General features: G+C 38.8%; 1 long non-coding RNA gene across 1 annotated transcript; it reads right to left on the bottom strand.

Annotated features, from left to right (window-relative positions):
- Window positions 1–18,837: 18,837 nt before the first annotated feature.
- On the bottom strand, window positions 18,838–54,923 carry LOC126959377 (uncharacterized). Its single transcript, XR_007727513.1, has 3 exons — window positions 54,846–54,923; window positions 54,697–54,738; window positions 18,838–19,184 (listed from the first exon to the last, which is right to left on the bottom strand). It is a non-coding gene; the product is annotated as an uncharacterized LOC126959377 (long non-coding RNA).
- Between the last annotated feature and the right edge of the window lie 17,166 nt (window positions 54,924–72,089).

Consider the following 72,089-nt stretch of genomic DNA (forward strand, 5'->3'; position numbering starts at 1 on the left):
ATTAACTTATTAAAGTAAATATATAGACATACAGAAATTTATTAAAACAAAGAAAAAAATTACCTGTAACAAAATAAAATGAGCTGACCATAGACACTTCTGCTGAAATGCTAAAGGTGATAGAGAAGCATTTACCTAGATCTGTGGAAAATTGACAGTGACTCATCTATTTTTGTCACTAATAAAGCTTTCCCCTAGTAGATAAAGGTTTCCTATGCACATTTTCAAATAGTCTCAAAACTGATCATCCTTGTACCATAATTGTTGAAAAAAAATTCACATTTGTGACTGACCAACTGAGAGATGAACCAAAGTTAAGAAATTAGGAATAGGGGCTGGGTGCGGTGGCTCACACCTGTAATCCCAGCACTTCGGGAGGCCAAGGCGGGCGGATCATGAGGTCAAGAGATTGAGACCGTCCTGCTGAAGATGGTGAAGCCTTGTCTCTACTAAAAATACAAAAATTAGCTGGGCGTGGTGGCACATGCCTGTAGTCCCAGCTGCTTGGGAGGCTGAGACAGGGGAATCGCTTGAACCCAGGAGGTGGAGATTTCAATGAGCTGAGATCGCGCCCCTGCACTCCAGCCTAGCGAAAGAGCAAGACTCTGTCTCAAGAAAAAAAAAAAATCAGGAATAGGGATTACATGGCATAAAACAGTCCCATCTTCACTTTTGCAAGTTGGATTCCTATCTTAGAAATACAAATTGGGAAACCAATTTAGAGCATTATGTGTTGAGAGCTATATTCTGACACCAGGATACAAAATTGGCCCTGCCTTGCTATCCTTAGCTGCCCCAACACAGCTCCCAGAACCAAGGAAGGAGTGTAACATGGTATCACTTGATAACTCAGCGTGACCACTACTTAAAACAATAACCAATGATGCTCAGTTTCAGCCTTGATTATAGATGGTACCTCTACGTGTTTAGGAAACAATGCTCAGCTAATCATGAACTATCGCCTTCTTTCCTTCCTTGGCTTTCTAGAAGATGTACACAACAATGAAGTGAGAACCACTTAGTTTCCTAGGAAATGGCCCAGTGAAATTTTTGCACATCAAAACTTGAATGACCCAAGCCACTGATTTCAGGTTTCCATTTTTGTTTTTGACGGAGAAAACTATTATGATAGTCTTAAGAGGGGCAGTATCTCTCATGAAGCTTCATGTCCTCAAGATTTTTAATTATAAAAAGTAGTATATGGGAGATTAATATTTTAATATAAATTTCTTTATACCTATACCCACATATAGAAAAAAATACAAAAATGTGTTTCCTTTTCCCTGGCACTATGTTTTTGTTATTCTTTCTCTACTCAGCTTGTAAACTCACTTCACTCTCTGCTCTCTCACCTCACATCAGCCCAGCTCCCTACAGGGAAATAATGAATTACACAGGGCTAATTCTTTCATATATTCAAGCACATACATTCTTATACAATTGTAATCCTTTGATCCTCTATGGGTGGATGTAGATGGTGTATGTGATTGTGTGTGTGTGTGTGTGTGTGTATGTTTGTGAGTGATTACTTGTTTTCCAAAAATAGGCTGTATGCTTCCTATATAAGTGTCTTCCTACTGAGTAGTTCTTCATGGAGTTCTCTCTAAATCAATTGATATGGCTCTAATTTATTCTTTTTAGTTATTGCATACTATTCCATGATATGAATGTATTATGCTTGATTTAGTTTTTCTTTCTTTGTACCCATGAAGAATGCTATATGCTATATATATATATGTTTGTTATATCACTCTTGACTATAGTATTTCAGGCTGAATAATACATACATACATAGATATATATTTTACACACACACACACACACACACACACACACACACACATTCTGCACATTGCCTAAAAGAGGAAGGCTTTTACTTCTTGAGATGGATTGCTGGGAATGGAACTACTGAGTGGAAGAATACACACACACACGTGTGTGTGTATAATATGCATGTGTAAGTATATATATTTGTGTGTATACAAATATATGTATGCACACATATATTTTTTAAATTTACAATATGCTATCAGATTGCTTTTCCAAAATGCAAAAAAAGTCTTCACATTTTTACAAGTGATGTATGAATGTACCCTTTTCTGCACATTTCTGCCTGCAATTGGTGACTTTTTTAAAAAAAATTGCCAACTTGATGGATGTAAAGTGATACTTCACTATTTTGGTGCTTTCATTTTCCTGCCACCAAGTGAGCTTGACCATCTTATTTGCTTGTGGCCCATCTAAATTGGCATTTCTGTAGACTGTCTCCTCACAACCTGTGCTTATTCTTCTACTGGGCTGTTCATCTCCATCCTGGCATACATTAGCTATTAACCCTTTTTCTCTGTTACTTTTATATTTTAAAAATCTTTGTTTTAGCAAAAAAGGCAGAAGATTAAAGGATCTGAAATTCATTCAACGATGAAAGTGCTTAAAACATTCTATCTTGGAGAGATTTACATTTTAATTGGTAGCAAGCTTGAAAAGAAAAGAATGAAGATCCTGGATACTTCTAATCATCAAGGAAAGGGTATAAATCAAACTGCTCTGATGGCTGATTTGCACTTCTTCTACAGGTATTGAATTTGCACACTATAGTGTTTGGTCATACAACAATGCAGAAAAGCTGAGTATGGTTCTGACTACTTTAAGTACTTCATATAAGTGGAATCATAACATATTTGTCTTTTTGTGACTAGGTTATTTTATTTAGCACAATGTCCTCAAGATTAGTTTGTGCTGTAGCATATGTTAGAATTTCCTTCCTTCTTCAGGCTAAATAACATTTCATTGTATGTTGCCATGGACTGAACAATTATGTCCACCGAACACTACTGTGTTGACACTCTTATCCCAATGTGATGGTTTGGAGGTAGGTTCATTGGGAAGTAACTAGATAATGAGGGTGGAGCCCTCATGAGTGGGATGGTGCCCTATAAAAGGCCAAAAAGATAGCTAACTCTCTTTCAACCAAGAGAGAACACAGCAAGAATTTGGCTGTCTACAATTCAGTAAAGGGCCCTCACCAGAATCTGATATGCTGGCAGCTTGATCTCTGACTTCCAGCCTCCAGAACTGTGAATGAATTTCTGTTGCTTATAAGCCACCAGTCTGTGATATTCTGTTATAGCAACTAAAACTAACTAAGAAATATCCATGTAACACATTTTGCTTATGCATTTCTCCATCAATAGACCCCTGGGTTGCTACCACATTTTAGCTATTGTAAATTATGCTGCTGTGAACATTGATTTGAACATATTTTTTCAGGACCTTTTTTTTCCAGTTCTTTGAAGTATATACCCAGATGTAGAATTGATGTAGAATTGATGGATGATATGGTAATTCTATTTTTTATATATTGAGGAACCACCAAACTGTTTTTCACAGTGGCTGTATCATTTTATATTCCCACCAAGAATCTATAGAATTCCAGTTTCTCCACATATTCACCAATCCTTGTTATTTTCTGTGTTTTTCTTTTTGATATTAGCCATCCTGTGTGTGTGAGATCGTATCTCATCATTTGCTTACTTGCCATTTGTATATCTTCTTTCGAAGGACCTTTTGTTACAAGGTTACCAGAGGTTTGTCCCCACAAAAGGACCTGATATTCAGGGTTTTCTTTCTTTGTTTTTGTTTGTTTGTTTGTTTGTTTTTTCATGAGATGGGTTCTTGCCCTGTCATCCAGGCTGGAGTGCAGTGGTGCAAGCAGCCTCAAACTCCTGGATTCAGGGGATCCTCCCATCTCAACCTCCTGAGTAGCTGGGATTACAAGCACACATTATCATGCCTAGCTAATTTTCTTTTACTTTTATTTTTTTGTAGAGACAAGATCTCCTTTTGTTTCCCAGGCTCGTCTCAAACTCAAAAAGTCAGTGACAACAAGAGGTCTGTGGGTAAATACTTTTCTTAATCAATCTCTATGTCATGTGGCCATTGGTGCCTAATTGGTTCAAATGTAGGCTCTATCACTACTTGTATAAACTTTGACAACTTAGATACGATACTCACCTTATAGGATGGACCTTGACTTGCTTTTCTGTAAGATTAGAAAAATACCTCCAGAAACTGTTAGTAGGATCAAGCATTAAACGTACATGAAATTATTTTGAAATGTCTTTAAAACATAGAAATGCTACTACTGTGACAACTTATCAGACAAGGCCGAATTTCATTCTGTGAGCTGTTCAGACCTGAAAAGTAATCATTCAACCCCTTGAGTTGAATGAATGAGAATAAGATAGCAATTTAAGTTCAGATCCTTAAATATGTTTACACATTATAGAAAGCTCTGCTTCAGTAAAGGTGTCAGAATTGGCTGTGCTAGGATGGTCCTACTCAAAGGGTACGATTCCTAAGATAAGGTTTTGAGCAATCAAATCTGCTCCCATTCCGCCATTCAAAATTTCCAAAAGCGCAGATGAGCTACTGGCCAGTGAATGCATGAATGATCAGCCTTTTATAGATGAGAAGCAAGGTCCTCGTGGGGGTGACAGGCAGTCAGAGCTTTGGCCAGAACCCCTAAATATGGCCCGTGTTGTTCTCTGTACTTCCTCCTTATGGTAGACATGTGCTTTTTGTACGCAGAAATACTGTTTCTGCCATTTACATTATATTTTTTAAGGCTGGGATATAAGTAATAGAATTAAATCCGTTGGTAGGCAAAGTGTGTTATGAATTGTGGCAGTTTTCTGAAGAATTTAAGCCAAGAGGATATTTTTGGTTTGACTAAGTAACATAATTCAGGCCAAAATGGCTTCCAAATTTGAATTTCCAAAAACAGTGATAGTTCACCACTTCACTTGGCTGACAAAGAGAAGGCGATCCCAACTTCTAAGATGAAATGAAACTTCTAGGAAAAATCAAAATCAGCCACTACATTTTATCTCTGGAGGGCATGGGAGGAAGAGGCAAGATAGGGATCATTACAACGTTGTAATCTGTTAGTCATCCAAAAAAAAAATAATAATAAAGCAAGAAAGAAAAGAAAGAAAACACTTTCTCTATGTTCTATAAATTCTATTCCAGCTGCATAAACTGCACTAGAACTGAACACAGCCTCCACTAAAATAAAATTTAAAAAACAACAACAACAAAAAACTCATAAATGAACTGGGGACCACTTTACCGGCAAAGTGGTCATGAACCAGTGTGTTGGAATTTCATCAATATGACATCATTCCCAATGTGACATGGGAGAGCCCACCCTCCATTTCCCTTCCAACTATCCCTCTCACACGCCCCCTTTCCTCTTAAAGAGATGATGAAGCTGCCTGCGCAGCACAGAAGGATAATAAAAACCTGTATCCCTTAAGCTGAATTCAGCCCAATGAACTGCACAAACAGCAATAACCAAAACAAAGCTAGCAGGAAACGTTTGCACACAGCATCTGTTATGATCGCATAACCACGAGACAGCTGTTTAATCCCAACTGTTAACATAAGATCATTTGTGTGTTTGAAGAGCGATCCCATTTGGATTTTCCCCTTTATTTATTTATTTTCTAGCTTTTCCAAGAGTGAGGCTTTCTCAGCTGTAGGATGCAATTTGTGTTTCTGGTTTTTTCCACTTTCACCCTCAGCTTCCGAATGAGAGGGGTGGTGTGGTTCCTTAACTATAAATACTCAGAGGGGAAAGAGGACGGCTGTGTGGTCTCCTAACTGAGCAGGGCACGGCCCTTTCTCAGCCTCGGGGGCCGGCTTTCTGCTCCCCAGAACATTCATAAACCATTCTGGTCAGATTATGGGAAAAGGCCCTCACATGAAACGCATCTGGTGGTCTCGGCCAAATTCTAGTGAAGCTGAGTTTTCTCAGCACCACCCAGGATTGGAAGCAATCCTTGTAAAGTTCAGTTCCAAAACGCGAAAACAAAGTCATTAGGCTCACAATTGCTGTGAAAAGGTCAATGAAGGATGTCAGCAGTTTGGGTGGCCTGTGTGACTGCCCACATTGGAAGCCTGAGCAGGACACCTAGATAGCTTATGATGGTGAGGACTATGATCAGACTTTCTTTTTTTCCATTTACATCGCAACTCACTGCCTGCAGGCTCCCCAAATGTTCAGTAGAGAATATGCATGCTTTACTGTTGAATTGCAGCCAACGTGTCACACAAGTGGCTGATGACAGTGACAAGCAGTACAGAGCTGCCCATGTGGTCCTTGGGCGAGAGGAATTGGCCATGAAAATTTGGACAAGCATTAACCTTGAAAGCTGCCTGAAATTAGCATTACATAAATCTTTCTTCACATTCTCCATCTTTTAATATTTCATCCCAGCGAATCCTCCATTTTGATCCCAACAGGATGATAACATGTATAATACTAAGTTTATCTTTCTAGGAAAAATGAAGCTCAAGGCCTTCTAAAGCTTGAAAGTGAATGTCTTAAACCTGATTCTTAGGGCAAGTTCATTTCTGGGTCATATCAACCTTGGGAATAAAAGGGACTTTTTACTCCTCACTCATTTTTCTTTAAAACTTTTAAAAATTATAAATTGTTTAAGAGAAACTTACATCTCTTTGAAATGAGAAATATCATGATAATAGTTTCTGAATAACCTCTGAATTTCTCTTAAATATAAGAACTTATTTTGTTCTCTCTGGTGGTTCCATCTCCTCAAAATTATTGCTCTTTGCTCCATCCCTTTTCCCACTAAGCATAATTATACACCATTTTTATATGATTCTGTTTTTTATTTTCTATGGATACTGTCATGGATATTAATGTCCTGAGATTTACTAAGAAAAACAAATCTATCAGTGGGGGCAATCATCAAAAAATTCAATGTTTAGGTCAGTCTATGGCGTGATTTCTTATCATACTGAGATAAAATGTTTTTTTACCTTTAGCCTGACATTCTTATCACATGCAGAACAGTTTGCATCCCATAGCAAGGAGAGCGAGTGACCGTGGTCCCTTTAGATTATGAACATCCACCTTAATGTTCAACTTCCCCTACACGGGACAAAATCACCAACATCTTTAATGAGAGAAAATCCTTTATCGACTGATTCATTTCCATGTTTTGTTTCTGCAGCTAGACGGGATATCCTGTAAGGTGGTGAAAAGGGGGGGAATTTAGTACTATCCGTTTGTAATTTGCCATCGTCATTACTGTTATTATTATTTCTACTCTCAAGTTAGTATTATGTTTATCTACTGATTTTCATATATAAAGTCTATTTTCGGTAAATTCTTTTTCCTTCTCTCCCTTCCCTTTCTATCTTACTTCAGAATTACTCTTGGCAGGATTTGGAGAAGAGTTTATCTTTGCTACCTAAAGAAGTCATATCTTTTAATATTTGCTACTTTTGTTAAAACTAAATAATCAAGTAGTTATTATGTACTCTGAGTTACTGAACGAAAACCGTAGTTAAATTTACGGGCTTTATTTAAGCATAGGGCCAGTTGGGAAAATAGTTTTGAATGATTTTAAAAGAAGAGGAACTACCTACTCAAGATGGAGAGAGAGAAATCCCAGAGTGTGAGTAAGCACAGAGAAGTTACAAGTGTCTCTTAGATACTCACTAATCAGCAAAAACCAGGAAATACATCTACTGTTTTGTGATCACCCCCAGTTACTGTCGTAACAGGAAGCATGAGTGAGAGGCAGATGATGTGAGAAGAACAGGAGTTTCAACCAAGCCTTCTTTCACATACCACACCCACAGTGATACTCATCTTGGCAAAAAGATCCCAATTAGTCTACCCCACTCATGCTTGAGACCAGCCACAGTTACTTATTTATTTATTTATTTATTTATTTATTTATTTATTTATTTATTTTTGAGACAGAGTCTTGGTCTTGTCACCCAGGCTGGAGTGGTATGGCACAATCTCACCTCACTGCAACCTCTGCCTCCTGGGTTCAAGTGATTCTCCTGCCGCAGCGTCCTGAGTAGCTGGAATTATAGGCGCCTGCCGCCACACCTGGCTAATTTTTGCATTTTTAGTAGAGACGGGGTTTCGCCATGTTGGCCAGGCTGGCCTTGAGCTCCCGATCTCGAGATCCACCCGCCTCGACCTCCCAATGTGCTGGGATTACAGGTATGAGCCACTGTGCCCAGACTATTATTTTTAAATATCTTACACTTTTTATTGAGATAAAATATACAGATATAGTTTACCATCTTTACCATTTTTCAGTGTAGGGTTCAGTATTTATGTTCGGTTGCTTTTCCCATCATCCTTCCATCCCTCTTACCCTTCCAAGCCCCTGGTTACCTCCATTCTACTCTGTCTTCATGAGATGCACTTTTTTAGTTCCCACATATGAATGAGATCATGTGATATTTGCCTCTCTGTGTTTGGCTTATTTCATTTAACATCATGGCCTCCGGTTCCATCCAGGTTGCTGCAAATTACAAGATTTCATTATTTGTCTAGATTATGCAGATCTGTTGCATTTTTGTCAAATACAAAATGCTACATGTCAAGGTAGCATATATCTTTGAAACGAAGCTTGAGGATTTTCCTATTATATACACTTTAGTGTTTCACAGACCCTAAGATAGGTCTTGGCAAACAACCACTCATCAACAAATTACGATCTTAAAAACAAGCATATTGGAAGTGAGGATAGATATAAAGAAAATTGTTTGACACCACCAGGGGGAGAAAAGCGCTGAGAAAATTAACCAACTCTGAATGAACCAAGGACTTTGTTTTGCAATGTAGATGGTCCCTGTGCTTCGATCCACTTACTTTTTGCATAATGTGACTCGTAGAATGGCAGTCTGCTCTCAAGTTGGTCATTTTGAATGTAAGAAACAAATACACGAGCAAACAATCAAACAAAAAACCCCTAAGTAAACAGACAATGGAAATGTGGGCTTAGGAATGTGGACAGTGTACCAGTAGGAAACCCTTAGTCCTGCTAGTCTGCAGAGCTAGGAAATGCCTCACTCTGCATTCCTTGGCAGTCCATCGTTTCCTGGCAAAAGTCTTTCTCTCCCTTCCTCACCAGATTACAGTTACTACGTCCAATCCACCTCCTGCCTGTCCCTGGGATCCCTGATTTTTCCATGTGGGTCCTATGTCCCATATTCTGTGTGGCTGTGACATTCAGGGTTTCAGCTTTGCTTTTTTCTAATCTGTATTTGCCTTCAAGATTGGACTAGAAGTCAAAGGGAGTTTTTGTTTACCTATTATCTACACTTCTGATGATTTCATAGTAAGTCAATTTTCCTTGTGACTCTTAATCATGAGTGCTACCTAAAAACTTATTCAACATCTTTTAATATAAGACACAGGAGGTAAAATTAGGAGCACCCCCAAAATTTGTTTTCCACACATCCTTGGGAAGGCTTGTATCTGACTTAAGTCTTGGAAAGAGAAAATATTTGCAATATCTTCTAAATTATTGGAAAAAAATTAGAAAATATTTACAACCTCTCTTGTCTACCTCCCCTTCAAGCCATCTCCTCACCCTACACTCACCAACATGCGTGCACCATGGGGGCAAATATAGTGCATATCCAAGACTGGCTCACCTCTATTTGCCGCCTATAAATTCAATTTGGAATAGCAGCATAATATGAACAGCATATTTAATTTCACTAATTAGAAAAATTCTGGCCGGGCGCGGTGGCTCACACCTGCAATCCCAGCACTTTGGGAGGCTGAGGCAGTGGATCACTTGAGGTCAGGAGTTTGAGACCAGCCTGGCCAACATGTTAAAACCCCATCTCTACTAAAAACACAAAAATTAGCTGGGCTTGGTGGCACGCACCTGTAATCTCAGCTACTCAGGAGGTTGAGGCAGGAGAATCACTTGAACCCAGGAGGCGGAGGTTGCAGTGAGCCAGGATCGTACCACTGCACTCCAGCCTGGGCAACACAGTGAAACTTCATTTCAGAAAAAAAAAAAAAAAAAAAAAAAAAAAAAGAGAAAGAAAAATTCCAAGGAACATTTTATACCTTGAAATATGTGTTTGAATTCATTAATGAGTGTGTTGGTTTTTTTGTTATTATTACTTTAAACTAAATTGATAGAATTGATTGGCAATTTGGGTATTGAAAACAGGAAGATAATTTTGACAACTGAGTCAAAGTATATTTAACTTTTTAAAAAATGGCTTTTCATTGAGCACAAAAACCACTTTGAGAAAAATAGTCTGACTAAGCATTTTATATAATCAGAAAAGAAAATGTATGCCAGCCAATTCCTGATACCTCATTCCCTCAAACAACTACAGTGGTAAATGGAGGCAATTATCCTAAACACCTTTCCTTAATTACAGGGACTATGTAGGTCAGAAAGTTCTGGGCCTAAATTTTTGCAATAACTATTTTAATTTGCACTTTATTTTGCATGTGATGATGCAGCCTTGGCTTCGTGGTCACTTACAATTTTGTACCCAAACTGTGTAGCTAAAGCCATTTGAAAGTAGAAATTTATCAAAAAGATATCTTAATATCACTACTAACTTGATTTTTTTTATCTTAACTCTTTTTTATGGCATTTTCCAAATTTTCTATAATGAGCGTGCATAACATTTATAATTGGAAACAAATGAGCATATCAAAAATTGTATTAAAATAAAATACCTTGAATTAATTTACAGAGTTTCTCAGTGGGTGGTCTGGGATAGGAGTTTGTTGCAGCCATCTTTGGAAAATACAGTCTGTCACAGAGCCCTTCTGTTAATATGTGGTACCTGACCACTTCCTCTCTTTGAAAAACCACAGGCTGAATGTTAGGAGACTTTTCTAGTTGGAAGATCTCGCACAAATGTGTAGGGTTGATTTCCATGAACAGGTTGTTCCCTTAAAGGTGAACTCTCTTCCCTGGTCTGTTCCATAGGACTTGCTGCCTCCATGTGGGCAGCCCTTGCTTCCTTGACTTTGGCCTACCTCTCATCTCTGTAATGAGCAAGAACAAAAGCAAGGCGAACTGTTACTGTAAACTACTGGGATTTAGGCAGATCCTGAACACCATTTGGCTTTGTGTTAGGTACTGCTTTATTTATATTATTTATTGTTCAACAAAAAATCTGAAATATAGAAGCCATGATGCCCATTTTACCAATGAGGAAATCTGAATCTTGGAAAGAATACCTTGTGCCCAAGGTCACAAATTCAAGAAGTAGAGACACACAATTTTCATCCAGGTCTGTCTGGTTGCCAAACCTGGAGTTCTTCTGCTTATCTCACCCAAAATTAACGATGCCATTGGAAATACTACAGAAAATTTTAAATGAGGACTAAAATCCTTTCTGCAGTCTGTCAAACCAAAAAGACAACTTCAGTTCAGTTCACCAAACTCTACCTGGCGCGCATCTATCTATCTATCTATCTATCTATCTATCTATCTATCTATATCTATCTATATATATATATATATATATCTTGAGTTATTACCACACCAGTGAAAAATATGAGTACTTCAAAACTCCTTTCTCTCAGAACTTACTTTGAGGCAGAGCCTTTTACTATACTTTGTTAGAGAAAAGAAGGGAGAAATGTAATGATTGAACTTATTTCTGGCCAGATATTTTACATATATCCTTTTATATTCTTCTTACACCCAGACAGTTTGATCACTTTTCACTTTAGAAGAGATCAGAGAGATAAGTAACTTACTCAAGGTCACACTGCCAAGAAGCCACAGATCTGAGATTCCAACTCAAGTTCTTTTATAATCCGGTTTGGAGCAATCTCTTCCAGCACAGAGTTTCTCAGCCTTGGCACGATTGACGTTTTGGGTCAGATCATTCTTTGTTGCATGAGGGCAGGGCTGGGGATGGGAGTGGAGGTACCATCTGTGCATTGTAGGGTATTTAAGAGCATCCAGTGTTTCCCAGGTGCCAGTGGCAACCCCGAACACCACCACCAAATTGTGATATGTAAAAATAACTTTATAAGTTTCCAGACACTGCAAAATGTCTTTCAGAGGGGAAAAAAACACCCCTAGTTCTAGTATTTGCATATATCCAAATTGTTCCATGAAGAGAAAAACAGTTAAGTGAGTTGATACTTGAAATAGATTATACTTCAGGGCAATTTCTATTATAATTGGTTTTAGAGTGAGTTGGAGATTTTGAACAATAAAATCAGAATTTTAAGAGGCCTGTAAACACAACAGCCTCTTCAATGAACAGTCATACCTGCATATCTTCTAAAGTAAGGGATAAAAATATCGTGGCTAGTAAATTTGTGATTAGTTAGTTTAAATCAGAGAGGATTTTGTGAAAACTCAGACTTCATTTTTCTGGTTATCTATCCAAACCCAATGGAAGAGGGCTTTTTATAATTAATCTAGTTAGATCCAAAAGCATTGAATATAGGCAGCATTTGAAGCAATTTTGAAATACATTTCTCACTTTGGGGTGGGGACATGGGTCACTGAACAGGCATTTATTTGGAAAGGCCACAGCAGCTGAGCCTATAAAAAGAGATCACAACTGCTGGGCCTTAGGAGATAGGCAGTGTTTAAGAAGACTCATAGCTCACACTAGGATAAGTGGCTGCTTCCTACTACAAATGAGATGGGTATTTGCAAAGAAAAAGAAATGATGACCTATAGCTGAGGTGAAAAAACAAAACAAAACAAAACAAAAAACAAAAAAAACCCAGGAGCAAATAAAACGTTCCCTTCAGAATTTTGCAAAAAAGCATCTGCCCTCCCTAGGTTACACCCAGTTGCCCAGCTGGTACCTGCTCTCTGCTCCGCCAACCTAAGTGAGCCAGAACAGCTGCCTTTATCTTGGCAGAGACTTTAGAGGGGCTGTTCTGCCTGTGCAGTCTTTAAGCATTTCATATCTCTGTGTGGCTGGCCATGTCTGCATCAGGCAGTGCTCTGACAATAAAGAGCCATTCAAGTTTCCCTCTGTGACCTGATCCCATCAACACTCTGATACTGGAAAAATGCCATAAATACTGTTCACTCATTTTGTAGCCTGGAATAAAAGGTCTTTACAGGAAGTTATTATCAACGGTCTGTAAAGAAAGGGGTCATAGCTTTGCTTCCTCCCTTAGTCGTGGGAGTCACCCCAGCCAAGTTGGGACAGGTGAAGAGGCTGCAGAGAGAAAGCCCTACCCGGCCTGGGGGACACCTTGGGTTCTCCCCTCCCCCGCCCCAAATGACACCACCAAGATGACTCCATCATCATCACAGCCTGCGGAAACTGTACCTGCGGGAGACCCAAGAAAGGGGACAAAGCGGAGAGAAGGTCAGATGCAGAGTGCAGAGATAGCACACAACATCCTTCAAAACCAGAGCTGCAAACCTCAAAGCCCCTCTCCCCGTGAAGAGTGGCTGCTTTCCCTCCCCCAGGAACTGTCCAGCCCCACCCGCTGGGCTCCCACCCCCGGCCCCAGGACTCTCATTCTGTAAACTTGGTTGCTGAAGAAAAGTTAACTTGGCACTCGTCTTAAGTATTGACTATCTGTCTTGAGGGTGAGGGCTGTAAATTCTCTCTCCTAAGATCCAAGTCGATTTGTTATCAAATCAGGCATTGAGAAGCTGATTCATTGCTATTCAGCGCTATGCTGATTTATATGCAGAATGTAAAACAGATGCCTTATGTGATACATATTTATGGTGAGTGCTGTTCTAGGAAGATTTATTACGGATTCCTTTGTCGGGGTTTGCATGAGCAGAGCCATGATGACTTGTATTTCCTCTCAGCTGCCAATGCCAAACTCATTAAAAAGAGGTGTGACTATTAATATACATTGTAATACTGACAGGCTCTAATTTATAACACCCTGGCTGGTTGGAGCATTCTCCTGACTTGAGAGGTGGTTGCTGCATTTCTTCCTCTGTTGCTAAATGGTACAAATAGAGATGTATATTCTCTCTCTCACCCCCTCTCCTCTCTATTTCTCTCTCCCCTTGCTCGTGCTCTCCCTTTCTCTCATCCCTTTGTCTTTTCCACTCATCTAAGTGAACTCACAATCTGCTGAAAAAGCCAAGTGCTACGGTGATCTTTTTTTTTTTTCCTTCCAGGTCAAATACGCCAGGGGTTTATAACAGTGTAGAGCTGTGCTTTAATGCCCGTAAACACATGTTAACAGTGTTATTCTCCATGCTGGCACGCTGTCTCTCTAGGCTGAATTAGCAAGGAAGAAGTTTGGAGCAGGCCACGTCGAGCGTCTTGGCAGTGGCCACGTCTGACATGAGGCTCCAGAGTTGAAGAACATATGTTGCCCGGTACAAGGAAACCTGAAATCCACTGCCCAGAGGGCAGCAATGGGGAGAGATGCATGACTAAGAACAGGAATCCACAGCAGATGGGGGCAGTTAATCAGGTGAAGGATGAAGGGAAATGGATTGTTACCTGGAAGAGCTGGCAAAGGAGCCCGGGCCTGATTAGAAACCCCTCTCTTGGGAAGAGGTTTGACCAGGGCTCTTGGATGGCATTAGAGGAATGACGTAAGACAAAAAGTGTGCAGGAAAATCGCTTTTTATTCCATCCTAAATTTGAAAAAATGTAGTTCCTAGACAGAAAAATAGCAGTGCACATAGCAAGAGTTTTTATTTGAGTGTTGGGAGCTCCCAAAAAGCGCCTTTGAGAGAGGATGTGGAAAGTCACCATCTATAAATTTAGTGTTTTTAGTGAATCCACGAAGGATGTTTTGGCTAAAACTGTTTTCTGTGATATCTTTAAAAAGCTGAACAGACAGAAACAAACAAGCGAGCCTCCATCCTTCCACGTGAGGCAAGCCAGCGGGGATGGACCTTGAGGCACTTCTCTGGGTACAGCGTTTAAAGAAGCACCAAAAATCTTAGTAATCAAGAGAAATAATATTTGAATGAGATATACTGAAAAATCAAAATGAGTGCAAACAATCCATGACAAACAAAATATCAAAGTTTGGGCCCCCCATAGTTGCTCACACCTGCAATCCTAGCACGGTGGAAGGCCAAGGTGGGAAGATCACCTGAGGTCAGGAGTTTGAGACCAGCCTGGCCATCATGGCGAAACCCCGTCTCTACTAAAAATGCAAAAATTACCCAGACATCGTGGCACACGCCTGTAATCCCAGCTACTCTGGAGGCTGAGGCATGAGAATCACTTGAACCCAGGAGGCGGAGGTTGCGGTGAGCTGAGATGGTGCCACTGCAGTCCAGCCTGGGTGATAGAGCAAGACTCTATCTCAAAAAAAAAAAAAAAAAAAAATTGTTCATAGGCTTCACTCACCTCACTCTAATCCCAGGCAAGGCGAGGAAAACATCCTCTTTTACATCTGTGTGCCCTTCCCTGTGTTGAGCACAGCACGTGTTAGTCAACAGCAAACCATTCAGTAGTGGATGAAGATGATGGTCATGGCAATGATTTGACGACCAATGAATGATTTCAATATGAAGCTGCCTTTACATCTTTTAAAATCAATATAGCTAAATGTCACCAAATCATTTTGAAATTGGAGTTACTATTTTTATTAGAAAATTAATGGGGGTTAAAAAATGTATTTTTTTTAGGTCAAAAGAGTTTTTCTAGGCAACCCTGACATCAGAAATTTCTCCATTTCATCCAATGTTTAACCATGTATTTCTAGAAAATACCCCTATGGAAATTTATGGAGGTATTATGTTGAGTAACTTAAAGTGAAATACATATATAATCCGTACATATGTTATATACACACACACACACACACACACACATATATATATATATATTTAAAGAGGCATCAAAGTCCTCTTACTGCAAATTATAGGCAGAGTTATAGGGAGTGCCATATCATGGCAACAGAAAAGCAATGTGTGCCTGGGTAAGGGAGCCTTACCGTTCCAATGTTGTAGCATTTTGAGTTCTTTCAAGATAATGAAATTCTGCAGCAAGGAGAAAGACTGAGATTCTGCCACACACCACAAAATGTTCTATGTTTTCCATTATAAAAAAAAAATACTGGCATCCAAGATTGCCTAGATATGAATAATTTTTGCCTGTGTGAACAAGGATGAATTTTTTTCCTCTAATTAAACTCCCATGAGACTCAAGCTGCTTTGGAGTTGATCTTACTCAGAGAATGCTTTTCTCCTCTCCTCCCGCTCCTCGGTCTCCTCTTCCTCCTCCCCTTCCAGTCTGTAGAGAGCTTCCCAGAACCCCACTCAAAATCTCAGAAATGTCAGCAGTCTCTCTCAAACCACATGGCGAGAGTACAGAGCTAGATAGCAAGACAGCAAGATAAGAAGTGAGCGCCTCTCTGTCCCTCTGTGGACCTGTGGTTCCCTGGAGCAGTTTTTAAAGAAAGGCATAGATTGGCATGGTTACAACCCAGTTGACATGCCTCACAATAAGAAAAGCTACATAGTGTATGAATTTTTGTTTTGGACTATTCTTCTTGAGTAAAGCATTTGCCTTTTATGCTGAAATAAATCAAACAATAGCAAGTATTCTGCTTTAAAAATACTGTTGATTATTTGTTATCACTACAGCCATAGCATTCTTTTTGAACTAATTCTGACTGTGTGTCATTTGAATGCCAGCCAACACACCCTTACAAGCCAGGTACTAATCCTACAAAACCAGTCTGAAAAGAGAAGGCTGGCCAAAGGCTACTCGGATGTAGCCTGGTGGCAACGAGGGCTCCGGAAAATGTGTAGCTGTGACTAGAAATCAAATATGAGTGAGGAGAAAACCTCTCTCTTTGTCCAAGGGAGTGATCACATGTTGACAGCTGGAATTTACATGGCTCCTTATTCAATAAACTAGCGCCTTCCCTGCATTCCAACATCAGCAACACAATAGTGGCACAGAAGCAAACTGACACGTTACACATGGTCCAGCTGTCCCGCCTGTCCACTCTCCACGGACGCCTCCTCCTCCTCCTTCTCCTCAGTCTGTCCCATCTTCCTCCAACATGGAGTTTCACTTCTGCAAGATCTAAACACACACTCATGGGATGATGCCTATATCATGGGTGCTTGATTTTGTGTGCCTTCCAATGCTTGCCTGCATGCAATATATGAATTCTACATTAAAGATGAAAAACAAACAAGCAAGAACCCAGGACAGGATAAAAACTCAAGCAAATGTCTTCTAGTTTGTTGTCAGCTGAAAAAAAAAGCTATACGTGATCAATGCTTCCCACATCAAAATCTTGTGGACATCACAAACCCTTTCTTTACCTTTGGTGTGTGTGGTTTTTTTTGAACTTGAATACAAAGGGAATGTGACCTGTGGAGTAGTAAGTGGTGTGATTAGTGCAAATTGTTTTTATTGCCTCCTGTACAAAAAAATGGTCATCTGAAAAGAGACGTGAAGTTCTGACAATATATCATGCTTTCTTTGAGTGTGTGTGTGTGTGTGTGTGTGTGTATAATTTTGGCAACACCATGACCCTTTTGGTTAATAGCTTCTATTAAGAAGTCCCAAAATTTTCCCAGAAGGAATGCTGTGTTAGGGACAATGTCTGTTTATAGTGGTAATGTATATTGTTTGGCAAAGCACAGCAGAGTACACAAAACATACATCAAATGACCCTGTGCCTCGTAAACCTGTCCATTCAGTCTAGAAATTTTCCTGTTTAAAATATACACTTTACTGATTATGACAAAACTCATCAGTGATTCCCACACTGCTCTGTATCCTTAACGTATGGAAAAGAGGGGGAGAAAAAAGGCATTATATATTATGAAGCAGCCATTAAACTTTAATTTCTACCACTAGGGGGCAGAATGCAGTCTTTTCTAAACTGACTGCTAGGCAATCAACCATCACATCATTGTAACATTGAAGACACTTCAAAAAGACTCAGATGTTTAACTATTGTGCTAGTGATCATACATTCATATTGGGCTGCAGGCCAAAAGAGAGAAGAAAAAAAATCCAGAGACTTGCAGCTGAAAAGCTATAAAGTGGTGAATTTTACCTTAGAGCAAAACCATCTTCAGTGACAAATTTCAAAGGCCATATGTATGTGATTTTCATGAAAAGCAGACGACCCTAAATTTCTTTGTTTAACTGGAAGCGATCTTCCTTAAAGAATGAGCGGGTTCTTTTTTCTCAGTTCCCCTTGTTTATTGTGCTGTTACAAAATTCACTTTCCTTTCTAGCACTACAATCAGGATTCTAGAAATGCTATTTAATGCCAACGGGTATTTCATTAACACCGCCACCTCCAGCATCTTCAAGGATATCACCTCAGGCACAACATTACTGATGGAGAATGTTTAGAGTATTCTGATAAAATAGGGTTCTTTCTTTTTCCTTTTTAAATTAAATCCTCCAACCCAACCTTTATTCTATGGTAACAGCCCAATATTCCCTATCAAATTTTTCCAAGATAGGACTTAAAATTTTTCCCCTGTAATTAAAGCCGTGAATGTCTAGAAGTGATGAGTCAGTAGGATTACAGACATTATTTCTCACAAAAAATCGAGTTTTGACTCATATTTCCTGTTTAGGGGATTTTCGACTTAATAGCCACATATTTCTATTTACTTTTTAGACTCTGTAACCAGATAGTTCTAATATAGACTATTGTAAAAGCTGAGAGATGCACCCAAACCTAATCAGTGACAGGTTTCCTAGGTTAATAAACTTAAAGAATAGTTTTGGGGTTATGGGCAGTGTCCACTTCTCAGCTAGACATTTTGAGATTTTGCAAATTCAAATTCTAATATATTTTTGTGTGTTTTTTTTTTTTTTTTTTAAAGGAGACAACTTTAGCTCAGTTCCTATTTTCATGAAATTGTGATCCCAGGAAAGCTAGAAAAGTACCCAGTGAAGTGCTGGATTTGACATTGTCCCTGCCCCCACCTGTGCTTTCTTTTAAAGCACAAGACAGTTTCCTAAATAGAGATAGTACCGAAAGGAGTCACATCTCCCTTTTTGCATCAGGAGTGTTACTTGATACATATCAATATTTCCTGTCAGCACCAACAAAGCAAAATCTTGGGCCTTATGGTATCCTTAGATGGCTAAATATTGTTTGCTTAAGTCAGCGCGTTCCAGACCCTTTATGTGGCCTGACAGTTGATTGGGAGAAGTCCCACGAACTTTCTTAAAGTGTGCAGTCATCCGTTTGGCGGCCGGCTCCGGGGGTTCCACATGAAATCCTCTTTAGATAAATTCATACTTGCACAGGGTGATTAGCCTTACAGCTTGGTTGACTCAGTTATCTTTAAAAGCTAGACTTCCATGATCAATGTGGGCCTGAGGTTGTCTTCTATTAACTACCTCTGCTGCGGTCTCCAAAGCTCAAAGCTGGTGAAGGAGGATGCAACCTGAAAATAAAAAAAAGAAAGAAAGAAAGGAAGAAAAAAGCAATTCTTTTTTTCCGCTCAAAGATGACAGGCTGAAGTTGACAACCTAATCCTTCAGGCTTGTCTTACTTACTGAAAGGCTCAAGTAATGTCAAAGGAACCATCTGATAACAGTCTACATGCCAAACCTAACAGCTTTATTGCAACAAGAAACTTTCACATTAAATTTCCATGTGTTTCCTCTCCACACTCCTTCTTAACTTTACAGCATACCCCCCAGCATTTTTTTTTTCCCAAAGAAAGATAAGTCTTCCCTGATGGAAAAAAAAAAAAAAAAAAAAAAAGCAACAAATAGAAACTGCTGTATAGGCCAGCTGGGATATAGTCAAATTAGTGGATTATTATTACCTTGGGGACATTAGAAATCAAGTTTGTTATTGGCAGTTCCTGTTTCTGTAAGAGCTGTTAATAGCTAAAATTTAAAGGGTGTTTGTCGATCAACAGAATGGTATTTTCTTAAGTGAGTAACTGCCATTTTTTCTTTTTCACGTTGCTCCTGCTGCTGCTACCTGGCACCAAGTTTGCCTAAAAGTTCAGCCTCCCTTATAACTAGAAATAAAGCCAGTTTTCACAGAAACATAAAGCACGCCTTTTTCTGGACTTACAGTTGTGACCTAGGAGAGCAGGTGGATGAGTTAGGAGTCTCAAACTAAAAAATCTTTTAGAAAATGGTATCAATTTGTTAAGCACACTTGAAAAGATAACAAATACAGACATTGTAATATAAGTAAGGGTGGCTCGTTCTTTTCGTGTTCTTTGGGTGTTATATAAAGAATGTTTTCAGTAAAATACAGATCCTTCTGTGCTTACACTTTGTGACATTCTTGCTGGGACAGTTTTACATTTTGAAGCTAAACAATTCATTTAAGAATTTTAGCTCAAGTCCATGGTTTTTTTTTGTTTTGTTTTTGTTTCAGTTGACGATGGTCCTACTTCTCCATGTTCTGAGACCAGTTTAAACGAAAACAAAAACCAGACAACAACCTTGCAAGGGAAAGAATTCAGAGTAAATAAACAGTCTTTTTCTGTGAAGCAAAATATTTCCCTAAGGTAAGTTACTTTTCCAAGGGAATTACGGCATATCTCAATGTGGACTAACAGGCGCTTTCTTCTGGTCTGATTAACATTTAGGAAAAAATAGATTCCTGAAAATAGCCTATTGTATAATGATGTGTCTGATTGGAACAGCAAAATGTCTTTGCTAAACATCTTTTTAAAAACCAATTTTGCCATTTCCTTCCAAACATTTGCTAATTTAATTGTGTTAACCCTTGCATCCACATTATTGGTCATGTGGCTGGATTGATTAAGAACAGACAGGGATATAGATTTCCACCTAGAGAAACTCTTTTCAAGGGGTTAATCAGCTGGTAACCTGAGTTACAAATATATTGGGGAAAATGATATTTTTGGTAAGATTTCTCACAGTGTATTCTTCAGCTATTTTTGAAAATTATACTCACAAGTTACATCACATCTGTAATAAACTCTGCACTTCAAGCTGCAGAACCTTCCAAGATAGTCTGTGAAGTTTGTTGTATTTTCCCCATTTCTATATTTAAAACAAATTTCCTACTCATCCACCCCCTCCTTAAATTCAGGGAAACACAAATAACTCATAAGCTTTGCACTGAAATGAGTTTGTTTTGCTTTCATGCCTAGTATTGCTTTTGAAATTGTTCAGCAGTAAAGAAAAGAAAAAGCTGCTGGTATTAGCTTTAAACAACCGCCACAAACATATTGTCTTCCTATTTATTCTAGGTTTTCTTTCAGCCAAAATCAAGCTTGCAGAGTTATTCTAGAGCAGTTGGATGACATACAAAAATCACAACCACCAAAATATACACTATATCTTTATAATGGGTTTTATGTACTCACAGATACACACACACACACACACAGTGTGTATATTAAACAAAAAATATGAAATAGACTCATTAGAAGAGGAACTGTCTGGGTATGTGAAAACTAAGAATTGTGACTTTGATATTAAGATATGTCCATTTTGCAGATGGAGAAATTGAGATGAGAGCTCATCCACAAGATTACCCATCAGTGAGCACCAGTAGCAACAAAATCCACTAGACGACTGGGAGCTTTTAAGTCAGGAAACTTACATCAGTATCATCATTCCAAGAAGCGGTATCCAAGCTGTTTTATCAAAAGTGTGCATGGGAGGTAAGAGTTGGGAAAGATACCTGCAAACTAAATCTGGGGGAAGCCTCTTCTTGAGCAGCTGGGGAAAAAATAACCACGCTCAAGTATGTTCCTCTTTTAACAGAAACCCCTTTCTGAGTCACAGACCGTGCAGGCTCTGAAGAAATAAGATAGATGATTTCTGCTCTCTCAGCTTGGGAAGTGTGTTTGGAAGAGCATCTTCCTAGCTGCAATAATAAACAGCTCCAGCTGCAAGAGCTTTGCTAAACAAGCCTGGGCAAAACTGTTGGATTCCTTTCCTTTGACCATCTTATATTTCCCCTGCAAGAGTCAAGGCAGGGAGCCGGCCCTGGAAATGTCCTCCTAGCCCTGCCCTGTGCAGCTCTGCGCTTCCCCAGGAACACACGCCCTCCCCCAGCCCGCCTCCCCACTTTTGTTTTATTTACGAATATGTTGCCAGAATTCCAATGAGTTATCTATTCTGTGGCCCCGTCATTTTCCCACCAAGGCCTTGTCGCCGGCTGACTCAGGGTCCAGTCGCAACAGTGAGAAGAAAAGAAGAGAGCAAAAGAATTCTTTTCAACTTTTTTTTTTTTTTTTTTTTTTTTTATGTTTCACTCATTTCTCTCTCTGTCTCCCCCAGGCCTCCTCCCCTCTCCTGCTCCCTCCTTCCCCCAACTCCCCAGCCTCCTAGGCTCTCCTTTACCCCCTTTATGTTACACGATCGCTCAAATTGAAGCTCAGGAGGGTCCTATAGGGAATGCATAGGAACCCTGGGAGAAAAAAGCCCCCAACAAGCTATACACCAGATGTATAACGTTATATGGTCAAACTGGCAAACACAAAAGCTGAAAAACAAAAGGCGTGAATTAGGGAGAGGCATTCAAAGGCGTGTTTTCAAAACAGCCCGGCCAAGAGCCTGGATCCCCCTCCTGAGACTAAATGCTTGAAAGAAAAGGTGCTAAAGAAAGAAAGGAAAAGAAAAAAAAGCCCATTTTTTCTAATTAGCTGAGGCCTAACAGGCACTGAATTTCGCAACTAGTTTTCATCAAGGGGGTTGTGGCTTGTGAAACTGAAAAAAGATGCTTTTGAAACCTGTGATGTAGGCCCTTTCTCGGACCAAAGCTAGTCTCTCTCCTTGAGCTTTATTCTCCCCCTCGCTTTTTGGGTTCTGCCTTGCTTCATATCTTGATCCCTTTTTCACACCCTCCCCCCAAAGTACAAATATTATTTGGATTTAAAAAGAGAGCAGGAGGGAAAGCCACAATGGCCCTCCCCGCCCCTCTTTCTGTCTCATAGGCAGGGGGTTTTCCTTGCCAGCAACAGTCCTGAGTCGCTATGAATCTCATTCCAAAGCTCCGCAGAGCACCAAAGGGGAGGGGAAAGGTGTCACTGCAGGCTGTGTGTGTGTGTGTGTGTGTGTTTTCTGTAAATGCTGGGATTAAAATTAAAAACCCTCCACCACTGTGATTTTAGATATTTGGAGGATGGTCTCTCACTGAGCGTTTTTTCAAATGCAACTAGGCAATGTTTTCTGGGCACCAAGGTATATTCCCAGAGGAAGACGGTTTTGCTCCTCCTGCGCCTTTAGAAAGGATGCACAAGCAACCTGAATTTTTTTTAAAATTCCGATTTAAAGTGCATAAAAGGATGTTGCAACCAGAGAGTTACTTGTCCTCTGCTTCATGAACAAATTATGAACTTGCATTCTTCAATCACATTTCTAATAGGAAAACAAAGCAGAACTCGTGGGTGAGAGTTGGTGGGCCGCCTGCGTTTGGAAGGGAGGCAACTTTAATTGCCGTGCTGTCTGGCTCAGATCCCTGTGGTCCTGCGTGGTGTGTTTTAGTAACAAACACTTGTTCTAATGAATTGGCCTTATTAGGGGGCTCCTCATATTCTTTTATAAAGAGCAGAGCTATTCTGAACTTCTGAATGCAACAGTCTCTTGATATTCTCACACTGAAGGCTGTAGTGTGGGATTGCATTCCCTCTCCTGTATTTTCATAAGGCTCATATTTTTTAATGGCAGAAGAGTGAGCAGTGGTAGAAAGGTAAGAAAACTACAGAGCTTGCAGGTACCTGCCATCCACGGACCCAGGGCCATCCAAGAGGCTTGCAAAATCATTATGCTAAAAATGTATTTGCGTTCACAGCTGAACAATTCGGATTTTAGTTCAGTCACCTCCTGGCACATTTTTTTTAAAACTCGTGGCAATGGATAAAACAGATTCATTAGCTTTGATTAACCTTCTTTAACTAGAGTTAAAAACCTGCTGTAGGCAGCTCAGCTACCAATGCAGCCTTTAAGATACTTTATCATGTTTAGGACCCAATTACTGTTGCACTGAATAAGAATAAAACATCACAATAAAATGTGGTACAAACAGCAACTCTAACGCACACAGCAAATAATCATTAATTTACAACAGCAACTTTCCTATTTCTATGGTTTTTCTGATGGCTGCACTTAATTCAAGTTGAATACCTTGGAATTTGATGCTGATATGAGAAACTAGTTCCCCAGCTGTCCTGACTGATGGCTTTTTTTTTTTTTCTGTCTTATGGCTTTAGTTTGGAGACTCGAAGACTCTTAAAATTTTCCAAGCAAAATAAAAAAGAGAAACTAAAATCAAAACAGGGTCTGCAGAACTAGGTTTATATAAGAGAGAGGGAGGGAGAGAGAAAGAGAGAGAAAGGATTAAAATGGTTGAAACTTTAGAATTTCATAACCATTTCTTATTAGTAATTAGAAATATTTCTAGTTAGAAGTTGTAAATATTAAAGAAACACAGCCCAGTAAAGTCAGCTTTGAGTGAATTCAAAGAATTATCTGTATGATATGCAAACTTCTTAAAAGAGCTCCAGTGAGGTCTATTTTGTGCATCTTGTAAGACAAGAGAGCTTGAGAAGAACTCCAGCACATAATGAGTTAATTTTGGACAGGATTTGACTGAACAGGGAATAATGAACAGTGAGATACTGCAGCTTTCAGGCAAAACAGAGTAACAACAATTAAAAAGAGAGAGAGGGGATAAAGGGAGAAAACAATCTCCAGTCAGTTAACTAACAGGAGCAGCCCAGTGTTTGAAACAGATAAAACAGAGGCCACCAGGAGTGCTGCTGCTGCTGCCGCTGCGGCTTGCTTTATGCCTGGGTGTGGAAAGCATTACAACATTTGTGAGCCAACTGTTTGTGGGTTTCTTCTCATCTGCTTTAAAATATTTGGTTTTGCCGTATTTCCATAATAACCACAACCACACTCTCCTCTCCGAAAACCCCCCACAACAACAGATGTGTGTTCTAAAAGGAAATAGAGACACTGATATAATCAGACACTAGTTAGAGTGCTTTCATACTAAATTCTCCAGCAAATTCACAACAACAAAAAACTCTCAACCACTGATGGAATTAATCTAAGATCCTTGATTATTTGAAGTTCTAAAAGTTTTCATTTTGCATTTTGTTTTTGAATGTATAGTGCTTTATTTATCAAACTGCAGCGTAATTTTCCCTTCAGTTTGAGGCTGTGATTGTGAAACAAATAAATTGAAACTTAAGGGACTGTTCTCTCCAAATTTAGTTCCATTATCACTTTAAGAATGCACACTACTCGATGATACAAAAGGGATGTATGTAGCTGGTTATTTAGTTGCTAACTCAGCAATATGTTGGTTAACACAGCACTCCCCAAACTCCTTTTTCAGGGTTTTCTCATTGGAAGTCTCTGTTTGTGTGTATTTGTGTACCTATGTGCACGTGTGTGAATATCAGATATTATATGACAGCAAGATATCTTCTAAATATTTAAGACTTACAATTTTAAAGAGAGAAAACAAGAATAAAGTTTTGCAGAAACTTAAAAAAAATAAAATCAGTGCACAGTAATGATATTTCAAATATCATATCAATTATACACCTCTCTCATAACTATGATTTTCTTGTATGTATTGATATGCACTCACTTAAAGTATATTATGTGTTCTACATAGTATTAGATATTCTAGAGCATAAAAGAACATCAAATGCATTTGGTTGCTCTCTACAGTAAGTACTTTTGACCTTTACAGAAAGTCTTTTGGCCACAGTGCAGTAGCCTTTAACTGTGTTTTACTTGGAAAAGTTTATTTAATCTTTATCCTCTGCACATACTCTTAGAACATGTCCATATAACAAAATTGTAGTTGAGGAAGGAAAGTAGAATTGTGAATTTGAAAAAAAAAAATACTTATGGTAATGATCCTTTTGGCTTCCTGCCTCTATATAGAAGCTGGAACCACTTAACCCCAACCTACAGGTCCAGCCCTGACATGACTGGAACTCATCTTGACCTCGGGTAAGGGGAATTCAGGGAGCTGTAGACCAGCAGTTCATCAGCCAAGCGTGAAGTCCCCTTGGCCCCTGGACAAACTTTTTTCTCATTTCTCCAGGCTGGGCTCAAGGTTGATTTCATAGGACAAGGCTTTAACTCTTAGTCCAGTTTAATGTGCTTCATCCTGCCCACGTGCCCAAGTACAACTCATTGCCTTGTTTTCCTGTATAGCACCCCTGTTCTGAGCACCCTACAATAGGTTCTCTTAGAGTCCTGCCAGCTCTTCCATTTCTAAGGCTCAAGACTGGAGATTCATGTGATCTCCTGTGTTTACCAGATGCCCTCCATCTTGGATCTCTACCCATGTCTGTTGCTAGACAGCCTTGGAGTCCTATTTTGCATTGTTGCTTAGTTATTCACCGGTCAGCTACCCTTGGACTTCCCTAGAAGTCCAAACTTTTTAAAAAATCAGCCCCTGGTGATTGGTCAAAACTCCAGGTTCTGCCCAGTTCTGCTCTAGCTGGTCTCTCTCATAATCTTTTGAACTGGGCAGAGATGCTAGCACAAGAGGTAAAGAAAGATGAAAAAAAAGCAACAAAACTATAATCAAGATTGTTGGAATCTTCAATAGGCTTCCTTACACACATCCCTTGCCTTCATTACCTTATATTAACATTCTTAAGTTCCTGAGTTTTTTTGGAACTATCCAGTCTCTACTTGTTATGCCAGTCATCATGTCTACCAAAGCTATGGGAATCTTGTCTCCAGCTTTCCAGTCTACTCCCAATGACAGTCGGGCAGAAAACTTTATAATCTCAAACCCAACAAGGAACATCAATGAACTTTATATAAATTCAGTAGTCATTTGCAACAGTCAAATGACAGAGACAAGCTGGCTAATTTCAAAAGGAAGTATCCCCCTAGTCTGATACATGGGCTTTTGGAGGAGTGAGGAAGGCCTTGTCCTGAGGCTCCTTTGTGCACTGTAAAGAAATAGAGCCTACAGCATGTGCTCTGTGAATCACACCATGCCAGCTTCCTCCTAATATGCTGCCTCTGCATTCCTAATGTGGAAACGAACATGAAGCTTCATAGCAAGTTATTATCTTAGAAGGCCCACCTGGATGGTATCAGTTTTCACTGCCAGACCCTCTTAATAATTGACCTTTGACACTTATCCAGGTGTCGTCTTAGATCATAAACAGCTATGTAGCTATAGGAACAGTGATTTGAATAGCAGCCCTTTGCAAATTTCCATCTTAAAACTTTTAAGTCAGTGGTTCTTAAGCTTGACTGCAATTGGAATCACTTGGAAAACTTAAAAATAAAATTAAAAACAAAATAGATGTCCAAGTTTCACCCACCAACCTGTTGAGCTCAATTCATCTGATGTGAGGGTACACATGACATCTTGATTAGGAGAGGTTCAGGGATTGTTAATATTCCACCAGGATAGAAGACACAACTTTACATCTTCAGACAGCTAAATACCAACACAACCATTGCTCTGCTGAGCAATGGGAAACCCAAAAGGAGTATATACTTTCATCTTCACCCAAGCTCAGTTTCTTATGCCTAGAAGATCAACGCTTTCTTCTCTGATCAGCTGACAGAACAGCCTCACCTAGTCTAAGTCGCACCCTTCTTTGAGGACCTAAGTTGTATAATTAAGGCACAAGTACAAGTCTTTTGGCTTTCAACGCAAGGTTCCCTTAAGTCCCAACTCACCCTTGCTAACTACCTCTCTGATTTATGGAAACCAGACTCTCCCTTTGCTGATCACCAGAAGCCTGACTTATTCATGATGAACCACTGAAACCCATCCTGGCCCCTCTCTTTTTACTGTCTGCTTCTATTCTTTGAGAAGCTGCTGAAACATACTGCTGTGAAAACTGCCAGTAATTGGGCACAGTTAGATTAAGGAAACCCTTCAGGTAGCCTCAAGCTCAAAAAAGTGCTTCTTATGCCAAGATCCCCGCAATGACAACATCCTTTAGAGGAGAGAGCAACTTTTCCTTCTTCTCTGCTACCAGTTTCAACTCCAGTCTGCTGGAAGATTGACTTCCAGGTCATGGAAAGCCAGAAGCCAGTAAAAGATTTATCACACAATAGTTCAGAGTAATGGAAGTGAAATCTTCTAAGAACTAGAAAAATTTTCACCGATTAGCTCTTCATCCTTCTTCCGCCCATTTTTTTTCTTTGATGATGTAACAAATGCCCTGCATGGTAGTTCTGGCAGCCTTATATCACTGGCTTGTAACCTGTTTATAGAATGCTGGAGAGTTCTTATAAATTCCTGGGCCCTTACAATATCTAATACTTGCATGGCACATTATGGTTGAGATAACACTTTTACATGCATTATCTCATTTAATCTTCATGGGGAAAGTGGCTGACTCATATATATATATATATATGAGAGAGAGAGAGAGAGAGAGAGAGCACTGAACTTAGCTACACAACATTGTTGACAGCACAAAATAAAGAGGCACTAAGTGAGGTACCACTCAGGAACACCATAGATTTCTTTTGTAATCCTCTCCTAAATGTGTCTATTGCTTATATAATGTCATTCTGTACAAGATAGTTACATTATTTCCCTCCCTGTCTCTTGGTACAAATAGGGCACAAAGTAGGAAGATTAGCTGAGTGATTCTTAAAATCTCTTCTAGTTATATCTCTTCTTTGTTAGTCTTCTTTACACATTACCTAAGCATAACTTTGGAAGTTCTTGAATTATTGTTTCCCTAGGAAACTGCATGCCTTCAAGTATATCATTGGTTGAAAAAGACACAAACAAAAAACTTAATTTGATATTAAACTTAGGTACAGTGTAGCATTATAGATCCCTCCTTTCTGTTTCAAGCTCTCATGTGGTTTTCTCAGCAGCTGTATGAGCACTGATTTAGTCTGGGATGTAAACAGTGCACCTTTAAGGTAACCTGTGCACTTCTGTTATTTTGTTTTCTGGAAGCCTATGAGAAGATTAAGGTAGTTCATTAAGGCTTGCATACCTTCTTATGCTTGATGACTTATTCACAAAAATGAAAAGCAGGACTTAGGATTTGTTAACCAGAATTATGGAAACCATGTATCTAGCATATCTGGGTTAAAATCCCAACTCTATCTTTTTAGTAGCTCTACGTTCTTGTGGAAGTCTTTGAGTTATAGTTCCCTGTTTTGTAGAACCGAAAGAATACCACCTGTCCCATAAAGCTTTGTGAAGCCATAGTACCTGGTACATAACTCTCAATAATTGGTAGTTGTTTTTATAACAGTACTGGTAGTAGTTATTATTCTAACTACAAATTATAAGTTTTACTTAATAATACAAAATAGAAGTCACCACCAATAAAGAACTCCTGTGCCTTCTACTTCCTACCCCAAAGTAATTGAACAAACTCTGCTCTATTCTCTGTACAACCCATGGACTAAATAATGAATCACAACATTTAAAAGCTTAAAATGTGGCCGAGTGCAGTGGCACATGCCTGTAATCCCAACACCTTGGGAGCAGATCATCTGAGGTCAGGAGTTCGAGATCAGCCTGAGCAACATGGAGAAACCCTGTCTCTACTAAAAATACAAAAATTAGCTGAGCGTGGTGGCACACGTCTGTAATCCCACCTACTTGGGAGGCTGAGGCAGGAGGATCGCTTGAACCCGGGAGATGGAAGTTACAGTGAGCTGAGATTGCACCACTGCACTCCAGCCTAGGTGACAGAGCAAGACTCCATCCCAAAAAGCTAGGAGAAACACATAAAAGCTTAAAACGTTTTGGGAAATTGCCTACTCTGAATGTATGAACAGAGTCCAATATACATAAGAAGGCAGATAGCACTTCATGGTACCTCTCAGGGATCTCATCAGAGAGAGAAAGACATCTTCACCACTGCCACCAAGTTTCAAGTACAGAACTTGTACTTCCTCGTTGTCGTCAAACTACTTCTATGAACAATTCACTCACCATTGTGGGAAAGTCTATTTTTCATCTTATCGCACAAACAGACAACAACAACATTTGTGATTTGGATAATCTGGATCTGATTTTCATGCTCAAAATGGAGGCAATTCATAATACTGGTCTGAAGCATTTAGTCATTCATTGAGCAGATACATTAGGAGCAACAGGCATGGGCTGTGTTTTTCTAGGCACTATTAACACAGCAGTTAACAAAGTCAAAAACCTCTGCTTTTAAGGGACATGAATTGCCACATGGAAACACTAAGTTTCCCTATTTATAACCTAAAGCTAGTCAAATCTCTCCAGAAGTAAGGTAGCTGAGTGAAGTGGTTCATGATCTTTCCATGGAAGCCAAATCCTCTGTGCTTTACCTCTTTTAGATAAATGATAGTAAACACGAATCAGAAGTTAATTAGCTTGCACCTCAATAATCCAGTCTCCATCAGTGATGGTCATCATGGAATCTGCACAGAGAGGCAGCTGTATACAGATGACAGAGGCAGCTCTAACACGTGACATATTTAGGCACACAGAGGCGGAAGGACATAAAGTTCCTGGTTGATTTCCCTTTGGTGTTTGTGCGGAAATATCAAGGTCATAAAAAGTCAGTTTCTAATAATCCCTCCAGTCCTCCATTCCATTCCCTAATTTGTATGCAATGGCATTTAACATTTTGACTTTGCTTAAAATAAAATGTGTGTTTGTTTTAAAATAAATCTAGCTTTGATACCATCAACAAAAGTCCAACACAAAACATTTAAAGAATCGAGAATAGGTATTTGAAGGTGTGGTGTGTTTCTCAGACTCTGGATATGACTTGAATGAGATTCAAGAAGGCAATGTACTCTTTCTTGTCCTGATATAAACCAACAAATAAACAACTTCCAAAAGCCCAGCTCTACAGACATAAAACATCTGGATGCTTTAAAAAGAAATCCACATTCTTGGCAATGTGTCCAAACTCAGAATCCAGATCTTCTGAAGTTCACACATCACCATTGTGACAAAATGCTACCCTGTCATGATGTGTCTCCATAATACCAGGTCAACATTATCTGTTCTGCAGAGCATCTCCTTAAAAAGTTGACAACCTGAGGGGAAATTTAGTTTTATCCCATAAGTCTTGGAATTTGATCCTATTTGTTCATTATGCACAGAAGCTACTCTACGTAATATGTAACTCATGATGAGAATGCCTTGAAAAGGTCATTGACTTAGTTCAAATAAACAAACGCCTTCTTTATAACATTCTGGCATGATAGAGAATTAGAGCAGTGAAAAGACTGTAGAGGGTAAAGAAAAAAGTCCAAGGCCAGTTCAGTTTAGGTTTAGGGTATGACTATTCTTAGTACACTGAAAGATGGCTGGAAAGAAGGGAATGGTGTGTAAAATGAAAGAAAGCTGGACACATAGTCTAGGTTTAAAATAGAGAGCAATTAATTATGTAAAATGAGAGTCCATTTTGTGTCACTTGTATACATTTCAGGTCTGATTGGTAGAAACCATTGCCATCCTGAGAACCTGGCCCTACTTTTCTCAATGAAAACTTTCTATCACTTCAAACTTTAAGGTAATAGAAAGAGAAAAGAGGCTCTTTAGGGACATTTCCAAAAGCCTCATGCTGACAGAACTTAAAGCAAAACAACTGACTGTAGATGTGCTGATTTAAAAAGCAAATTCCTATAAAAATTTTACTTAATAGATTTGTGTTTTATATTTTTTAATGAAGGACCTACTACTGCTGGACTGTTTATGCGTAATTTTAGTCCTCACAATCCTAGATCTACACTAACTATAGCATGTACTATCATATATATAATACAGCATGTACTATCATGTATCTATGTTACATATATATCATATATCTCATATATCATATATCTCATATACATATATATCATATATATAATCTCATATATATATATGAGAACAACTGAGCTGCTGGGGTTAAATAACTCCCTCAAAGTCTCCAGTGGCAAAGTCAGAATTGAGCCTCAAGACAGCCTTTTCTCCAAACTCAGTCTTTCAGCTACCCATAATGCCTCCTGACAATGAATCAGAGTGAGGCATCTTGAGATGCCCCCGGAAGAATTTCAGGCCTTGTAACTGACAACCAACTGAATAGTGACATTAAATTATTTTTCAAGTGTGGCTTCACCAGTTGCTGAGTTCATGGACTCTGAAAAGAAATCAGGTGTGAAAAGAAGTACTCGACATGTTTGCAGTAGGTTTTAGCTAAAGAGCACCTTGAAAAGCCAGCTGCCAGATTTATGGGGAAAGTCTTGCCTAACGAACTTGTGAAAGTTCCCTGCAGATATTATAGCATTCTCAGCCAGGAAACATGCTGGATTCTGTACCCCATCAAAGAAAAGCATTTGATAAGACTTCATATCGAAATGTACTGCTTGCAGTAAGACGTCAGGCTGTAGTGAGTCTCAGAGACCAAAACAGGGCTCAGGAAAAGGTGCAGTGAGATGACTTCTCCAGCCTGAAAGAAGTTTCCAGCAGGGCAGCTCAGGGAACTGTTTTAACGAGCTCTCATGTTTACATCAGTAGTGAATGACTTAGGGATAAAAATGTCAAAATGAACATTCCAAGGGTAAGGATAATACTCAGCAGTAGCATTAGAAGTCAAACCTCTCTGTGCTTATGGTTTTGTTGCTGTTTTTCAGATGGTGCTGTGAGTGGGAGTGAGTCAAAACCTCTGCTGGGGTGCACAAAAGGCTACTCAAATGTCCATAGCATCTAAGGGAATGGAGAATAGTTGGAGGATCTTACTCCGGAATCCCTCCATTCTGTAGTACAAGGATTACTCACTACAGACTAGCATGAAAAACCAAGTGAAATGCGAACTTAAGAGTTTAAAGAGATTAAATGGTGCTTTTCTGACCTATTAGTAAGAAATGAAAGAAAAATAAGTTTAATTTGTGAGTAATGAATGTTAATCTACATTGTATTAATTGGGCTTAACCAGAGAGTTTTTGTTTACATATATTGGGCAAACAAACAATAGGAATGAGGATTTTTAATAAAGAAGGAAGCCAGAAACACACACACACACACACACACACACACACACAACACACACACACACACACACACATCCCCAAGTAAGGGAATACTAAAAGATCAGAGAAAACATAATTATACTTATCAAAAGTGTTTTAATGCAGTGGCCTATCAGTTTCAGAATATAAAAATTATTTGATTTGTTGAACAACTTGGAGTTTATTTTTTAATCCTTTCAAATAATGGGAATTTGAAACATATTTGGCTGTGTTTAAGATACATCTGATATTAGAAAATCATATATACCTGTTAATATATATTCAAATATATTACTAAGCAAAAATATATTTACATGTTTATATCAATGATGCAATTAATATATGTTTTCACATCCTGTGTCTCAATTTATCCCCATATAAAACAAATGAGTTGCTTATTCTTTAACTTCTCTAGGCAAATTTCAAATATTTCTGAATATAACTACAGAATGCTTGGTTTGTGTCTCTATGAAAGGTCTTAATACATTCCTGCAGTGAATTATATGCATATGGTTCTCCCACACTGGGAATGCCTAGAGGAGAGAAACTTCTTACCATATTTGTATCTATGGTTCATGCCTGCTCCATATAGACCCCTAGGTTTCACTAGAGAGATCCCAGACAGTAGGTTTGAAGTAAGAGAAAGGGAGAATTTAGAGGCATCTCAACAATACTGATGTACTCCGTAATCAGGTTGGCATCTGGGAAATGTTTTGCTGTCTGCTTCATCTCCAGGGCCTTGAACAGTACATGTTTCTCTGGAGCCGCTGCAAGGTTTGTTGAAGGAGGGCATACATCAAGCATTTCATAATTTAGCAACATTCCATAATGTGGCTGCTAGTAAATGATAGGTTCAGGATTTGAACCCAGGTCTTCTGTGTCATGTTCTAAATGTTGGGAGAATAAATCCCTCCCTTGTCTCAGTGAAGATTTCCAAGCTGTCCTGGGTTGTTGTGTATAGGTGTTTAGTTTATGGGATGGGACTGGAAGGTGGTGTAGGGACACAAAAAGAATTAAACCATGTAAGTTCACCTTGGTTGTCATTTTCATCTCTCCTATCAAACTTGAACAATGATTCCCAAAAGATACGTATTAAATTCAATAAGGATTTACTATTACTGCTCACCTATTAAGTGCAAGGAACATTTGCACTTAGTAGGAATAAAAGGGTAGTTGGCACAAACTATCCTGCCTGTTTTTTGTTTTTGTTTTTCATTTGTTTGTTTGTTTGTTTAGACAGAGTCTTGCTCTGTCGCCAGGCTGGAGTGCAGTGGTGCAATCTTGGCTCATGGCAACCTCTGCCTCCTGGGTTCAAGAGATTCTGCCTCAGCCTCCTGAGCAGTTGGGACTACAGGCGCCTGCCACCATGCCCAGCTAATTTTTGTATTTTTAGTAGAGATGGGGTTTCACCATGTTGACCAGGATGGTCTCAATCTCTTGACCTCAGGTGATCTGCCCGCCTCGGTCTCCCAAAGTGCTGGGATTACAGGCGTGAGCCACTGGGCCTGGCCTATTCTGCCTGTTTGTTGAATGCAGTCATGGTATGTTCTTGCTCCTCCATGAGCTGCTTTTGCTTTGAATGAAAGCATGGTGTCATGGAAAGAACAAGAAGCTCCAGGGTAGGGCACATGTTTTCAAACTTATTACAAGAGGGAGCCTGGATGAGAGTATCTTAATATACCTTTTGAAGCTGATGTGTCCTTCTGTCCTTGAGATCCAATTAAATTTATTTTCTGTGAGTTACATGATAGAAAGTGTTACATTGTACATTTTAGCAATTTCAGCTTATTCAGATCAAACAAAAAGATTAGTTGATTTGACTTGCTACAGTTTATCTCTGCCACCAAAGTAAATAGCATGGACCTGAAGGTGTCATCCCAACTACTGCCCCGACGTTACAATATCTGTATTTTCCAAAAATCAGGCGAACAATATTTTTCAGTCTTGTTTCATTTCACCTCTGGTTGTGTAGACCCTGCCTTAATGTGCCTAAACCAAATGAGATGTGTTATCCCTTCCAATGGAACTAAGCCCTTTAAATAACTAAGGAATTGGGGGATGGGGGGGAGAGAGAGAGAGAGAGAGAGAGTTTTCTAAATTCAGAAAGAAAAAATAAGGGAGTAGAGTTGTGTTTCAAACCACTTCTATAATTGGGAGTTAAACAAGTGTGTGGAGAAAGTACTTGGTCAACTGTATAATTTCTTCTACTATTAACTATCCAAAACAAACAATTAAAAAAGGAATTAACACAGATAATGAAGATATCTATTTTCTAAAACTGTGAACTTTGGAAAGGCGTGTGCTTTATGGATATCTGTACTATAAAGTCCATATTTGGACAACTATCAGTTTAATTTTTAGTCATCTAAATTGCTCAACTTAAACTTCATTTCCCACTTCTGCCAAAACCAGAAGAATCAAAAATACCATGAAGGGGCATGAGATTTCCAGCTCACATTTCCAATCTCCGGAGGTTTGAAAAACTTCATCTATCTATTTGAATGCTTTGGTTGGGATCCAAACTGAATTTGAACTTTAGATACTTAAGAGTGACCCATCACTGTTTAAAAGTCCAAAGTGGCCACAGAGAACCCTACGGACCATTACTTCATTGTTTATTCTTGTAAATTATAAATATTTTTAAAAATTCCAAATTATGAAGTTAGAAGGGGATATTTTACATCTCTCAGCCACTGTCACTTTCTTCTCCCCTCCTTTGGGTGTTGGCCATGTATCTATGAGTCCAGTTGGTAAAACAATCAGTAACATTGACAGGATGATGTACTCTGGTCTGAAACTACATTTCTCAGCTTTTTCAGTTCTCAGGAGACAGTGGAAAATGTACTTAGCAAACTCTATTATAAAGGCCCATGTTGTTCCAAATATTTAGTTGTACTTGAAGTAAAATCATGACTTCAAATGCCAAGTGAAATAAAGCATAATTTTCACACTGTATGATGGAAAGACTATTTATCGTATACGTGTCTTTCTCTTAGGATATTATTGTGACAGTATAACAACATAATGATTTGTAGTTACATATGTACACACAATATACTGTATAGTGTAACTCTGCATTGTTTTTCTGGACAGGGGTGAGATATTAAAGTCCTAAAAGCAAATATTGAGGCTGTTAAGTTATCAGAGTCTAAACTATAGGAGTAGAAGAGAAATAGAAAGAATAAATGGAACTGTAAGATATTTCAAAGGGAAATATCTATACACATGAATATCTATATCTATACACTATACACATGGAGCACCCACTATTATTTATTCTATAAATAAGTGTTCTTGCCATTACTTTACAGATAAGGATCCTGAGGTTCAATAATTAGCAAATGATGGAACATGGTTCAATTCTGTAGATATATTTGGCTTGAAAAATAAACATGCATCCCTACTTTTTCATATTCAGTTCAAAATATTAATGCTGGGACAAAGAACAAAGAAGAATTTGGTACCACCAACTGAGAGCTGGTCTGGTGTGGTAGTTAGTAGCAATAATAAGTTAGTAACAAACATGTGCACCTCATGCTCCAAGAAGCAAACTGGTGGAGACATTAAGAACACAGTCAGAAATATAGCCATTTAATTTAGGAGAGACCTGGAAGCTATAGATTGAGTCTCTACATTTAATTGATTGCTAAAGTAATGAGAATTGTATGAAGGAGAACTAGAGATACAAACTTCTCCTCAATAAAAATAGTGGTAAGAAGAAGTAATGAGAAAACAATCTTGAGGATTATCAACACCATGAAAGTCATACTTGTTTGATCATTGTTTCAATAGTAGAGATGTGGACATTTTATGTGTTAAAGCAGTAGTCTAATTGTTTTAATAGTAGAGATGTGGACATTTTATGTGTTAAAGCAGTAGTCTAAGTTCTGCATCTCAAAAGTTTTGTAGAGCGTTAATGGCTGTTACTTGAAGGAAAACAAAAGACAAAGTTATACACCATTTAGGATACCCTAATAAAGCTAAAGTGAATGAGGTTCTTTACTATCTTTAATTGGCTATATTTGTCTTACAAATATCCAAAATGGTGACACGGTATATCATAATTCCTAAGATTATTTGACTACAGAGCCCAGATTTCTTGAGCATCATCTGGTAGTAGAATTACTTGGGGGAAAAGAGTCAATGAAGTGGGAACCTTGGAATGCCGGAAATGGCAGGGTACCCTTGATGGATCTTCTGAGGGCACAGCAAGGGAAAAAATTAAGAAATCAGAAAGAGAGGTCTTGAGGATGAGAGGTAGAGCCTTGAATTAGAAACCACTACATGGGCTAGGAATGGTGGCTCACACCTGTCATCCCAGCACTTTGGAAGGCTGAGGCAGGTGTATCACCTGAGGTAAGGAGTTTGAGACCAGCCTGGCAAATGTGATGAGACCCCATCTCTACTAAAAATATAAAAATTAGCTGGGCATGGTGGCGGGTGCCTTTAATCCCAGCTACTTGGGAGGCTGAGGCAAGAGAATTGCTCAAACCCAGGAGGTGGAGGTTGCAGTGAGCCAAGATTGCACCATTGCACTCCAGCCTGAGTGAGAAGAGAGAAACTCCATCAAAAAAAAAAAAAAGGAAGGAAGGAAGAAAGAGAGAAAAGAAAGAAAGAGAGAGAGAGAGAGAAAAGAAGGAAAGAAAAAAAGAAAGAGAAAGAAAGAAAAAGAGAAGAAAGAAAGAGAAAGGGAAAAAAAGCAAAAGGAAAAGAAAAGAAAAAAGAAAAGAAAAGAAAAAAATCACTACATGGAGATAGAAGCAACTAATGAAGACCTGCAGACATGCATTGAAGGAATGAACATTATGTTGTGTAGACTAGGTGACCACTATCTTCTCAGTAACTCAGCAATGAGGTCTCCTTCTGAGACCATGGGAAAGTGTTGAGTTACGGGGATTTATTTGAGGCTCTTTACTGTGGGACTGTAACAGGAACTAACTGGATGTGATACCGATGGAAATATTAATGACGTCCATATCCCATTCAGCATGTGTAGGCATCTTGAGAGATGGGATGAAGAAATTTGATGACTGGTAAATCGCAGCTGAGAATAGATATGAGATATGTGATCAAATGATGAGGATGTGGGAAAGTTGGGTGGTAGGGGGGATAAGGATGCAACGTCTGACTGTAGGGTGAGGGAAGAGGCAAATTTGCATAGTCCAGAAAGCTAGAAATGGTGGAAGAGAGATCACAGTGAGAAACAATTTGTCCTGCACCTGTGAGTGATAAAGAGAAAGGAGATTGTTGTTAGAGAGCAGAAGCTCTGAGAGATTTTGGAGATGGAACAGTTCTAAGGTACATTGCTTTGTTTATGTATTCTCATGTTGAGCAAAACTATATGTCCTACATATCCTGCATATGACCTGTACTGCCAAGAAATGTACCAGACAGTAGAGCAATGAAAGTCAATAAGAAATGAAAACAAATCAGTACAAAGTCGACAGGTAGACACAAAGATGGAAAATTCAAATCCAGTGCAATGAATGATGTCATGGAGATATGCTTAAGCTGTAGTCCTTTGGACCCCACTGATTGAGCCTCGTCGGCAGTGTTCATACTTTTCCTTTCTGATGGTTACACCTTTCCCTTCTTCAATCCTGCGTCTGTTTAACAAAGCCTTTCTGACCACTATGACATGGAATTTTTTCTTCTTTATGATGGCTGAGCCTGGAAGACGTAGAACCATACCTTGCATATTGACTACTCCATTTATAAATTTACTTTTCATTAGTAATCTTTCCATAATTGTAACATATATATCTGGCCATTTGATAATGCCAAACCTTTGGATACACATTATTCCATAGTAACAGAGATCCACAATCCTCCACGAAATAACCAAAGCAAGTAATGTGACTTCCAGTCTCCATCCAAAAACAAAGTGACCTGGAGGGGTTAAATGGTTCATGCAAAGTCCCATAACTGATATCTGAGGTCTCAAGGAGTAGAGCCCGGCATGGGGATCTCATATTGAGCTCTCGCCACTCTGCCCTCTTGGGCTGTGGTGGGGACTCAGTGCATTTAGGATAACTTAGTGAATGCCCAAACGAACAAACAGATACGTTTTTAAGTGTTTGATTTATTGAAGGTATGCATATCCCAAGGCATAGACTTTTGTGGAAGCATGAATACTGTCTAGAATCACAAATAGAACCAGGAAGTATGAAATTACAGCAAATCTGTCCTGGTTCTCCACATGTCCTCAGGCATCCACTTTATTTGACTTTTCTATGTACTGTTGTTAAGCAGAGAGAAGGCTTCGTCTTTAGCTCAAAGGCAGCAAGGATAAGAGCCATGGGAAGCACACACATTCTTCAGGATTCAAACAGCTCCCTAGGAAGAGGGAGCTAGCTCTAGGGAACAGGAAGTGGGCAAGGGAAGTTCTAATTCACTCTATTTCAGGAGTGCATTGCCCTCAACATAGCAGGGGAGGTTTGAGGTTGCCTTCCTTACTGCTCTCAAGTTGAACTCACAGCTGCTCAGATCAGGAACACACCACCACTGCATTTTTATGTTTTTCAGAGCAAAATACACTGAGTAAAATTGTGACTGATCATGAGATGCTAAGAAATAAAAGCATACAACAAAATCTAATCTATTTCCTTCCTGTTTCTTTCTTTCTTTTGTAAAAAAAGTATATTCAGGGGATACATGTGCAGGTTTGTTACATGAGTATACTGTGTGATCCTTAGGTTTGGGCATCTAATAATCCCATTGACAAAGTAGTGAGCATAGTACCTGATAGACAGTTTTTTAACCCTCTACTTGTTGCCTCCCTGCTTTGGAAAATCCTACTGTTTATTGTTCCCATCTTTGTGTCCTTGCATACCCAAAGTTTAGTTATTACTTATAAAAGTGAGAACATGTGATATTTGTTTTTTCTGTTTCTGTGTTCTTGGGCTTAGGATAATGTTCAGCCTATTTCTTTATAGAGAATTACCAGGGAAAGAAGAGGGCAGGTCAGTACTACCTTACCCTATTGGCAAAAGACCACAAAGTCAGCTTGGAAACTCTGAAACCAAGAAAGCTCCATTTGCACAGAAGGAAATGTTGGCAATGTCACAGTTGCCATTGGATGTTTTTTGTTGTTGTTTTAATTCAACATGGACAGCCAGGGAGCTCCGTCTACCTCTGCTTCCTGTTTATGATCCTCTAGCCTTGTCCCTAAAGGGTCTGTCTGTCCTAGGCCAGAGTTGCTGAGATTCAGCTGAACATCACGAGCAGCTGATAAAGTTCCATGATCTCTTTACTGAGTGCTAAAAAGTGTATAAGATGTAAATTTATTTAATCACTAGGCACTTAGGCTTCAGAACGTTTAAAAGAACCCAATCACAAGAATTCTGACCTTCAGTTTGAGGGGAGAAAAAAGGCTCAAAGAGGTCACATGACCAATTCACTGGTGATAAAACATCCACTGCCAGGTGAAAGGCGTCCTATGTTCAGATCTTATCTCTGGGAACTTCATATATTTATGAGTGTTTATTTCATTAGGCCATTACCAGGGACAGAAAAAGGGCACTTTTTATGGGTTGAAAAATTCCCACAAGAGTCACAAACTGAGAAATTAGAGATGAAAAAACCATGTTCTGTTAGACCGAGTCAGTTTCCTTTGGCTTGATCTCCCTGCCCCATCCCCACACTCCCACCGAGTTTTATCCAAACTAGTCTGACTCAGGCGGTGGGACATCTCCCTCTTCCCTTGAGGTACTATTTCCCAGCTCGAATATTTTTCTAATATACAATCTGAATTATTGTCTCATGAATTCATCCTAAAATCATGAGATCTAAAATGCCATAAGCAATATTCATTTTTTTTTAAATGGGAAAATCGTAAGTCTAGGTTTTCAAAGAGCAAAAATGTCCCCTTCAAGCATAACAGTTAACTAAGAAGTAAAATCAAGACTTATTTCCCTCCTCTGCAGTCCACCCATAAGAAGCAATGAAGATTCTACTTAGATTGTGTTATAGTGATAAAAATTCCACATACGAAAGGGGGATAGGTAAACTTCTAATGGGCACTAAAACCCCCAAAGGAGACCTACTCTTTAAACTTCCATGATTGGACCATCTGGTGTTCTCAAGAGCATCTTAGTTTTGTTAAGCACCAACAGCTGCAAATGAAGTACAACCAGATCTATTTACACAGGGCCCATACAGTAAAACCCTGCAGACAGACGTGATGCCCTTCCTCAGCGGAACATAAGAAATCTTGTCACATACAAATACACTTTCTTTGGTATTCCATGCCCATTTCAGATGTGATTCTATAACCACATTATGATTTTTGATAATTAAAATAGTAATGCTTCACCATAAGACAGAATAAAAAGTAAAACCAATTGGAAAAGTTTCAAACAGGGAACAAATAAGGACTGTTGCTTCAGATAGCTCAATCATGGAAATTTAAAAGTGGCATCTCACAGCCGGGCGCAGTGGCTCATGCCTATAATCCCAGCACTTTGAAAGGTGGGAGGATTGCTTGAGGCAATTGCAGAGACTGCAGAGACCAGACTGGGTGACACAGTAAGACAAAAAGATTTTAAAAATTAGCCAGATGTGGTGGCACGCACCTGGCCGTCGATTGAGCCTGGGAAGTAGAAGCCTGCAGTGGGCTGAGATCACACCACTGCACTCCAGCCTGGGTAACAAAGTGAGACCCTGTCTCAAAAAAAAAAAAAAAAAAAACTTCCAGAGTATTGATATAAAATTGTGATATGCCAAGAAGTCCACAAAAGGGCTGCTATAGAGAATTAACAAGGAGAGATAGGAGGAGGTCAATGCTTCAAACAGAGAAGTAAAAAAAAAAAGTCTCTGGGGTTGTGATTTATACACTGAGATCTCGTGGCTGAGGAGGATCTAGCCAAGGGAGGCATGGAGGAAGAACATAGTGGCCATCACGTGCATACAAGGTCATGAGGTGGGAAGTGTGTGCAGAGATTTATAGAGTAATTGCCAGAAGTTCTTGTGGCTGTAGCATCCAAGACTGGGGAATGATGGAGTGGCACATACATGCTGGGCTGGGCCTGGAGGACCAGTGAGTTAGGGCCTGGCCATGGAGGGGAAAAGATAGGACCTAAGGTAGATCTGTAGCTATATGGCTTCAACAGAGTAGTGTGTGAAATGCAGAAGCCAGGAGGACATGAGAGTGGGGCCAGATATGGTGTGTAGGGCATGGTGATGAGAAGAGTCAAGATGCCCTGTGTGGATCTGTTAATTCCAAACAGAAGTTGTGAGACCTCCAGGGCTCTCCACTTCCTCTCTCTCTCCCCATTCCTCCCACATCTATTGAGCAATAGGGGATGGGAGACAAAAACTAACAGGATTCTGGTTAGGAAGATCACAGCCTCCTAGAGGTGGATGTGGAAACACAGAGGAGTAAATCAATAACCACAGGGTGGTGAAAGCTACGTAAAGGGATCCAGCAAGCAATGAGAGGACAGCTCCTCTCTCTGTCCCATAGACTGAAATGGCTTTTTGCAATGAAAAGCTAGTTATAGAACTAAGTTAGTGATAGAAACTAAAGCTAGTTATAGAAACTAAGGGGTATGGATACTGTGTCAGGTTGAGAAAGGGGAAGGGAATTTAAAGCAACTGGAAGTGTAACAGTGGAAAGACTTACAGTTGTGAGAGGAGAAAGTAGACACAAGGCAAGTTAGGTAGCTCTGAGTGGCCAAGACACAGAGTGCCTTCAAGGGAAGGGGTAGAGTAGTCAGGAGCCTTGGGGTCTATGCTTAGGTACTTGGTCTTAATCCTGCAACCCAAGGGTTACCACAATGTTTGCATGAGGACAAATATCAGGCAGCAGGCAAGAGGAAGATATGGGGTGGTGAGAGGCAGGAGGCTACGTCCATGAACCAGAGTCCAATCTCAAGATGCTAATCCCTGAGCTGTGAGGATGATTCCAGAAGCTGGGATGTGAACTCCCAGGGATGGTGGGTTGTGGTCCATAGTAGCTCCTTCTCACTGGAGGCTAATGATGGTTGGGACATGCTGTCAGACCTTATAGCTATTTAGGGATGAGTGAGAAAAGAACTAGGATGGCTGTTCTATTAGTCAACGGTAAATCTTGGATTATAAAACACACTTCGGACTCCTATTTTTACCAACTATGTTGCACACCCTGTTTTGGCACTTTGTGCTTTTTAAGATCCAACATAAATAGACAAAACCCTCTTCAAACCTTTATCCCCAGATGGGACCTGCTAACAGAGTCCTAGATGGTAGAGCATGATAAATGTGCATTTTTCTAAGAGTCATGTTAACATTCTTCAAATATAAATATCACCACTTTTATAAGCTAAAATAAGCATTTACAGTTTCCTGAAGTTTTCTGAATGTGCATCAGTAATTATATTTGAATTATAAAGTCAGCTGAGATGTGAGGCCAGACTGAATTCCGGAGCAGATCCAAGGCAGCACATTCGAGTCAAGAGGCTGCAGCTGGCCAATCCAGGAAGGAATGGTTCTTTAAAAGGACAAATTGAGCAAGCTGTTGACAACAACCTTACGATTGAATATTGTTCTGAGATTAGTTTAAAGAGAAAAAGAAAAGATTCCTCAAACCCTGAATCATTTATTAGTTTAGGATACGACTGATCCAGTTCCCAGCCCAGAAACAGAAGTTCAAATTCTGACGCCCTGGGACGTCTGCATGCAAGCAGAGTTCAGTTCCAAGACCAGTGGATCCAAGGAAGGAGCGAGATGAATTCCATTTTTACTACAAATTTCAAGGGGGATTACTTCAAAAAGGAAAGAAAAAACATGCTGAGGCAAGAAAACTGAAATCAATACACCCAGGGTGACGGATTCAATTGAAATAAGAAGAAAGTTTATTGGTGTATCAACAACAAATTCCCTTGCTTTAAGATGATATTTTGAGGAAACATAAATCTTATGGACTGCTTACGTATCCATAGAGCTACACTTGGGTTGCTTTATCCGGGCGAAATGATAGATTTGTCTCACCATGAGTGCTCACCTGGCTCCTCAAATGCCAATCACAGGCAAGACAGAGGCCAGGGAGAGCTTGTTAGTTTCTTAAACCTGTTCAATTTCTACACAAGGGAAGAAAATAAAATAGTTGTGATGGAGACATATTTGGGATTTCGTTATTATTATATAAATGAATCAAAAGTCTTCATGTTAATTTTTATTAATTCCCAAATCAACAGCAGAATATTTGGTATTTTGTTTTCAAACTTTGATTTGGAATTCTAAGCAACTGTAACAGTGACCCATCAATAAAAACAAATATTGATTTGATCAACAAATGTTCTCAACTCTCCACTCAAAAATGATGTTAGTTTGTTTTAATTGGTAAAAACTGTTTGCTTTTATGAAGAAATTACAAGTAGTAGATGACCTCACCTTTCAGCCACCACACAGAAACAGCACATATGGGTCACAAAGTGATTTCAGTTCTTGAGACAGGAAGTCAGAGCTGACTTTAATGCACTTTTGTGCCGTGCCTTCACTAAGCTCCGAGCAAGTGGTCCTACCTTGTAGAGGTTGTCAAACTCTATTCAGAAATCAAGGCTTGCCTGCTACAGCAGTTTTATTTTATTTTCACAGCCTTTATTTTTAATGAAAGAGATTTTAAAGCACAGGATTAATTTAGAGGATGTGAACACAGACATAGCTACCAGTCTTTCATCAGTGGGCATATCCCTGCATAAGGCTTCCTGATAAGTACTTTGATTCCCACAAGATGGCCTTGCTCTTGTTAGAATTAAATTTGGAGGTAACTGGGGCAACATTTGGTGAAAGTCCTGTAAAATAGGTCACCTACCACACAGTGAAAGAGGAGAAATGACTCAAAGGGTAGCTGGGAGCAAAGGCGTATCACCATTCCGAGAGAATAGGATTTAGTGATTGTTACACGAGGAAACTGTGTCCAAAGACCCTTTCAGAGGGCTTAAGAAAGAAGTCTTTGTTGGTGGGAGTGATTGAATCTACCTCTGTTACCTTCTTTTACACATCACAGTATCCCATGACACACCAAGCACACCGTTTAGGGAGGTGAACGTCATGCGATACAGCTTAATAAACACAAAGACGTAAGGTTGGTGTTCTGTTCCCAACTTCTGCCCTACTTGCTGTACCACACATTAAACATCAGAGCACTCTGTTCTGGGCTGGGCTTAGGCCCAAGCACACTTGAATGAATTAGGTACAGTATTAGGACCAGCTTCGAATCAGCTTCTGTTATTTTTGTTAAGCCAACCTCTGTGTTACCCCAGCCTTACTTTTATTACCTGATTTTACTGTTTCTCAGAACACATCTGACCTCTGCAAAATGGATCCTTCCACTTGTGCCTTAATCCTGTCTTCTGTCTTTTCGTGAAATGTCATTTTGAAAATCTCTTCCACGTTAGATTGCATAAATATCTGTTTATCTGAGGTTATTTTGAAAAGTGTAATTTTTTTGAAACTGAATTTAGAAATATATACACATTGAATAATAGATATTTCTTGAGATGAATATTATGTAGTTATGTTCCCATTTTCCAAGTTTCTTCTTGGTAGTAAGGGCACATTTTAACCCTTTTAGGAGATAAGTACAATTGTACATTATGCCAATAATGCTTAATAGTTAATATTTACATAATCTCATATGCTTTTTAAGTTACTTTTTTGTACAGTTTTGCTTCTTGTAGCCCCTTCACATAGATGCAGCATTTAGCCTATTATTTGGATGAGTTGAATTATTACTTGTCAGAATTATGAGTAGTATAATTGTTTTACCAATGAGACAACTCAGGAATAGAGAAGTGCATAACTTGTCCAAAATTAGGTGGCAAATTGGCTCATAACCAGTTGAGATATGTTTAGAAGCTGACTGACTCCAATAAATACTAAAGCATTTGCTATTAAGGATAGATCACAAACTTAGTTCCAACCACGCCAGTAATAATAAATAATTAATAATAATAATTGTTGTTATATTAAAACCAAAGAGTTGTTATACAAATTTCCACAGAATGACACTTGGTCACAGAATGTTTCAGCATGGACTCAGCTAAAAAGCAGTGAAGTGGTTCTCAACTAGGGTGATTTTGCCCTCAGGGACATTTGGCACTGTCTGCAAATAGTTGTAATTTTCATAACTGGGGAGGAGGAAGTTACGACTGGCATCTGGTGGGTAGAGGTCAGGGATGCTGATATAAACATCCTATCATGCACAGAATAGTCCCTCACAACCAGGGCTTATCTAGCCCTAAATATCAAGAGTGCTGAGGTTGACAGATCCTGCTGTGGTCTATTTCAAAGGTATGTTTGTACACACAAAAAAATAAAATAATAAAATATCAAAAACTAAAAAGTGAGATAGTCAGAAGAGTAAAGCATTGGTTTTTCCTTTGAAGTGTTTATCAAAAAGTTGATAGCTACCTAACTGAAATCCAGGTTGCCTCAGTTTAAGACGATTTAAAAACAATTAACTGTTTACCATAGCTTGACAAGGGACACTTCCTGTGGGTCTATTATTAAGTGAAGATTCCAGAGCAAGACTGACATAGGAAATACGTACCCAGTATCAGAAAATTCTGCTCTGATGATAAACTTCCTAAGAATTCAAGCTTTATTTCTTCTTGATAATCCTTCATTTTTCTAAACTCTTTCTCTTGCCTTATATTGCAGATACGAATAAGCCTGGATAAGATTCAACAGAATTGAACCACAGAAAACCACTTTTTGACCTCAAGGTTGATCATGAGAATCATCTCTAGGACTCATCTCTTTCCTTTGCAGATTGGAAATGCTTATAAGGATAAAAGATTAAAAGATAAGGGAAGGGCTTCATCCCCAAACCCTTTAAATGTTATGATTCTCTCTGTCTCTCTCTCTCTCTCTCTCTCTCTCTCTCTCTCTTGCTCTCTCTCTCTCTCTCTCTCTCTTTCATTTTAGGGGGATACCAATGAAAGGCACTTATGGACGATATTCAGACTTTTTATATTTTTACCACATTCCAGTAAAAGTCCATCTCCAAAGAAATTTGGCCCAAGATGGAATGAAAAAATGAAAGACATTTTATTTTTTCTCCTAGATGTTGGCAATACTCCACTCCTACATGTCTGAGGTTGTTTTCATCTTGCAAAGGACTTTGATATTTGTGAATGTGGCTACATGGCTTAAAAAAATAGCAGTGATAAGTTATACTAATTATTCAACTTTTACATTAATGCTTAACAAGAAAAAAATAATTTTATTATCCTTGATAATGGCTATAAAAATTAAGAAACCCAGAAGGAAAGGGAAGATCTGTGTCCTTAAAAGCAAGTAGCTCCCATTTCACTGAGTTGTTATATCTAATTCATCCAGTGCACCCTGAAAATGAGACCCTCATGTTCTCTAACTTCCAGTCTATGCAGAGCCAGCTCTGACTGGGGCTGCTATATTTGTCCTGAGGTTCTGAGCCAGTCCTGAGGTTCTCACCCTTTTTGGTGTTGGCAATGAGTCTGCATCAAGAAGAGACTTATCTCCCTTTCTCTGCCTATTCTTTCTATCTCTATTCAAGATGAAATTTTAATAAATCAGTTATATTCATATTCATTCAGCATTCCTCTTGCTAAGTTTCTACAGAAGCTTATAATATTAATTGGGGTAGGGGCACATCATGCTGAATATTTGGAAGCTGAAACCGATAAAATGTGATGTTCTGGAATATAAACTGAATAGTAACAACATTATCTGGACTACTGAGTCAAACAATGAAGTTGGTTTATGGTGAGGAGTAAATAATGAAGTTGCTTATATTTTATTAAATCTGTAGGTCCTTTGAAGTGGGTCTGGAATAACAAGTAAATACTGCTCTTTAGTTTATTCCTTGGAATGTCGCTATTTCCTTTGAAAATTGAATGGCAGACCCCAGAGAGGAAAACAGTCTGAGGAAGGCCATCTGGAAGGGCAGGAAAGAAGATCTTGGGAGAAGCTGTCAAAAACTCTCTGGATATTAGCTCCCTGTATGCAGGCCAGTCTTCCCTCCCACGCTGTTCACATTGAGCTGCATGTTTACCCTCCCCCACCCCATGCCCACCCCAGACCTTATAGAGGGGCCCTGAACTCAAGAGCTTCTTCGATGTGTGAAGAATTTTCAATGTGTGAAGAATTTAAATGTCTTGGTCAGGTCTGGGCAAAACCAGGACATCAGATTTGAGAACAGCCTTCCCTCTTGCCTGCCATGCTAAATTTTACTCTACCCTGTCAGGAAATAAACTCCATATCATAATTCTTCTATAACTGATTTTCTTCGGAAGGGATTACATCCAACTTGGTAACCAAGCAGTTGATATTCAGGATAGTTTTGCCTTCTAATGAATTTGTGCCAAAATTCAGAATATCACATTACAGCATTTGCAAAAGAATAGCGTAAAGGCCAGAGGAAAAATGAGCAATGCAGAATATTGCTCCTTAAGTCCTATTCATCAAAGAAATACGGACAATGTGTCCTAATACGACAACTCAAATACCTGTCACTAACTCCATCCAGCTGTGAGTGTTCAGGTGACAATATTAACAGATGTGTGATTGGAATTTAGCTGTTTTGGGGGTATTTTAAATGAGATAATTCTTTATTCTTTTTTCTAGAATAAATTCCTCTTATTTAGTTAGCCTTGATAAAACAGTGTCCAGGGTAGGTCTTGAAATCTCATAAGAAATCTCAAATGATTATTTTAGCTCTTTCAACTTTCTCCTCTTCAAAGCCATTAAACAAAGCAACTAATGAGTAAATATATAGGATGTCTTGAGATTTCTTTTTTTCTTCATGGTTTATTCAGAAGTAATAAAATATTCGCAAAGGTGGGCATGGCGGCTCATGCCAGTCATCCCAGTACTTCAGGAGTCTGAAGTTAGAGGATCACTTGAGGCCAGCAGTTCAAGACCAACCTGGGTAACATAGTGAGATCCCCATCTCTATAAAAATAAAATAAAATAAAATAAATTAGCAGTGTGTGTTGGCATGTGCCTCTAGTTTGAGGTACTCGGGAAGCTGAGATAGAAGAATTGTTTGGGATCAGTAATTTGAGGCTGCTGCAGTGAGCTGTGATTGCATCACTGCACTTCAGCTGGAGTGACAGAGCAAAACCCTACCTTCAAAAAAAATAATAAAGGCAGAAAACAGTAAAGTTAAAGAAAAAAATGTTAATAGCCAAATCCCTGGATGATTTTCATAGATTGAAAACTCAATTTTAGAGGAAAAGAAGCATCAACTGAAACTTCTGCGTGTCAGTTGCTCACTTAATCTTCCCAATGGAGTCAGTACCTAGGAAGCACAAATGAGGCGCCAGAAAGCTGCTACATTCCAGAACCAAGACTTTTCCTTGAAAGACTAAATTCTCTGCTTTGTCCTGCTGTTTTGAGAGTTGCTTACGTATATGACAAGGCCATGTAATAACCTTGACATCTATGACTTCTATTTCAACAACATAGCTATGCATCTTTTCTACATCCTGATAGAAGCAGACCTATCCAGAGATAAGAGTCTTTGTGCACAGTTTCAACTTTCATGCACTGTAGTCACCTGGGGTTTTGTTAAAAGGCAGATTTTGACTCCAAAAGTCCAGGATGGGGCCTGAGGTTCTGCATGTCTAACAATTTCCCAGCTGATGCCAAAGCTGCTGACCAGGGTCTACACCTTAAGAAGTAAGGACTGTCAGAGAGCAGTGAGCTGAGGTGCCAGAGTAGAGACTTAGGATAAGGGGCCAAAAGGACTGGCTCTGTCAAAGTTAAAACTTGGCTCCCCTCGGGAAATTCTTTCAGTGGATTGTGGAGCCATTTGCAAAACAAGGGCTAGTGTACTCCTCTGGTTGGCTTTTTCACCAGCAGGCTTGAGGTTCTCTACTCATACACAACTCTGCTGAAGTCTACCGCTGTTTTGTTTGGACAGGCTGGTCTCAAGTCTGAGCTTGCACACAAAGGGCTTATCACCAACACTGGCCTTTCTGACAGCTGTTTTCCTTCCGAGTCCCAGGGCTCTAGTCTGAGGACAGGAAAAAGGCTTGCTGGAGAAAGAAGGCGTGCTATCAGCAAGCTGTGGTAGATGCCTGGCTTCAAGATCTTACGGGGGAGTATCTCTCCCACACACACCTTCTTATACACACCCCAAAGATCAGCTTCTCCACTCTATCCCTGCACTAGAATAAGTATGAAATAAGCATTTTGATAAATCTATCGGTTTTGTCCATAAAAGCTGGTGAAGAAGCAGGGACTAAATTACTTCCTATAATAAAACAAGGCATTTCTATAAATTACAAGGACTGAATGTCAAGTCGTACAGAAAAACCTGCTCGTGGGCATATGTGTCCGTGTTGGAACAACACGTATCCCACCAGCATGAGGTCAGGCATTTGAAATCAGTGTGAGGTATATGAGTGCCACATCTAGGAGAACTGATAAAAATCAGGGTCGTTGTCAGCTGTGTAAATTGAGAGGAAAAGGCGCCTTCAGCGACTTCCTTTGGGGAAGGCTTGTTTTGTGCTGGTGAACTGCTCCCCCTGGTGGATCAGAAATCGTCATGGTCAGGATTCTATTCTGAAGGGAGCAAACAATTGCAGGTATGGAGATATCCTCCCAAATAAAGCTAATTTCTGAGCCCCCAGAAATACATTGAATCTTGAACCCTGACTGAGTCTGAGCATGGCCATCCTGTGAATTGCAAAGTTTGTCTTCCCACATTATTGGAGTTGTCTTGTGTATTCTCATTATTATGGTTGTTTCAAAATTGTGGCTCTGTATTGATTTGAGAGATATGGAAAAGTCTTAAGTCCTGTATTTTATTTTATTTCCACTTTAAAAGTAATTCTGGATATTTACAAGGGGAACAAGACACACAGCGAGGAGAACATTTTTCTGTGAAATCATTTGTTTCCCTTACTTTCAGCTCCTCTCTCTGAGGTGGTCACGTTGATTGTGATTAATTTGTGCCTGTACCTCTTGTTCTACTTCCCTCAGCCTAAAGATAAGTTTTGTGATTTTTTTCAGGATGAAATTTCTACTTTCATTGTATATGTCAGCGCCAATAGAGATAGTTTATGTTGTTGTTTTCGTTAAAGAGGTTTTTTGTATGCCCTGCCGTGCACGAAGAGGAGATTTTGCAGGTCAGGCAGAGATGAAAATCTATGACAACTCTCTCACTCTTTCGAACATTTTGCAATGAGGATTGCAGCTTCAGTCCAAACAGTGTATAAGCTAAATAAGGAAGTGTTTTAAATATTTATTTAACAAGACATATTTTAAATAACGTACATATGTAAATAGAGCGTTCTTAGCCTGTACATTATTGCCAGGTCGATTCTCATGTTCTGATATATAATTAATTACCGATTTATTCCTCTGTAAACCGAAGCAGGGAATAATTCAGAGATGCCAGGTCACTGATGTCAGCAAGATGTAATACCCTTTGTCAGTGGGATCTGTGCAGGAGAAATTGAGACTGTAAAATCTGTGATGGTGGCTGCCAAAAGGTGTCCAAAAAACAAGCTCCTATCTCCATTTTAGTTGTTTTCTCCTGATGTGTAGACTTTTTATCTGTTATCTAAGTGGGATTAGAAGGCACATTTTTTATGTTAATGCAAACTCAGAATGTGTATGCAGTCTGAGCTGTGCATTTTATAAGTCACCTAAAGTGTCATCTAAAGTAAATACATATCATGACCATTTTAAGCAGCACTATTATATTTAGAAACAATAAAAACACAAATATCAATCGTTTTGGTAATTCTTGATCATTAAAAAAAAGATTTTTTTTCATGTTTAAGCAAAATCCACATGTCCATTTTTAATTTTATGAGAGAAAAATATAGCGATATATAGGTATATACACATATATATATAAAATTTTGTTTTCACTTAAATGAGCACCTGTTTTTCAAGTTACTCTACTGAAAACTTCTAAAGGACAAAAATTCTGAACATCAAATTTGTCAAGGGCATAGATAGCCCTAGGAAAGAAAAAGCAGGCAAAAATATGGCACCTTTTCTCCTTAGACTTAGTTTCTGATGATGTAAAATAAATAATCATCTCAAATACCTTAGCACCTTGCTAGTTTGGGTCAGTGGTGCAGCAAGCATATTTCATTTAAACATAGTACATGTGAGTTACCAAAAACCCAACTCAAAGTTTTTATTCCAAGCTCTCTGAATTAGCTCCTCAACTAAAATCTAGTTAGTGGATTAATGACATAAATTTTCTTGACTCATGGCCACAACATCTGGGAAATTTAGTATAGAAAATCATTTAAAATGATTGGTTTATGCCATCATGACATACCAACCTATTGGTTATCTCACCTTTTAACCATCATCTACTTGTTTTGCCACACTTAAAAATGTTCTATATTAAATCCATGATAGATCGTTTTGCTATTCTTGCGCGGCACTTTGGCTCATGACTGTAATCCCAGCACTTTGGGAGACTGAGGCGGGTGAATCACTTGAGATCAGAAGTTCGAGACCAGCCTGGCCAACATGATGAAATCCTGTCTCTGTCAAAAAATACAAGAATCCAGACATGGTGGCACGCACCTGTAGTGTCAGCTCCTCAGAAGGCTGAGATGGGAGAATCCCTTTTATCTGGCAGGCAGAGATTGCAGTGAGCCAAGATCATGACAGAGTGAGCCCCTATCTAAAAAAAAAAAAAAAATTTTGGCTATGCTGATTTGGGAAGAAATATTAAAGCTTTGGGAAAATAAAAAAATGGCAACAACAAAAAGTACAATTTTATGGTCTGAATGATCATCAGAAACTCTCTTAAATGCGGGGTCGATCTTTTCATTGATGGTACTATTTTAGTGCTTAAAATAAGTGCCATTTCTGTAATTAACGGAACAGGGCTAGTGAGGTATAAATTCGTCTTAGCAGGTTTGAACTCAGTGCTGTTGTGCAATCGCATGAAGAAGGAAATTAAATGTGAAAATTGGCCGATCTGTCTTTCCTCTGGATTCCCTCAACAAAGCAGCCTCATGAAGTACGTGCTGCCGTATTGACCTCAGTACACACACAGAAGAGCCCAGGGAATTGCTTCTTTGGGGATTGGAGGTTAATTTTTAGATTTGGCATAACCTATATATTAATTTTTCAAATGAAAATATTGATTAAGTTTAAGCCTCCATATCAACATGGAAAAAGATTTTGTCCCTTAAGATAAATGGTAGCAATAAGATACTCAGATTATCTTCTTATTAAATATTATTATAATTGACATCTCTGTTTTTCCAAATGTTCTTTAAAAGTGTTATACTAAGGATGAAGTACACATAATTTCATCTATTGTTCCTTCTATGTATAGATAAGACTGATAATTTATAGAAACAGACATTAGAAGGCAGAAATGTGGAGAGAAGAAGGCTACCTGACTAGGGAATCTCAGGATACAAGGAAAACACCAAGGTGAGTTGCCTGACTTTTAGCTTTGCCTGATACATCTCAGACCTAGAGCTCAAGGAACCAAGAACCCCAAAACAACAATGGGTACAGACAAGAAAAGCCCCAACGAAAGCCTACTCTGTCTCTAGCCAAAGGACAAGGGAAGGGGCAACCAAGCAAGACAGAAAAACATTTAGATAATAATCGCTCTATTCTAGCCAAATTCCACAAAAACTAATTAGGTGGTGTCAGAGGAGGCTAAATAGGAAGGAAGGACTTTTACCCCTGCCCCCTAACCCTGTGATATCAGTGGAAGCCATGTGGAGAGCAGCAACAAGGGACTTCCATCCTTCACATGCTGGGAAGTATAGTGGACCCTTGAACAACACCAGTTTGAACTTCACAGGTCCACCTAGATGCAGATTTTGTTAAACAAAAATGTAGCAACTTCCTGGCATGTTCAGATACCCTTCTAGGTACTTGGAATACAATAGTAAAGAAAAACAGGCAAAGCCCCTGCTGTCCTGAAAGGTACAGACAATGGAAGAGGCATTAGTTTAGGGACTCACACAAATAAGTAAGTTTGTCTATATACTAAGGGTCATAAAGAGGTGGCATGTGAGCATGTGAGAATATAGAACAGACACATCTGCCTGCCTAAGGGCAGTCAGAAAACACTTTCTTCAGAAATGAATGATTTATTTAAAATCTACATAATTAATTAGGCAGAGTAAGCCAAAAGTTATCTAAGTACGGGGAACATACCTGTGCAGTTTATTTTATTGAGCTGAAAATTAATTTCCTTCATATGAATCTAAATCTCTGTTTACCACAAGCCCTCTGTTTCCACAAGTTCTGTGTCCAAAACCGAAGGCAGATCCAAATACAATATTCGTGGGATGCAAATTCCCATGTATACCAAGGGATAACTGCTTTATTGGAGGCCTAGTGGGGAACTGAAACTCCCACTACTGCTTAGCAGGAATGAGGAGCCCCCTTTCAGAGGTCAACAGAAGCTGAGTTAAGAAATCTGGACTTTTGCCCCACCTGGCAGTAATGAAGTGACACCCACCTTCATCTGTGAGGGTGGTGTGAGATGAAGCTAGCTAAAACAAAAGTTTTCTATAAGATTCAGAGTCTCATAATACTGAAATGTCCATGGAAAATTACTCATCATACAAAAACAAGAAAGAACTAAAACTAAGTGAGAAAAGATAATAAATATATGCCAATATCAAGATGACACAAATGTTAGAATTATCTGGCAAAACTTGTAAAGCAGCCATCATAAAAATGCTCCAATGAACAATTAAAACATTCTTGTAGCTAATGAAAATTTATTTGAAAAGCTTCAACAAAGAAATAGGAAGTCATGACTGAAAATAGAAGATAAAAGAGTCAAATGGAAAATTTTGAAATGAAGAATACAATAACTAATATAAAAATCTCAATGCATGGGCAGAATGGAGGAGATAGAGGAATATCAGTGAACTGGAGGAAACAATGTAAATTGGACATCTATACAACAAGAGAAAATACAGTGAAAAAAAGATGAAAGGAATCTCAAAGACTTTTGAGATTATAGCAAAACAAACGAACAAACAATCAAACAAAAAACTAAAAACTAACCTTTGCGTTTCCTGTGTCCTTGAAGACAGGAAGATGACAGACCTGAAAAACATTGTAAGAAATAATGGCTGAAATGTTTTCAAATTTAGCACAAGACATAAATATACAGATTTAAGAAGCTGAGTGAATCCCAAACAGGATAAACTCACAGAAATTCGTAACAAGACACTCATAGTCAAACTTTTGAGAACTGAAGACAAAAAAGAAAAACAAAAACTCAATCCAGATGTCCTTCAAGGGGAAGATGATTAAACCAACTCTGATACATGCATACTAATAGAAAAAAACTATTGATACATGGAACCACTTGGATGAATCTCTAAAGAATTAAGGAGAGTGAAAAAAAATGAACTTTAAAATGTTACATATTGTTTTGTTTATATAATAACATGATGGGAATGACAAGATCATAGAAATGGGGATTCACTGGGGTTAAGGAGGGGGAAGGATAAGAGGAAAGCGGGAGTGGCCATAAAAGGCAGCATGAAGGATCCCTGTGCTGATAGAAATATTTCTTATCTTGACAGCAGCAATGTCAATATCCTGTTTGTTACACTGCAGTTTTGCAAGATGTTAGCATTGGAAGGAACTGGGTAAAAGATCACTCTGCGTTATCTCTTACAACTGCAAATAAATCCACAATTATCCTAAAATAGAAAGTTTAATTTACAAAAAACGTTATGCAAGCCTTGTAACTCAGTGGCTACATAACTCTGGACTTAGACACAAAGAATTTTGACTGTCACTTTAACCTCCTGTAATCCTGGACAAGTATTCAGCCAGTCTGAGCTTACTTTCTTATCAGTTAAATGGGCATAATGATAGTTATCCTACTTATTGATATTTCACCAACTGCAGTCAGGATGAAATAAAAGTGAAATAATGAGCAGGAAGGGCTTCTTTTTTATTGTTCTTAGGAACTTTTATTAAAATGTCTATTAGAGATCAAGGCTCCCAACACAACTAGAGAGACATTGACACAGGAACTGGTGGTGGGCATGAAATACCTGGTTGCTTGTAGAACTAAGACTAAATGAATGTTATGTAATCCCAGCACTTTGGGAGGCCAAGGTGGGTGGATCAGGAGTTTGAGACCAGCCTGGCCAACATGGTGAAACCCCTTCTCTACTAAAAACACAAAAGTTAGCTGGGCATGGTGGCGCACACTTGTAATCTCAGCTACTCGGGAGGCTGAGGCAGGAGAATCACTTGAACCTGGGAAGTGGAGATTGCAGTGAGCTGAGATTGTATCATTTCACTCCAGCCTGGGTGACAACAGCGAAACTCCATCTTAAAAAAACAAAAGAGCCCTAACTCTTTTAACTCTAAGACTAAATGAGTGTTAAAATGAGTATTAAAATATGTAGAGGTTTTACAGTCTGTACAACTATTAGAAAAGGGAAATTAGCTAGGTGCAGTGGTGTGTGCCTACAGTCCCAGCTGCTCTGGAGGCTGAGGCAGGAGGATTGTTCGAGCACAGCAGGTTGAATCTGCTGTGAGCTATGATTGTGTCACTGCATTCTAGCCTGGGCAACAGAGCAAGACTCTGTCTCTAGGAGAAAAAGAAAAAAAAGAATGAGGTTAGCCTATGAAAAACCGTCATAATTTGTGGTGGTATTATTATTATTGTTGTTCTTAACAATAATAATGATAGAAAAAGTTTTTTCTATTTTTGTAGACATAAGAAGTACAAGTGCAGTTTTGTTATGTGGATGGGATATAGTGGTGGGTATTGGTGAAGTCTGGTATTTTAGTATAAGCATCACCCAAATTGTTTACTTTATACAAGAAAGGGCTTCTTATCTCTCCAAGTACCACAAGAGAAAGAATTCACCTTTGCTGGATGCTAACTCTGTGACAGGCTCTAAGCTAAGCTGAATGCATTTTTTACTTTATAATCTATTTGTTAGTATTTTTTTGTGAAATCTTTAAAAGCACGGTTCCATAGCTGAATGGCAGAGTATGTGATATTTAACAAAGCACCACTAAAGAGGAATTCCCATGTTTTATATCTTCCTCAGGCATTCAAGAGTTTCCAAGTTCAGAGGCTACAGGAAATTCTTAATCCCTGAAATCTTCAACACTCTGAAACTTCAGATATCCTCTCATTCTGCTTTCCTTAAACATGCTAAATCTAACCTACCATCTTGGTTCTTCAGTGTCCTTTCCCTTGCTTGCTGTGCACAGCTTAAAAAGATGAGCTACACCAACAACCAGCCTCCCTGCTGTACAGTTTTTCCTTTGCACTACTTGCTTTCTAGAGGACAATCAGTCCACAGGGCTTGGTCCTTTTTCTCTTTACAGCACCTCCTTAATACTGTGCCATTAGACTGGGAAAAGACAGAAGAGTTTGCACCTAGATGTTGCTGTCTTCTTCTTAATACATTACACCTCATGTATTATCACAATTTACAATTGAGGAAATGTTAGTCATCTACTGAGAACATACAGCTATGTTAGTTTAGGAGGCTTAGGAAATGTTTAATTAACAAAGAGATGACTGTTCCACATTGTGCATGAATTTGTTTTCTGTTTTCTGGTTTTTGCTATGAGACTCCAGTACAAAGAATTCATTTATTTGTTTATTCATTCATTTGTTGATTCGTTCATTTATTCATTTCATCCTGCATTCACCGATGACCTAACACCCACTAATTGCAGGGATATGAAGCTGAACAAAATATAATCTGGAGAGATACACATGAAAACAATAAAATGAAAATATGCTTCCTGGTGTATCAAGGCATGAAGGTGTTGTCATAACAGAGAAAGAAGCACTTCACTATGGAGCCGTCAGGGCACCTAGACAGCGTGGCAAACTCAGATGACTGCAGGGGCCAGGCATACAACAAACTCCTATGTTGGGGAGTACAAAGAACTGCCCTGATGAAATCTGATTGAATAAATGAATAGAAGTGGACCTAATGTTCTAGGATCTAGTAACATTATACGTAAGAATGATATCCTGTGGGCTTCATCTTTAACATTTAGCTCAACTGACCATTTTTTATCACAACCAATAACACCCTCCTATCTCTCCTCATGCCACATGCAGTAGCCTCCTATTTAGTCTCCCTGTTTCCACTCTTGCCATCTTTCGTCTTCTTTACTTGTCATTCAGAGGGAGATATAATGCATAAGTTCATGCAACGTCTTCACCCAATGGCCGTCACTCAGAGTTGAAGCCAAAGCCTTTATCTTTGAAAGTATGTTTCCTAGATAAACATTAGAATATCCTAGACAGGATTTTTAAAAATATCAATGGACGGCCCCCACTCTGGATGAATTCTGCTCCCCCAAATTATGGATGATATAAGGTGGCTCCCAGGCTGCAGCCATTCCATCATCTCACTCCCTCACTTATTTTACTCCACCCAGTGTTTGTGCCTTTGCACAGAGACCTTTGCTGACCGCCCTGTCCAAGCATCATTGTTCTTTCACATCTTTGCTGTTTTCATAGTACTCTTCACAATCCACATGCTCTGTTATTGGCCTAATGTGCTTCATAGTCCATCTTTCTCTACTAGAAGATGTCTGCTAGAAGAGTTCAGGGATTTTGCCTGTTTTGTTTACTGTCCTACCCCAGTGCCTGTGAAAGTGTCTGGTACTCACGCCTGCAATCCCAACACTTTGGGAGGTCAAGGCGGGTGGATCACCTGAGGTCAGGAGTTTGAGATCAGCCTGGCCAACATGGTGAAACCCTGTCTCTACTAAAAATACAAAAATTAGCTGGGCATGGTGGTGGGTGCCTGTGATCACAGCTACTTGGGAGGCTACGGCAGGAGAATTGCTTGAACCCGGGAGGCAGAGACTGCAGTGAGCCGAGATCATGCCACTGCACTCCAGCCTGGGCAAAAGAGTGACACTCCATCTCAAAAAAAAAAAAAAAAAAAAAATGCCTGGCACATAGAAGGCATTAAATAAATAAAGTTTAAAAGAAACTGAATGGACAATGATGAATTGAAGAAGCGTTTAACATGTTCAAGGGAAGTGGGACAAACTTGATTGAGAGTGGAAACAAGCAACAGGAAGTGATCCAGGAAAGAGAAGGAGACTTGGTAGAAAACAAGGAGCTAGGATATTTTTCCCTAAGAAGATGAGGAGCCTTATCCATTTTAAACAGGAGACTTTCACAGCCAGGTTTGTTTTTTAGAAAACTCAGTCTTGCTGAATTTTGGGAGATGAGTTAGTTCAAAATGGAGTTAAGGAGACAAAACTGCAAATACCTGTTAGGAGACTCTCATAATCCTCAGCGAGAAAAAGCTGAACAAAACAAGCTGAACAAAACTATGGCATATTTCAATATCCTAGTACGGAAAGAAATGGAAACTGAGCCACATATGGGTTTGTTTTGCCTTATGTGGTATTGGACACAACCCTGAAGAGTAAGTGGTCACTTGCAATTCAGCTTACAAGCAAGTAAGTTCATTGTTTCTCTTTTGTAAAAACTCAGGTTTGTCTTTGGGGCTCTCTCTCTATTCTGGTTAACAAATACAAACTAAGGTAGGCTTTAAAAAGACAAGCTTAAAACATTTCCAGAAACCAAACAGAGGTCACTGAAGCCCCTCTAGGCCCCTTCTATTCCCACATTCTATTCCCCATGTGTGGCCTGCATGATCCTGGTTCCTCTCCATTTATAACCTTGCCTCATAGGCCATTCTGCACATTTCTCACCCCGATGTGAAAAAGTGCTACAGAACGTCTGTTCTCAATCTTTTCTAATTTCCATTTATGCTTCATTGTCCTGTAATCTGTTCAAAGCTGAAAATAGAACTAAGGTATGATCTCAGCATAACCTTTAGCAATTAATTTTATTACCATTTTTTTCTAACAGAACAAACCCATAATAAATAAGAAAAGCTTTATCTGTAAAATAACCCCAAAATAGAGCTCCACCTCTTACCGTTCATCCTTATCTAAACTTGCTAAGCCAGTATTAAGTAGAGTCTCCCCCACCCCCGCCCTTCCTTCTTTCAACCCAATATTACTTTGGTTAAAGAAGTAAATCTAATTAAAGGAGCATGGGAAGTGGAAGTCATTTTGTGAGTTAGAGAAGCTGGCTCTGTGCATCTTTCACTGGTGATTGGGCTTACAAGATGGAAAATTCCATACACTGCTAAGCAAAGTGCTCTCAATGTTGTTGCAACATCTGCTTTTCTTTGTGTAAAATCTTTTCCACGGGGTGGGTGAAGATTTTTATTCTAATTGAATTTGTAGTTAATTCCAGATAAAGATAAGTTGTTTTTTGTTTTTGTTTTTGTTTTTTGCTGATGCTGCTCAAATCAAGGGTTCCAGGCCTATCCCTCAAAGCCCACTTTTACCCAAAATGAATCAAAAGGAGTAGCAGGTGCTTTGGATTAAGTGACCCTCCATTTGTTTATATTTTTAGAAAGAAGAAAACACTTAGATTCACTTAATTCCTGCTTTGGTCTTTTAAATTATTTGTGATGGGAGAGCGAACTCTTGTTTCTCAAATGCAATGCTTCTAACCCATTAAGCAAGGACGTGGATGGGCCTTGGTTTGAAGATAGCTTACTACCCTCTTTGAAAATATTAATGTAGTGTTAATTGATCATCATAACAAATATGTTTATGGTACTAAACCATTCTAAAGAAACTAAGAAACTAAGGAGTCTGTCTTCCAATATGTGTTGCAATATTTGCTAAACAAATTAATAAATGGGTGAACAAAAGAAAGAATAAAATATAATACCTGTGAGCCTTCCAGTGGTTTTGCCATGCCACCTACTTGATAGCCTTCTGCCTCTCACAGTGGCCTTTGACAATGAGTAATGTCCATCAGTTTATATTTTGGATGTTATGAAATAGGAGAAGACTATTCAATTACAATTACTTTTTTTTTCCAACAAACCTTGACAAATGAATGGACCCTCCTCTCCTCTCCGTACTACATTTATTTGGGACAATAAAATAGAAAGTAAAACCAGGACCGAGAACCAGAAGTAGCTGGAATCCATCCCTCTACACTTTTAGAGTCACTGAACCAAGTTGACTTCATATTTTCTCCAGAGGGTTTGGACTCAGAAAATACACCCCATTCCCTCCCTAGAAGTGAGGTTGAAAATGTCCACCAAAAGTCATGGGTAAAATACATTAATGTAATCTTGACATTTTCAAAGGTATTATGCATTATTGATATTACTGATATTGACTAACCCTTGTGAATGTTTACCATTTCTTATCACATTTAGACCCAAAGCATGGATTTGAACTTTTCCTCCTTGAGGGTTCTGCCTTGATTCTTGTAGTTGAGTTAGTTGTCCTTGGTTTGGACCCTTTAATATACAGAACATATTTCTTTATCTATCATTGCACATTTTTTAACTGTTGTGAGCTTTATAGACACATTCTGTCCCCAGAAATCTGATTATTTGATCCATTCTAGGACAGAAGGAATATTACTAATTTATTCTTAAAAGTCATCAGATACTTATCAATGATTTATAAATTAATGAACTCAAATAGTTGTAGAAGATTTCATAGGAAAAAAACGAATTTCTATTATTTGGCCAAAGTTGCAAACAATCATATGCAATAATGAGAAATGTTGACTATGTTAGGTCAAATTAAATACAGTAAGAAAAGAAAGAGCCATCTCAGAATAACGGTAGATTGATTCCAATTTTTTGTAATATAGATAATATTGCAGTAGACATTCAAAGAAAAAACGTTAAGTGCATTTGTGGTTATAGTTGTAATGTTCATTTCATAGAAATAAATTACTGGACCAAAGAAGGATATAAACCTCACTTTTGCACATTTTCATTAGCATTGCCTATTGTAATTAAGCATATTAATAATAGGTAAATGTAACATCTTTTTGTTTTAGTGTGCTCACTCTCTCTCTATATATATGCATGTATGTACATGTATGTGTATATATAGGTGTTTATACTTTCCTACTCTTGATTTCGAGCTTCCTACCCTTGATTTTGAGCTTGGTATTATGACTTCCTTGGATGAATTTCCAGTTAGAAGATATGGAAGAGGGACTTAAAATGAGATTTCATGACTGTGAGAGGTGAAGCCAGCTGGGCTTCTGGGTCAGGTGGGGACTTGGAGAACTTTTCTGTCTTACAAGAGGATTGTAAAATGCACCAATCAGCACTCTGTGGCTAGCTAGAGGCTTGTAAAATGTGCCAATCAGCACTCTGTAAAAACTCATCAATCAGGGCTCTGTGGCTAGCTAGAGGTTTGTAAAATGAACCAATCAGCGTCCTGTAAAATGGACCAATCAGCACCCTGTAAAATGGACCCATCAGTGCTCTGTAAAATGCGCCAATCAGCACTCTGTAAAATGGACCAATCAGCAGGACATGGGCTGGGACAAATAAGGGAATAAAAGCTGGTGGCCCTAGACAGCAGCAGCAACCTACTCGGGTCCCTTTCTGTGCTGTGGAAGCTTTGTTCTTTCAGTCTTCACAGTAAATCTTGCTGCTGCTCACTCTTTGGGTCTTCACCACTTTTAAGAGCTGTAATACTCACTGCGAAGTTCTGCGGCTTCATTCCTGAAGTCAACAAGACCACGAACACACCAGAAGGAACGAACTCCGGACACAGTTGGTCATACCTTCTTGTATTTATTCCATCTCCTGAAGCACCGCTTGCCCCACTCTGCCTGCTGGTCACAGAAGGACGATAAACCAACTTGCACTATGAGGCTGAACCATACTGGCTGACTCAACAATAAATAAGCACTTATTGTTACATGGCACTAAGATCTGAGATTATTTGATACGTAGTCATAGCTGACTCACACATACCTTAAAACAGGCCTGTTTTTGAGGCTATACAACAATGAATAAAAGGACAGCAGTTTGTACGTAATTTGTACTGCATTGAGAGAAAAAGGTACATATAGAATAACAGTATTTATATCTATAGTGTCAGGTGGTGATTTGATTTGAAGAAAAAGTAAATCAATAAGAATAGAAAATGGCATTTGAGGAGTACATTTCTTTGATTGCTACTGAAATTGAATATTTTGCATTTCTTTTCTGAAATTTGCCTCCTAATGTGCTTTACAAAATTTTCCCTAGAGTATTAATCTTTTTCTAATTTGTAATTATTTTCATATGTTATATTGCCCATTTACATATATTGGCTATTAAAGTGTCACAAATGTTTTTCCTAATTTGATTAAAATGTTCTACTGTTAAACAGAAATTCTTCAAATTATAATTTGATAGACTTTTTATGCTTTACTGCATATTTGGAAATATTTTATATTTTAACTTTTACATTTAACCATAATTGTCAGTGATTTATTTTAGTCTGTAATGTGAGGAGAGGACTTAACCCTATCCACAGCCTTGACAAAAGTTTCTATCATCAGTGCTTAATTAATTCGATTTCTCCCAGTTGATGTAAAATGTTACCACTGCAAGCTATCAAAAATTGGGTGGCATATACTACTATTGCTGGTTAATATATAGCCAGTAATATTCTGCCTTAATGATATTAAATGGCATTAAGAAGTGTGTATGAAATTACTTTCTATGAATGAAAACAGGTAACATATATGACAAAATATGCCGCTATTCCTGTAAAACCAATATACACACATAAACACACGGGAGGGAGATTAGAACAATCTCCAAAATATTAATAACCTTTCACTCTAAATGGAGGGATAATGAGTAATTTGTATTGCTTCATTACTCTTTTCTATATTTTTCTATACTTTTTATCTAAAATCAGCATAAAATACTTCTAAAAGCAGAAAAAAGTTAAAAAATAAATAATTTTTTAATAGGACTTCAATAACTTGAAATATTTTATTAACCAGGACCTAAGTTTTTTCTTTTTTTTTAACTTAATTACATTTTAAATAAAACAGCAAACTGTTGATATCTTCATTTCTTTCTTATTTTTCTTTGGAGACAGAGTTTCACTCTTGTTGCCCAGGCTGGAGTGCAGTGGCACCATCTTGGCTCACTGCAAACCTCTTCTTGCAGTGATTCTCCTGCCTCAGCCTCCCGAGCAACTGGGATTATAGGCAGGTGCCACCACGCCCACCTCGGCCTCCCAAAGTGCTGGGATGATATCTTTATTAAACAAGAAAGCATTTAGTTTGCACTTAGGAAAAAATAATAATTTAAATTTCCTTCCCTTCTTCTAGAAAACGATTTCCTAATCTCCCTACTACTATGTTTAGGAATAGGATCTATTTTTTGATTTAGGTACAGGTAACTCCTGTTATCTTCACAGAAATGAGGTAGGACTATATGGGGTAGCACACTTTGAATGTTGGGGGTATGTGTGTGTATGATATAATTCGGATATCTGTGTGTATGTGTGTGATACAATTTTGGTATCTGTCCCCGCCCAATTTCTCCCTTTTGGAACTGAAATGTTTACTCAATGCTTCTATCTCCATTGTGTTTTTTTTTTTTTTTTTTTTTTTTTGAGACAGTGTATTGCTCTGTCACCCAGGCTGGAGTGCAGTGGCACAATCCCAGCTCACTGCAACCTCCACCTCCCGAGTTCAAGCAATACTCCTGCCTCAGCCTCCTGCATAGCTAGGATTACAGGCACGCACTACCATGCCCAGCTAATTTTTGTATTTTTAAAGTAGAGACGGGGTTTCACTATGTTGGCCAGGCTGGTCTGGAACTCCTGACCTCAAGTGATCCACCCACCTCGGCCTCCGAAAGTGCTGGGATTACAGGCATGAGCCATTGAGCCCCGCCTCTCCATTGTATTTTGAAAGTAACTACTTGTTTCTGATTTTACAGGCTCATAGGTGGAAAGCATTTGCCTTGTCTCAGATGAGACTTTGGACTTTTGAGTCAGTGCTGGAATGAGTTAAGATGTTGAGGGATGGTTGTGAAGGCAGGATCGTATTTTGCAATGTGAGAAGGACATGAGATTTGTACCTCCCATACTGCTGGGATTATAGGCGTGAGCCACTGTGCCCGGCTTCGCTTCCCTTCTCTTCTCTTCCCCTTCCCTTTCCCTTTCCCTTTCTCTTTCCCTTTCCATTTCCCTTTCCCTTTCCCTTTCCCTTCTCCTCCCCTCCCCTTCCCTTCCTTCTCTTTCTCCTTCCTTCCCTCCCTCCTTCCCTTCCTTCCTTCCTTGATGACTCTGAGGGACAAAGAAATTAAGAACATGTTCAAAGTCACATCACTTAAGTGACTGAACTGGGACTCAAACCCAGGTCTATCTTACACTAACACTGGACAGTCCTCCTAAATACTACATCTTATCCTACAAGGGAAGGCAAAATCTGATGTCATTCATTTCACTAGTGCATTATATGATTTTCCTGGAGATATATATATGAGCAATATGGATAATTACTTATGCTAATAATATGTAATTACTATGCTAAGAGTGTTAATAACAAATTTGATCTAAATGTCAGTCTTCATATTTGGGCACGACTGCCTACATAAATTACTTGTTTTGTGGGTTACCAAATTAACAGTATGTTAGCCGATCTCTGTTTTTAATTCTAATCATCATTACATTCTTTAAGTTAAAATTTTTATTTAGGAGAACTCTGCTAAACTGCAAAAATATAGGATATGACTGGCAATTATGCAATTGTCACATAATAATATAAGTGCAGTTCAGTTTTTCAGGTTAGATGATTGTCATCTTGAAGGGAGGGAAAGAAGAATTGGAAATAATTCTCAAAAATAAGGAGGCATGGTAAAAATTCAAAGGTTATGATATTAGCCAAGAGGGCTAGGGATGTCTTGGAAAATAGCCATTGGGTACCAAAAAGAAGATGGTTGAAAAGGGCAAAGCAGTAAAAGAACTGGTAGAAGAGTTACTAAGTTCAGACTTCACTTTCGAAGACTCTGTACTAGCAAACAAATGAAAAATGAGCTTCTAGAGATTTTGAGTAGAATGGATTTCACTGTGTGGTCTTGAGCAAGTCATAACTTCCCCAAATGTTTGTTTCCTCATAGGGCTATTAATAACAACAATACAGATATCAATGGGTTGTTGAAAAATTCAAATAAAGCAATGTGTTAACTAATATTCTAGAGCTGATATTGTAAATACCATTCAGTAATATTTTAATGTGGCCAGGCATGGTGGTTCATGCCTATAATCCCAGCACTTTGGGAGGCGAAGGCAGGTAAATCACGAGGTCAGGAGTTTGAGACCAGTCTGGTCAATATAGTGAAACCCTGTATCTACTAAAAATACAAAAATTAGCTGGGTGTGGTGGTGCACGCCTGTAGTCCCAGCTGCTCAGGAGGCTGAGGCAGGAGAATCGCTTAAACCCGGGAGGTGGAGGTTACAGTTAGCCGAGATCACACCACTGCACTCCAGCCTGGGTGATAGAACAAGATTCCATCTCAAATATATATATCAATATATGTATCTAAATATATATCTAAATATATATAATATATATCCAAATATATATAATATATATCTAAATATATGTTATATATCTAATATATAATATATATCTAAATATATCTAAATATCTAAATATATATCTAAATATATATAAATATATTAAAAAATATATATACACAAATGAAATCTTCATCTATGAAATGAAACAAGAGGGTGAATAAAGGAAATTCATATAGGTTAATAGTCCCTAACTGAGCTTTTTAAAAAATCAAGTTTCATTAGTTTATCTTCTGAACTCTACTTTCTGATGAAGGGGAGAAGCAAGGCCTCTTTTATATTTAAATCTTCATGACATTTTGTATAAGATCGATTATAAACTTGCAACTGACTCATCAAATTTTGAACTGGAGGGAGGCCCTGCCGTATACCTACAATTCCCATTGGATAAGTGAAAGTATCTCTCTTTTCTCTTGAATGTGATAAATTTCTGAAAGCCATTAGTGATTTAGGGACCTTTCTGAAGAAAATCTCTCCTTGAATAGGAAAACAGCATTAATGTTTTTAAACAGCCCCTGGTTCCTTAGATTTAAGAAGCAGCATCAACAACAGCAACAAAATGATTTTAAGTAAGAATGAATCAACTAAGAATTTCTAAACTTTATATTTTTCAGGAAACCAGATGGTAACTGATCATTGACATTTTCCAAATGTGGCATTGGTAGGGCCAAGCAGGTGGGATTAAAGAATCCAGAGATGCCTAAATTCAGTGTAGCATCAACTTTAGCAGCAGATACAGGGCAGTTAAAAGTCCAGGCAGTCATTCATTACTTAATCTTCACAGATATCTATTCCTTTAAGGGACTTTGCTTTTGTTATTTTTAACTTAAAAAAAAAAAAAAAAAACAGTTAGTGTTTTTCTTTTGAAATAATTAAAGGGAAAGGAAGTCTAAAGAGAGGTTGAGTGACATCTAATATTCCCAAATACTCTCTTGTTGCTTTAGGTGATTGGTATGCCTAATTAAGGAGGGTCCTAGGTCTGTCATCGACCAGGGCTTGACCTGGGGTGGGAGGGAGTGGGCTGTAACCTGACCGAGCCCAGGTGTGTGCCTGCCGGTCATACACTGGGAAAACATGTGGCCTCAGTAAGCCTTTCCCAAGCCTGACCATGCCTTTAACTATTTCAGGTCTTTCTCAAGTGTTCACATTGTCTCATTCTTAGACTATGTCAGCATGCTTTCCTCTAGATTAACATTTTCGAGTTGGAAAAGGAAGTGCATAAGGTGAAGGGACTTGCTTCGGGTGATAGAGTCTAAGACAGTAGAGAATAGAACCCGACTCTTCTGGCTTCTAGTCACTTCTCAGGTCACACAGCACAGTGCCATCTATCAGGCCAACTCTCACTCAAAAACATCAGTTATTGAAAAGAGAAGTTTTCTTTCTCTACATCATCTCTCTAATTTATCTCCCTTCCCTCCCCTCCCCTCCCCTCCCCTCCCCTCCCCTCCCCTCCCCTCCCTCTCTCCCCTCCCTCCCTCCCTCCCTCCCTCCCTTCCTTCCTTCCTTCCTTCCTTCCTTCCTTCCTTCCTTCCTTCCTTCCTTCCTTCCTTCCTTCCTTCCTTCCTTCCTTCTTCTCCCCCTTCCTCCCTGCTTCCTTCCTCTCTCCATCTCACCCTCCCTCTTTCACTCTCTCCCTCTCTCATCCTTCCTCTTTCTCCTTTTCTCTTGTTCCCTCTCTTCCTCTCTCATTGTGTTCTTCCTTCCTTTCCCATTTCTCCCCCTCTTTCCCTCCTTTCTTCTTTCCTTTTCTTCATTTTCTTTCATTCTTGTCACAGGCAAAGCAAACTTTGCTGTCACAGTGTTTCAGGAAACTCAGTTCTTGTGTATCTGGCACATGGTGTTAAGGAAAACACATGGCCAATGATGTTTGTTCTCTGTAAATTTCCCTCTTCTATAAGAAGCATTTGCTGATAGAAGAACTATGTATGGGAATGGTTCCAAAAACCCTGTATTCACGGAGCGTTCGTGGGAAGATAAAGTGTCTTGTGTCTTCCCTGTGGACAATCTTGTTATCAATTATCCATGAATGACAAGACATAGTATTTACAGGACAAAAAACAAAAACATGAAAAATAAATTCTCTTACCTAACATCAACAGAGAATGTGCCATTTTTGCATAAAGAATTATCTGCATTCTGAATGTTTAAACGATTTGCATTTCAAGATGTTTTACTTGTAATTCTGTTTATAGAAAATATTCTAAAACTAATTAACACATTTCTCTGAGTTTTTAAATAACATAAAATGACCTTATGTTGAAGACTATTTTCATCAAGAATATTAATGATCCAACTCTTCTCCACCTTACAGCTTAAACCCATGGACTATATTGATTGACATCCTTTCAAAATACCATGTGAATACCCTTAGGAACCCTAAGGAACAGATACGTGTTTAGCCAAAGCCCACTTGAACTCCAGTGGGTGGCCTTGTGCTAACACTCAGGCAGAGCTGTTTTATGTTGTGGCCAGATATTCTAGTTTATCTTTGTTGAACGGCATAGAGGAGTGAGCGTAGGCATTTGGGTCACAAGGCCCTGATTGCAAATTCACTTACTTATGTGAAATTAAGGCAAGTTAATTAACCTGTAAGTGCTTTGACTCATATGTAGAGTGAGAATAAAAATAAATACTCAACAAGTTGTCGACAATAGATAAATGCACTAACAAAGTAAAAAATTGACTTTAGCACCGCTAACCTGTAGATGCTCCATAAGCGTTCACTCCTTTGCCTTTCCCTTCTCTGATGTCAGATGCTGCTCACCTTCAGAAGAGTATCCAATGTCATTATCTCTGTGTTGCATTCTACTATCTTCCTTCATACTGCCTTTTCTCTTTTCTCCTTTTCCTGTTGATTTTTGCTTCCTTTGCTCCCAAAGAATTATTTTCTAAAGGAAATAGTAACAACTAGAATGTGCTGAGCCTTCTGATCAGTGAACTGTTTAATTGGTGTCCTGGCCTCTCGTTAGTTCTTTTTATGTTTGTATCCCCACTGACTTCTCAAAGGGTCTATTTGGACCATTGGGGATGCTTTTGCTATATACTTACTCAAAAGCCCCACCACTCCCATACACACCTATATATTTGGTTACTTCAAACCTTAGACCTTTTCCAGATACCTGTGGTGGTATCCAGACAGCTAAGTTTTGTCTGTAGTTAGGTGATCTGAATTTGGGCTTATGAGCCTAAAATAAGGACTGCTATGAAGCAAAGATAGTAGATAAGGATGCCATTGCTTCTTTCTTTCCTTTCTCCTCTAGTATCTTCTGACCTTCTAAACCCAGACAGGAGTGCCAGGATCAGAAGTCCAAAAATTCCAAAGTCATACTCAAAACTGCCTTGGCTACATCTTTTTATACATAATCTGGAACATGTTTATTATCACAAAATTCTGCTCTCTTAAAATGGAGAATGCTAAAAGTAAAAACCATGTCACTTCTTTTTTCTCACATTTTAATTTTGTTGCTATGTTCTATTTTGCCTTCTCAACCAAGAGGCTAAGGTTTTATTTATACATTTCCAAGCCATTCAGAAAATAAACAGAAGTTTTGATCAGTTATTGAGATTACTCATCTACATATTATCAAATAAACAGATATTTGAGATATTCAAATTCTTGGTTTTTAAGAATACTAACACATTACTATGTGTTAGTAAGAATTACAAGGGGAGAAACATCCCATAATAAATAAGTCTGTGAGGTCGGGTGTGGTGGTTCATGCTTGTAATCTCAGCACTTTGGGAGGCAGAGGTGGGCAGATTTCTTGAGCCCAGGAGTTTGAGACCAGCCAGGGCAACATGACGAAACCTCATTTCTACAAAAGAATTAAAAAATTAGCCGGGTGTTGTGGTGCATGCCTGTAGTCTCAGCTACTCGGGAGGCTGAGATAGGAGAATTGCTTGAGCCCAGGAGGTCAAGGCTGCAGTGAGCTGTGATAGCACCACTATCCTCCAGCCTGGGCCAGAGAGCAAGACCCTGTCTCAATCAATCAATCAATCAATCAATCAATCAATTGTCTATGAAATGATGAGCTAAGTAAAGTTAGCTGGATTTTATAAAAAATTACATTTTCTAAACTACTGATTCACAAAACTGCTTTCTTTGGTAGAGTAGGGCTGGTACTTTCAGGAAATGCTGGATATACAAGAGAGTGATCAGATGTTTAGCACTATCATCTGAAATGTAAGTATTGTGCTAGAGTCGGTTAAATAATAGAACATGTTTACACAAACAAATTATAAGAAGCCAACAGAACCGTTTTGATGAGATTAAGGTTAGATTGTAAGGATACTTGTCTCTGTCAAAGTTAATAATAATGACACACACATGCACCCCACACTTTACACATGTTAACTGCCCCCAGGATTCAATCAGGGAAACATTGCATTAAGTCTTAAAGTTGTTTTTTGTTTGTTTGTTTTTTTATTTTGACAGAATCTCATTCTGTTGCCCAAGCTGGAGTGCAGTGGTGTGATCTCAACTCACTGCCACTTCTGTCTCCTGGGTTCAAGCAATTCTCCTACTTCAGCCCCCCAAGCAGCTGGGACTACAGGCGCATGCCACCATGCCCTGCTAATTTTTTGTATTTTTAGTAGAGACAGGATTTCACCATGTTAGCCAGGATGCTCTCGATCTCCTGAACCTTGTCATACACCCGCCTTGGCCTCCTAAAGTGCTGGGATTACAGGCATGAGCCACCACGCCTGGCCAAAGTTTTTTTAAAGTATGAATACAGCACTTTTTTCTTCGAAGAATGCTACAGGTCTACCTATCTCTTCATGTAGCTAATACACCCAAATAAATTTCAATAATCTGGATTTCAAACATTTTTCAAGAGGAAAAAAAATTTAGAAAATTTAGTTTCCATTCATATCTTGAAACTGTGTGGTTATAGCTCTGGAACTGAACCGATCCCAATGAGGTAAATATGAGCAGGAACATGCATTCTACTGACCTTCACAAATCATCATATGTTTAAGTGCCATGTTGTCAGTAGGTTGTTTCTGCTGCAAACTTTAAAAAACTAACATTCATTGTTATAACCTCATAATTTTTATCTAAAATTTGAACATATATATTCAGTTCAATGTGTATGTGACTTTAATTCTGCTTGGAAACAAGACTCAGTTAGGTCAGCTGTTTTTCCACTTCGATACAAAGATATGGAATAGCAGATTGGACTGTGGTGACATTGTTAAGTATGCGCTTTTTTCCACATAATAGCCTTGAGTTCCATAGCGTTAAAAACTTTATCAATCAGATCAGAGAAACTTAAAAAAGAACACTTGAAAGAAAATTTCGGTGCAAAAAAGAAAGCAAAATAAAGGAATGATGAATAGAACAAAGAAAGGAAAAAAAGAATGATATTGATGAAAATTAAGATTATATTTGGAGAAGGGTCACTTTACAGGACATGAAAGCAATGGCCTGCTTATTTTTACCTAACGAGACACACAGACTATTGGAATGAGCATATGTTTACATTTTCAGAAATTTGATACTGTGAATCTAAACTATAGTAGACATCATTTGTTTTTGCCTGCCAACCATCTATTTTCTGTTTGTCTGGTAGTAGCACCTTGATTTTCCTTTGAAGAAATTCTTAGCCCTACTGCATAGAGTCCAAGAGTGGTGAAGAGTCTGTATCTATTCTTCTTGGCCCAGGGTGTGGGCAGTGGCTATACCAATGGAATTCTCTGTCTCAGAGATTTGAATCTTAGTATAGAGAACCTAGATAGAAAAATAAAGAGCTGATTCTTCTGCAGGAAGAAAATATACTTCAGTTTTCCTCCCACTGATTGTCACAGCATAGATATCTTTTTCTACTTTACTTTGATGGTATTCCAAAAATCTACTTATATATTGGGTTCTTCATATGCCTCAATTCTGTCATCTCAAATGAATCATTACTTGTCAAGCAGTCAAATGAACAGCCCCTTCCTGGCTCTAATTCTTGCTGCTAGGCTCCATTTGTGTCTCATGCATGCATCCT

The sequence above is a fragment of the Macaca thibetana genome, chromosome 7 (assembly GCF_024542745.1).
Source record: "Macaca thibetana thibetana isolate TM-01 chromosome 7, ASM2454274v1, whole genome shotgun sequence".
Taxonomy (NCBI): Eukaryota; Metazoa; Chordata; class Mammalia; order Primates; family Cercopithecidae; genus Macaca; species Macaca thibetana.